Source organism: Quercus lobata, chromosome 4 (assembly GCF_001633185.2).
Source record: "Quercus lobata isolate SW786 chromosome 4, ValleyOak3.0 Primary Assembly, whole genome shotgun sequence".
Taxonomy (NCBI): domain Eukaryota; kingdom Viridiplantae; phylum Streptophyta; class Magnoliopsida; order Fagales; family Fagaceae; genus Quercus; species Quercus lobata.
The window spans coordinates 362,205-434,115 of NC_044907.1; the positions used below are offsets into that span (position 1 = coordinate 362,205).

The window sequence follows — 71,911 nt, forward strand, 5'->3', positions numbered from 1 at the left end:
ACTAGCTACGTCATTAGCTTATAAAAGTGGCAATTTCAACACCGTTCCTTGATTTAATGCATGTATCGTTCCAAGTCCTCATTCTCTCTCTCTCTATCTCTCTCCCAATTCGTTTTACCACAATTAATAGCGTAATTACTCTATTAATTACTTCATTTGTTGACAATTGTCAATTGTAGCTTGAATGCCTATTGAAAGGTGTGTATATTTGCGAGAGATGCTACGTCTACAATATTTTTACAATATTTTTACAACAAATCATAAGTGGTTAATTGTTATTGGTTCAAATTTCAAACTAACGCTAAGATTAATTTTTTGCCCCAACAATAATAATTAATAACAACTTGTCATTTAGGATTTGTTGTAAAAATGTTGTAAACATATCATTTCTCTATATTTGCAATTTGAAATAGTCGTTAGGTCGGCTTCTAAAAAAATATAGTCACATTAGCCAAGTATTTTTTTTTTTTTTTTTTTTTTGAGAAAGCATTAGCCATGTATCTTGGTTGAAGCCTCGGTATTGTTTCGTTTGTCAAACTTGATCAAATCAAATTAAAATAGACAGTAGTTAACGTATGTGGCTTGACCGCCTATTATTTATTTATTTATTATTATTAATTTTTTTTTTTGAGAATCTTGACCGCCTATTATTTAAGTGTTGGCTTTGAGTTCTTTGCATGCACAGCTGCACAAAATTGCCAACTTTAGTTGAACTTGTCAAGTATATATATATATAACTAGTTGCTAGAAAAAAAAAAAACTTTTAGATTAAAGGTTAAAATGTTCTAATTTAAATATTTTTCTAAGTTCAACTATTTGAAAGCTGAATTAGTTCCAATATAAGATGAAAGATGTAGTTTAAGGGTAATTATTGGATACTCCCGAAATACCACAAATGCGTATTCCTCCTCTCTTACATAACTGTGGGTCCCACTTAGAGATGGCCATATCCATTGGGTAATGGATATCCAACCCTACCCGATCCAAATGTTTTGGGTAATACCTGGTTCTTCATGGATAAAGCTTAACCGGGTAGGGTATGGATATTATCCGAATTGTTCGGGTAGGGTATGAATATTATCCAAACCCGACCCATATAAAAAAAAAAAAATAAATAAATAAAAAAAACCCTAAACCTCTATCACCGTCACTCACACTCTCTCTGCCTCTCTAGACTAGAGCTATTGACCTACTCTCATCTCTTCCCAACCCATCCAAGAACGTCTTGTGGTAAGTCAGAGCAGCATTAATCCACCACGTCTGTGAATCGCTAATCTTGGCTGCCGCCGACGACTCGTCGTTCTCGTTGTTACGGAGTGCCGAATCAGCTTCTTCTACTTCTATTTCCACACAACACTCGTCGTCTTTCCTCGATCTTTTCGGATCCGACCCGGACCCGTCTCGGTCGGTAATCTCGTTCTTGTCCGCCTCCACGACCATCGGGTCCTGGTCCGGGTCAGGATCCGAATTCGTCATATCAAACAGCAACCCCTTCGCCGTCAAGTGGTTAACCCCATGGAGAGTCAAGAACGTTGTTTGCGACGCGCGATTGACTTCCACAGCAATCTTGTAGGGTTCCAGCAAAATACTGAACGTCAAAGCCAGCTCCGGCAGTATCAACAGCTGCGATAATGGCATCAAATCGTCGATGCTTGGTAGCCCAACCTCCCACTTCGTCACTATGTCCTCATCGTCGCCATTTTTGCCACCCACGAATTCGTACTCGCTCATCTTCATCAACATCAAATCATATCTGAATACTCTTTGAATTTGTGAATTCGATATTTAGATCTAAAAGAAAAGGAAAGAGAGATATTTTTCGTGATATTCAGAGCATTGTTTTTTCTTTTTTAAGATTGATTAGATTTTACGTTAAAATGTTTTGGATTAAAAAAAAAAAATTAAATGGGTTTCGGGTAGGGTATGGATATCCATGGATAATATATTCGGATAAGATTTGGGTATGGATATTAATGAGTATTGATAATCGGGTATCCATGGGCAAACTTTTCAGGTAGGGTATGGATATACCCGATCCATACCCATCCATAGCCATCCCTAGTCCCACTTATTAAAATTATGGTGGGACCCACAATTCATGTGAGAGGGGGGAGTACATATTTATGGTACTCCTAGAGTATTCAATAATTTTCCGTAGTTTAAACATTACTTATGAAAAATTGTCAAAGTCTTACCACATAAGATCGTTAAATATGAAAAAACATACAAATATTATGGAGTAAAATATTACAATAATTAATACATGCTCTTACATTTGTTTAATAAGTATTACAAAAGAATTAGTAAACAAAATTATTTATAATTGTGCTTGTATCTTCAAGCTTTATTCAATGTCTTTTTGGATTTTGCTTTTTGTGAAAATTTCTAATTCTCTTTTGTTCATTGTTTAGAGATTAGATCCATACAAATATTCTAAAAGATTAAACATACTAAAAACAAAAGATATTTGACCAAATGATCGTGCCCTTAACTCTTCCAATTAGCAAGTAACATAGGACATTAATTGCAACTAATCAAATAATTCAACAATTTTAGACCCTACAAAGCATGACAACAACTATGCTACCAAAAAGCCAAAAGCTTAGAACATTGCATAATTCAACAATACTATGCAAATCTTATATAATCAGTCCATCAACCTTGTTCTTAACTAAGAATAGTAATTAAACAGCACTAAGAAAAAAATTGCACTAGAAAAATCAAATAAAACCAATATGAGTATAAGGCTAGAAGATGTACTCTAAATTATTGCAATTTTTTATTCAAAAAAATCCATAATTAAAACAAACATAGAGTTAATATAATTAATTAACAAATCAAACAAATAAAATTATAGCAATGTTTTATACTACAATATCTAAATATTCAAAAAAAATCCTACCATATCACAGCCAAATTTGAGACTGGAGGAAAATATAAAGAGATCCAAAGAAAAGGGGTACCATATTGATGCAGAGAGAGTAGAGTCGCTAGAGTTTTGGTTAAAACAAAAAGAACTCAAATGTGAGAAAAGAAAAATCTAAATTTGATTTAAAAAAAAAAAAATACAATTCATACTTGTCCAGTCATGCCAAACACACAAAAGACAATCTAAGGCAATGGGTCCTTTTTATTTAGAAGGTGGCTCTTTCATCAGTCTTGGAATTCAAATTACACAAAAATTGCAACGGAGAGCAAAGGGAAAAAAAAAAAAAAAACACAAAACAAAACAAAGACAAAAGAACTTAAATTCATTTAGAAGAGGAAAAGAAGCATTATGTTTATAATGGACCAAAGCAATTGGGTTTTCTGGGTCTTCATTGTGGATAAGAGATTGGATTGGAGTGAGAGAGAAGGAAGGTGGCAATTGAAGCATAAGGTTTTCATCGTGTGTAGAGTTTTCAGAAATTTGGAAAATAAATAATAAAGAGAATAAATTAAATTTAAAAAATAATAATGATGTGGAAAATTGTGAAGGCTCCAAAGCTTATGTGGTACAATATAAGGAAGTCAACAAATAGTCAAATATCTTTGATTATTGTAAGGACACGATTCATAACGAACCATAGCAGCGTTGGGTTCGCACGTAAAAAGGCCCAAACAATATCATTTGTAGAGCGTGGATTTGAAAGGCTAGGCCTTGGTCACCAGGCGGTGGGTTTTTCGTGGTGTTCGTGCATGGTTAAGTGGTTTTCACCCCTAGAGTCTTTCTCATGGAGGTGGGCTGGGAGGATCTGGTTTTTGGCCATTTTTCCCAGCCCCTCCTTTAGATTACTTATTTTTCCTTTTATACTAGCCTGCGTTCACTGTCCTTCGTCCACGTATAGGGTCAACCTTTCCAAGACTGATACTTGTCCCATCAGCCCATACCCAAAGTCGTTGGGGGTGGTTGTAAAAGCTGAAGAATACGGCTCTGTCAGGTGCAGAGTATTGAATGGCAGTAAGGGCAGCTTTTTCTGGATATTTTAGATTTTGTTTCAAGCTTAGTCCTATGCCGTTTTTGCCCCTCTTTCCGGTGGGACTTTGGGTCTGCCGAGGACTGAACTGTCCTCGGCTGTATCCCAAGGCTATCTTGTGCTTTATATTTATCGGGCTTGGGCCATAGCCCTCCTCGGCTTGGGCCTTTGGATTCCCCACGGGTAAATGGGCCTGGCCCATAAATTATTTGGGCCCCACAATTATATATATATATATATATATTATTTAGGGTAAATTGCAAATTACACCCCTAAAGTTTGGGGGTGATTGGATTTTACACCTTGAAATTTCAAAATTTGGGTTTCACCCCCTAACATTTAAGGGTGTTTAGAGTTTACACTCTAAAGTTTCATAATTTTGGGGTGTAAAATTCAGATATTCACAAACTTTAGGGGTAAATCCAAATTCTGAAACTTCAGGGTGTAAATTCCATACACCCAAACTTTAGGGGGCAAAAGCCAAATTCTAAAACTTCAGGGTGTAAAATCCAATTACTTCCAAATTTTAGGGGTGCAATTTGTAATTTACTCTATTATTTATAGGGAAACTACTAATTTGGTCCCTATCATTTATATCATATTTCAATTTGGCCCTAACTTTTCAATTGTGCCAATTTAGTCCCTAACTTTTTAGTGTCGTGTCAATTTAGTCTATGTTATTATCTCTTGGATGGAAATTACTGACGTGGCAAACGGCCAAAATAAAAAATTAGTTTCTATAAATGTGGCAATAAACTAATTTTTATTTTGGTTGTTTGCCACATTTGTAATTTTCATCCAAGAGATAACAATAGGTACTAAATTAACACAGTATTGGAAGGTTAGGGACTAAATTGACACAATTGAAAAGTTATGGACCAAATGAAATATGGTGTAAAGGATAGGGACCAAATACATAGTTTACCATTATTTATATCTAAAAGATGAAGGTGAATCACATTTATGTCATCATTTTCTTTCCTTCATTTCTTTAAAAAAATGTGTATAAGTATTAATGTATGTAATAATGCATTATCTTTATACCCATTCTCAAAAATAATTAGAACTTATAAATCATGATATAACCATCACTTTCACTACAATGACTTTACATGTTCTTGAACCTAAATGCTTATAATATAAAATACATGTAATAAAAACATCTTCCGCGCAGACATCATTTATTTGCTTTTAGTTTATACTTGCCCAAAAAAATCTCATTCCACCATTGTATTTATATCTGTATGTAAATGTATTCAAGGCTAGGTTGAAGGGTTTAGCTTCACTCCTACTTAGAGAACCATATATTATCTTCATCAATTTCAAGAGATAGAGATAATAAAGCTCTTAAAAATGGTTTTTTTTTTTTCCTCTTTCTTTTTCCTTTTTGTATAAAATTTTATATGCAAGAGGTTTTCCTGATATGATTTTTGTAGTGTACCAACTTTCTCTACATGGTGTCAAATTCAGCTTGAATAACACATAGAATCACAGATGCATGCACAATAATTTAATTAAAAATATTAATTTCATAACAAATCTAATTGATGTTACTTTAACAACAAACCACTTCCATCATACCGGAATAAACTATTCATCATAGATTATGGTTTTACATCACTTTATTCTTATAATTATTATTAATTTTTTGAGTTATGTTTACTAGTTACGGTTCATTATTTGGTCCATTTTGGACTATTTGGTCCAGTTCGGTCCAATTCAGTCCACTTGGGTCATATCTAGTCCATTTTGTCCACTTAGGTCCAATTACATCCATTTTAGTCCATTGTTTCACTTTGGTTCGATTTGGTCCACTTCGAGCTATTTGGTCTAGTTCAGTCCAATTTAGTCCTCCTTAGTCAACTTAGGTCCAATTTAGTCGATTCAGTCCACTTAAGTCCATTTAGTTCAATTCGGTCCATTTCAGTTCACTTTAGTGTATTTACTTAAGAATGAGAAAAGTTAAGTTTGGGTTAAGTGTATTATTAATTGTTTGAATAATATATGATAATCTTTTATTATCATGATCATCTCCTTAAGAGAATGAGAATTTGAATAATAAATTTGAAAATTAAAAAATTTAGTTGTACTTAGTTGTACCAAATGAAATTAGGAAAATATAGTGCATATTAACAATAATTAGAAGAATACAGACCACTTCAAAAAAGAATAATATCAATTAAAAACACCAAAAATGATACAATTAATTATATATTTGTAAAAATAGAGAGATGAAAATTACTTTTAGAAATTGTTTAATTTTTAGGGAGCAAATTATTTACAATAAACAATACATTATACCACATCTCAAAATGATTATCTATTCCCATGAATTCCATGGGCCTACGACTAGTATGAATAAAACCTATTATACACTTGTGTGTATTCACACAAGTGTTAAATAACACTAAATCTTGAGTCTAACTCACATTTTCAATTTTGAAATCATGAGTTAAACCGAAGATTTCAGAGTAATAAACAATGCCCATAATTATATGTATCTTGTGCGATTTTCTAAAAAAAGAAAAAAGAAAAAAAAAAAAGAAGAGGTAAATAAATAAATAGGATGCCATGCGACAATTGAGTAAGGTAAATTTCTTTATACTTAATGTATTGAATTAAGGGGGCTTGAACAGGTCCATTATTCCCTTCCATAACACCCCCAAAAGTGAAAAGGCCCATGACCATGAGATCCAAACTCCCGGTCTGCTATGTGCCATGACGACTAGTGCCAACAAAATTGACAGAGCTTTAAACAAAAATTGAGGCATGCATAAAAGTATAAACTTGTAATCTGGTACTTACTACTTAGTCCAGAATAACATGTGCAAGTGTTTCCACATTAAAGCTCTTAAAAACACAAGCACCCAGAGAACACAAATCAAGCTCAAAAGCCAAAGGGTTTCTAAATTTTCTCTATTCTCATTTGTCTGACCAATAGGGTACCAAGAAAGATAGTGTGGTTCTCACAGAATACCTCCATTATAGCTTCCCAGATGGCTTTTAAGTTGAAAACCTGCCCATCCGCCAGGTTGAGAAACTGGCTTGGTATCTGTTATCTTTGGCTTGCCAAGAGGCTGAGCATTATTTCATTCACTAATGGGTTTTGATATCAGAGGGCTACTAGTGGGAGTAGCAGAGAAACTCTCTGTTCCAAGACCCCATGTATCAAAACCAGAGTTTACTCTTGTAGCCTGCTTACTTTGGTGACCATTTCTTGTCGAAACAGATTTGGTAGGGTGTTCTGTTAAAGCATACACCACCTCAGAAAAAAAGTTCCTCATCTTTTTTATTCAGTTTCTTCTTTCTTTGTGTTAGTATTGTTTAGAGATGTCTGAACAAAGGACATATTTAAATTTCTCTGGAATCTCTGTTAATTTGATATGGCATACTTCACAAAAATACACTCTTCCTTTTTCTCCTTTTTTTTATTTTTTATTTTTTTTTTATTTTTAATTGGCTTATCCCTTAATTTTAGCCCCTTATTAGTTTCTTACTAGATTTAAGATTAACTTCCTATATTTTTAGGGTTTTAGAATTTGAATTTCAAAAATAGTACCTTTTCTTTTGGCAATTTAAGTTTAGCTTTTTGCTTTTTGTCTAACTTTTTTTTCCTCCCCTAAAAAAGTAATAAAATTGGTTGTTTTTTGAAAATAGTTACCAAAAATTTTGAGATACCAAAGGGACAAGTATGACACATATGATTTGAATATTTTTCTTCTTGAGAAATCAAATTTGCTTGACTAGCATGTTTCATTTCCTTTCCTCTATTAGAATTCAAAGTTAGTTGACAAACATGATTGATGTAGGTTTTTTCATTTCCTATTTCAAATTTAAATTTGAACATGTTTGAAGTGATTTGCTCAAGGAATAATTATAAATGAATCTCGACCCCCTCGGGTCGTAATTCTCAAAGTTACAAATCCAAATCAACCCACACACAAGTATAATTTAATCCCACAAAAATCACAGCAAGAACAATTTAACAAACACAAGATAAATAAATAAAAATAAATAAATAAATCAGATTGAACTATGAACCTTTTTGCCAAGAACAAACCACAATGCAAAAGATAAATACATGAAGGAAACCAACTGTTAATCATCCTGACTCTAATAGCATAATATAAACAAGAATAGGTGTGGCACTACTGCCGTTTCATTCTAAAAAAAAGAAAAAGAAAAAAAGAATAGGGATTGCTAAATACTCAGTCATATGTACAAAGTTACCCATTCTCATCTATCATAAATGGGACATAGAAACTGAGGACAATGAAAAATCAAAAAATGAACTATTTTTTGTAGACGAAGAGGAAGTATACAATGGAGGACTTGGGGGTACAGAAACTTCAATTACTCCTTCAAGCATTTGTGTGACCTTTTTCATTGAGGGTCTCAGTGAAGGATCTCCTTGAATACACCAAAGTGCCACAATCACAAGCCTCTCTAGCCTCTTCATGTCATTCCTTGCCTCCTCATCGTTTTCTATCAACTTATCTAATCTTTTATCTTTGTAGCATACATAAGCCCAAACTATCAATGCCTCCTCTTCTTCCCTTGCAAAGGCAATGCAAGACTTGCAACAAATGATCTCAAGTAACATCACACCAAAACTGTACACATCAACCTTAACTGAAATGGATGCTTGGGTAAACCATTCAGGTGCAAAGTACCCAATTGTCCCTCTTATTGCTGTAAGAGCTGCTCGACTTTGCTCTGCCAACAAAAGCTTTGCTAATCCAAAATCAGCAATCCTTGGGGTAAAGTACTCATCCAGAAGTATGTTTTGAGGCTTTATGTCACAATGAATAATCTGGGTGCTGCACTCTTCATGTAAATACATTAGGCCTTTCGCTATTCCAAAAGCGATTTTCACTCTTTGGTTCCAATGAGGCTTGGATATCCCAGAGAGAAAACTAGCTAGAGAGCCATTACTCATGTACTCATAAACCAGAAGCCGGTGCTGTCCCTCATCACAATAACCAAGCAAACGGACTAAATTCTTGTGATGAGTCTGACCGATAACATTCACTTCAGTTTTGAATTCCTTCTCACCTTCTTCTACTACCTTATCTAACTTCTTGACTGCAACAAATATTTTAGAATCTGATGCAAGGACCCCTTTATAAACAGTTCCAAAAGCACCTTTACCCAATATTTGCTTGAAGCCCATGGTTGCTTGTTCGAGCTCTTTATATGTATAGCTTCTCACGTTTGTTGCAAGTGTGCTGTCAATATTCCATGGCATATTCACCTTTTTATGGTACATGTAGAAACTAGCCACGAAACTAGCTAAGAAGAAAAGGACATTGAGGAATGCAGAGCTGCTAAGGAGTACTGCCAAGATAACTACCATTGGCTCACCTTTCTTATCTGACTTGCCTGTCATATCTGAACCATGACCTTTAGGTACTTTGATGAGAGCTATTCTTGTAATATTTGTGTTCTTTCTTCCATTAGACAGAGGATACTTCGTCTTCCAGCAAGATCTATCTTTATCATCATAAACTGCCACAACACACAAGCAATCATTGAGGCATAGCTGTCTGCACGTTGCCTCATCGACTGCAGATCCTTTAAGAAAGTTGTTATTTGAGACCGGCCAGTCTGTGTTTGTTAGCTTTACAATTTCAAACTCTTTATTTGCTTCCCGTCCAGTGTGGCAGTTAGATAGTGTGAAATTTGGTTTGCAGCCTGTCCAATAGTCCGATTGGTCCAAGGCAGAAAATCCAACAGGACAAGAGCAAGATGCATGACTATAACCACTTTCTTTAGTACAAATGCTGTTGGGTCCGCAGAACCCACCACCATTAGCATAATTAACAAATGCATCACAAATATTATCAGGAATGCCATTTACTTCATTCCATGATGCAGGACTACTTCCACCACTTGTGGTGTCCTCCTTTCTGAGGTGTTTGTATAATCTGAAGACTCCATCGTGATCAATCCTAGCCATGTGGTAGAAAGTTTCATTTGAGCCAGGATTTTTCTTGAAAACGTTGAACCAATTGGTTAATATTGCGTTTTGGACGTACATGTATCCGGCCTCGGTAAATTTCAACTGTGTTGCCAAGTTTACTGTCCAGCTAGAAAAATAAGCTTTCCCAAGGATTTCAGATGGCATAGATAGAGAATAAAGCACCAGATTTCCATCAGACTGAAAAGCAAGCTGGAAGCGCCCTTTAGAATAATTTGTCAGATTGGCGAGACCTGAGTGTGGTATTCCTGTACAGTGTTTGGCCTGGCAAAATTGTATCAGTAGGCTCTTTGAAGCTCTCCCACATTGGATTATATTGCTCATCTAAAATCACCAAGTTCCCATTATCTAGCATGAGAAAGCAACTGGATTTTGATCCATTCCTTTGAGGCTTCCATAACTCTTTGCCTAGAGGGTCATTGAGAACAAACTCTTTGTTGCTAGATAGCTTCAGTGCAGAACCTTGTGGTGCTGGATTGTTACCATTTGCAGACCAAACTATGGTTTTGTCTTTTATTTTATCAAACCAAACTGCAAACAAGAATTGGTTCAGAGTCTTATTGCTTTGAATAGGACGAAATCCAAAGGCAAATTCACCTGAACGCGACTTCCATGGACCAGTTCCTTGCTGTGCAATTAAAGGTGAGTCCAGCAATATATTACAGTCATCTTTGGTGTAGGTGAAAACAACGGGAAGGAGAGGAAGAAGAAGTAAAAGCAAGAGAAAACAAAAATGAGGAAGTGTTGAATTAGCCATTGCAATGGTTATGGCTTATGGGGTTATGAGTTAGAAAGAACCCATGGCAGCCTTTATATAGAAGGAAACGTTTAGTGGGTTTTAACTTGACTTTTTAAGCAGTTGTTCAAGTCTTGTGATTGAAACTTCTAAGAACCACGGTCATATTTCATGGTCAAGATATTTTTTAATAGACTAACATCAAATTCTTATGGAAAACGTCTAATTGCAAAGCTGAACCGGAAGCTTCAAGACCTTGAGCATCATCCTATCCGCAATGATACTGAAATCCAGGAGGTACGAGTGTCTTTGAACCGATGGTTAGATGCTGAAAATACAATGTGGCACCAGCACTCACGAAATTTGTGGATCACTTATGATGATAGGAACACTTCTTTCTTCCATTAGAAAGCATCAAACCAGAAAGATAGAAACTCCATTCGGGGAATTTGTGATGCAACGGGGCAATGGCAGGAGGATGATCACACCACTGAGAACATCATTCTGGATTATTTTGAGACCATCTTCCGCTCCAATGGGCCTACTAATACCTCAGTCCTAGTTGATGCAGTCCAACCTGTGGTCACAGACGAGATGAATACCTTCCTTACTCGGGCTTTCACAGCTGAAGAAGTCCACAAAGCTCTCAAACATATGCATCCCAAAAAATCTCTTGGTCCTAATGGTATGTCCCCTCTCTTTTATCAACACTTTTGGTCTCTTACTAGTGAATGTGTCACCAAAACTGTTCTGGATTTCTTGAACTTGGGTATCATTCCTCCAAATTTTAATGAAACACATATTGTTCTCATTCCAAAGACCAAAAATCCCATGAATATGACTCAATACAGATTGATAAGTCTCTGTAATGTTATTTCTAGACTCACCTCCAAAGTCATTGCTAATCAGTTGAAGTGCTTCCTGCCCCATATTGTAAGTGAAAACCAAAGTGCTTTTATGTCTGACTGTCTCATCATAGACAATATTATTGTTGCCTTTGAAACTATGCACCACCTTAATAAAAAAAGGAGCGGTAAGATTGGTGAGATGGCCTTAAAGCTAGATATGAGCAAAGCTTTTAATTGTGTTAAATGGGGCTGCTTGGAGAAAATTATGCAGAAAATGGGTTTCAATGATAAGTGGGTGAAACTTATAATGCAATGTATTACCTCTGTTACATACTCTGTCAGGATTAATGGGAAACCCTGAGGTCACATAATCCTATCTAGGGGTTTGAGACAAGAGGACCCTATTTCCCCTTTCTTGTTTCTTTTCTATGCAAAGGGACTCTCAGCTCTTCTAAACCGATCTGCAGCTGCTGGACAACTTCGAGGTGTATCGACTTGCCCACTTGGACCAAGAATATCTCATCTATTCTTTGCTGATGACAACATCATTTTTTGCCAAGTAACATCGGAACAATGTAGCCATCTTGAGCATATTTTAACTATATATGAACAAGCCTCGGGCCAACAACTAAATAAGGAGAAGATTGCTCTTTTCTTTAGCAAAATTACCCCATGGGACACACAAGAAGAGATAAAAATTCTCTTTTGAGTTGAGGTGATCAGACAGCACGAGACTTATTTGGGCCTGCCATTCTTAGTGGGCAGAGCAAAAAAACACACCTTCAAGGCTTTAAAGGAGAAGCTGGACAACAAACTCTTAGGCCGGAAAGAGAAGCTGTTATCCCAAGCAGGTAAAGAAGTTCTCATCAAGACAGTTGCACAGGCCATTCCCACATACACAATGAGTGTCTTCAAACTTCCAGACTCCCTATGTGATGAATTGGTTGGGATGATTCGAAAATTTTGGTGGGGCCAAAAAGAAGGTAAAAAACAAAATGGCATGGCTGAGCTGGGACAAAATGTGCACACCAAAGGAAGAAGGGGGATTGGGTTTCCAAGACCTCAAGGCTTTCAACCTTGCTCTCTTAGCTAAACAACGCTGGCATTTACAAATGAACAACAACTCATTGGTCCATAGAGTACTTAAAGCCTGCTATTTTCCAAATACAGATTTCCTACATGCGGAGTTGGGCACGAAACCATCTTTTGCATGACGAAGCATTTTGTCTGCTCAGACTGTTGTGCAATTAGGCTCCCGCTAGCAGGTAGGAGATAGCAAGTTCATTTGAGTGTGGACGAATCGTTGGCTGCCAAGACCCTCCACCTTCCGTGTCCTCACACCGCCGACTTTGCTTCCTGTAAATACTACAGTGGACTCTCTTATGGACCAAGAAAGTGGAGAGTGGAATCTAAACCTGATTAACCAGGTTTTCTTCCATGAAGATTCCACATCCATCCTAAGCATTCCTCTAAGCCACCACAAGCCAAAAGACTGCATGATTTGGGCTTTCACTCCTAGGGGGCGTTTCACTGTCAACAATGCATACAAAGTTGCAAGAACCATCACCAAGCTTTCTTCCTCAGTCGAGACATCCCAGAGCAATGAGCAAGCCCGGTTTTGGTGCCACATTTGGAATTTGCACATACCCAACAAGATAAAAAATTTTACGTGGAAAGCATGCAACAACATACTTCCCATGAAAGCCAACCTCTACCATAGACGAGTTATTGACGACCCCACTTGTGAGGCTTGCACACTAGCACCAAAAATGGTTGGACATTTATTTTGGGAGTGCAATGTTGCTAAGGAACTTTGGACCCTCTTGGACATACCAATAGAGAGAATTGGGATCATTCATAGGTCTTTCATGGACCTCATCTGGTATCTATTCTTCAAAAAGCACATGGACACCACACTTATCAAACTGGTAGTCATAATAGCATGGAGTGCATGGTTCAACCGTAACAAAACTCGCCTGGGTGAAGCAAGACAAACTCCGCAAGAAATTCTGAGATGAGCTCGCTCCATATTACATGACTTCCAGCTTGCACACCAACGGCCCACTCAACTCAAAGAAGCCATGGATGGCCGTTGGGTCCCACCTGTGTTTCTCTAGTACAAGGTTAATGTAGATGCTACAGTCTTCTCTTAGCTTGGCATGATCGACATTGGTGTGATTATTAGGGACCACCTGGGATCGGTTGTCGCAGCCTTAAGTAAACGCCTCCCTCTTTCGTTGGATCCTTTGGAGGTAGAAGCAAAGGCAATGGATGAAGCCACTGTTTTTGCATGGGACATAGGAGTCAGAGATGTCATTTTCGAGTCTGATTCCATGCTAGTTTGCCATGCTATGGAAAACCCCACGGACGCCCTGGTATCTATCTCCGCCGTGGTCTCAGGCTTTTGCGCAAGACTTCTTGCTTTTCGTACTTTCCAATCATCCCACGTGAAGCGACAAGGCAATAGACCAGCTCATACTTTAGCTGCTTTTGCAAAGAATATTGACTCTTTTGTAACTTGGATGGAAGAGTGTCCACCTTTCCTTACATTTTCAGTTTCGCAAGATGCTATGTACTATTTCGCAATTTAATAAAATGAGAGTAGTTCTTATCAAAAAAAAAAAAAACGTCTAACTAGTGGAAACATCCGTACTAGACATGTACCCAATGTGATTTTAAAAAATAACTTAAAAGTATCTGTCTCTTAAATTTGTAATATTTAATTAGGATTAAGAAATTTATACATTTCAATTGGAGAGAATCTTAATCCACCAATTTATATTTTGAATGGAAAATTAGGATGGGTACTTAATTATTTATTTACTTTAAGTGAGTGTAATCAAAGTATTCATGTTATACCATATCATAGATTTTCAAGAATAGATTAAAAAAAAAAAAAGTCGTACCCAGTGCATAAAGCTTTCAAGTCTGCAGGGTTTGGGAGAGATCATGATTGACAATTAGGACTGTCCACCACTTGCCCGGATTCGATGATCTCCACCCAATAACTGCCCAATCCATGCGGTGGTTCGTTCGGCCACGGGTTGCCAACGCCAATACTTAATGTTGTAATTCGAGTGGTAGTTTGGCTGTCTGAGAAACCGACGAACCCGACCTGTCCAAAGACTTATTCTCTCCCTTTTAGAAATTGGGAGTTTTGGCCAAAACTTCGGTAAGCTTGACTCTAACTTCGCCAATATTAGGTGACTTAGGCCAAATCTCGACAGACCCAGCCAGATCTCGGTCAAATCTCCACAGATCCAGCCAAATCTCGGCCAAAACTCCATAGATCCAAGGGAATATCCGACAGATCTCGTTACATCTGGCTAGATTTTTGCCAAAATCCGACAAGATCGGCAAACCCAAAACCAACTAATACACACCCGAAACTGATATGACCCAACCTAGTTGATTTGAAACTTCATTCAGGTCTGTTGCGAGTTAAAATCTCCCCACCTATTGATGTCGGGTCAAGTCTGAGTTGGGCACAAACCCGACCTGGCTCAACCTGTGGATAGCCCTATAAACAGTTTTACTCCCAATTTATTAGAGAGATTGATTCTCAAACTTGAACCCAGTTTATCTTCAAAGATTGATGTTTGGGTTAATTGTAGTCCCCCCCCCCCCCCCATGGTAAATATTGGATACACTTCAACTCCCCCTCAACTTTAAAGATGTGCAATGTCCCCCTTTTTTTGTTGGTAACTTGCATATCACACTATACTATTACTAAATTCCATGAATTTCAAATTTCTTAATAGAAATAATTTTTTTTTTTTTTATTTAGGAAATGTGTGCATTGTGCATATTAAAATCTCCATTAAACCCATCGTCTATATTAAAAGACCAATTTTTCCATAAAGATTAAATAGGGTGAAAAAATTATTAAGGATTTTCTAGATCTAGATTGAGTACCTAAATTATTATTTTTATAGGGGAAAAAAAACCCCCAAATTCTTAATTTAAAGAGAGAATAATTGAAAAATATTAGAATCATCATCTCAATTCCTGAAGAGGAAGAATAATCAGAAAAAAATATGACAACATTCCTAAAAATCATCCTTTCATGAAGGCAAAAAATATCCTGTAATTTGTAAAAATTCTTTACTCAGAGCTAAATCTAAACTTTGTCACTACCATTAGATCCACTAAACATAAACTTTTCAGCCCTTAATGAATTGACCCACAATTTGACCATGCTTCAAAGACTCTTTTCCCATCGAAACCCTCATACCATATTTTGCCACCCACAACTCATTCCCATTGGCAATGAAGAGGGAGAGGGGGGATACTTTTTTCCCCTTTTAAGGTATTCATGATATTTTTTAAAGTTGAACACAATTTTTGATAAGAAAATTAAAAATTTCTTAAAATTTTTTTAACTTAATAAAATTCAGTAACAGCGGGGTAATATGCATATTGCCAATAAATCAAAGAATCATTGCCTAGTTAAAGTTTAGGGAGTATTGAAGAGTATCCTATTATTAGTTGATTACAGAGAGTGCAATTAATTAACCCTTGATGTATTGGTGTTTGGCTTGCATTCAAGTGCTCTTGTGTACTAGACGCGACACAAATACAACACATGTTGACCAGGTGTTCTGTCCAATACAAGTAAGCATTTACGGAAGCCTCACCCAATGTATTGTCGTATCCAAATAGATACGACGTATTGGCATTTACTATTTTGATGAGCAAAACAGCAGAAAGCTAGACTTATTCATTTTAGCTGAATTCTAGAATCATTAGTTCATGTCAATCATCCATGGCCCAGTCAAGTGGGTGAGTGCGTGCTATGAAATTTTCTATGAAAAATTGGTCAACTTTTCAAGGGATACTTTTTGTGCAGTTTTGTCAAAATTAGGTGTTGGCAATTAGAGTGTAAATTTGACTATTCTTTGTGATTTTTGAAAGAACTTTTTTTTTTTTTTTTTTTTTTTTTGGGGTGTATTTGAGGTTTAAAATTTTGAGTGACTTTTTGCTATCATTGTATCCTTTGTAATTATTAGTGCAATTTTCTTTTCGTAGTCACTCATGGAAGTAGGCCTAAATGGCTAAACCACATAAGTCCCTGATTCTCACTTGTGTGGGATTGTGCTTAGTTTTTTCATTCCTATCTTTCTCTAGTCCCCAATAATTTTTTCACAATCAATCTTGTGCAAGAATGCTATCAGAAGGCTCTTCTGTGCAGCAAACTGGTATTAGAATCAAGGCTCTCTATCTAGGCATTTGAATCTGTTCTCTTTGGAGAATTTTTTTTGATTGGTTCATAGATCTGATTGTTGGGAAGAAAATGTTGACAAGTATGTTTAGAGCTTGTTGTTCAATCTAAAAAAAAAATTAAGCTAAACTTATTAAATTAACCACTTATGAAAGGCATTTGGATTCCCTGTTAACAAGGCACAACAACAAATCACAATATAATATAAAGTGCAAAAAAATTTAAATAACATAGTGATTTGTCGACGATGTAAAAGACTTAGAGATGAACCCAAAGTGGAAAGAAAAACACCTAGTGAATACCTACCCAAAGAAAAAAATTATTATTTACAATCAAAGTTTACAATAGAATAAACCCTTACTTCTAAAGCTATCTCTTGTAGTTGTGATTCCACAAACTGCTCCAAGTTCCTTGAACTATTCTATCATGAAATTCTCCACACAAACTCCGTCCATGACTCCAAGGACTGCCTCAACGATTTCTTCACAACAAGTGATTGTGGTGGCTCTGTGGCTCTAGTTACTGATCACCAATCTTCACAAATTGTCTTTAGATTTTCTTCTTGATCTTCGGTATACGGTGATACAAAGAGAATTGAGGTTTTGGACTTTAGATGCATGGCTCACACTTTCTCTCCTCTATTTGAGTTCATTGTAATAGGCCCTAATATATTTTTTCATGTGGGGCTCGAATTCCCACTTGATAGTCGACTTAGTGAGCCTTTAAGAGAATCAAAATTCTTGTTTTCTAAATCAATCAAGAGTCAACCAACAAGTAGATCTAGATCGACCAAGAGTAGAACAGGATGCAGTTGAAATTCCGAAGACTACAATAACAAGAGCTGTTGAAATTCCGAAGACTACAATAACAAGAGCTGACTCTAGTACTTTGTCTTTCACTTGAAGTCTTACAATTCAGAGAAACATTACATTGTCATGAACATGCCAACACTAACCTAATAGATGTCATGTGAGCCATCTACAAAACCTTTGATAGTTAAGACTATGGTCTCTAATTCCAAACTTGAGGTAGAAAAATTTAATGGAAAAAACAACATTGGCATGTGGCATACGAGTTTATGGATGTCTTGATCAAACAAGAGTCGATTATTACTTTGAAAGACAAACCTTAAGAATGGTTAGATGGAGACTAGGAGAAGGTTAATAGATAAGCTTGCACCACCATCCGTTTTTGTTTTACCCAGGATCAAAAATATTTATTATATAAGGTAGACAAATGATAACGAGCTATGAAAAAAAAAATGGGAGAGCAGGCACATGACCAAGAGTATGGAGATCCAATTCTTTTGAAGAAAAAACCCTTCCGTTTCCATTATTGTTCAAGTATTTGTCTATCTAACAAGAGTTGATTATTACTTTGAAAGACAAACCTGAAGAAAGGTTAGATGGAGACTAGGAGAAGATTAATAGATGAGCTTGCGCCACCATCCGTTTTTGTTTTGCCAAGGATCAAAAATATTTATTATATAAGGTAGACAAATGATAAAGAGCTATGAAAAAAAAATTGGAGAACAGGCACATGACCAAGAGGATGGAGATCAAATTCTTTTGAAGAAAAAACTCTTCCGTTTCCATTATGTGCAAGTTTTTGTCTATCTAACCAGTTGAATGATCATAACAAAATACTAGCAGATTTGCAAAATTTTGAAGTTGAGATTAGTTACGAGGATAAAGCTTTTTTGTTATTAACTTGACACCTATGTTCACTTAATTACTACACTATTGTATGGAAATGATAAAGATTATATTTGAATTTATTGTCCAATATCAAGGTGAACTATTTTTTTGAAGACAAGGAAGTATACAATGAAGGGCGTGGGGGTACAGAAACTTCAATAACTCCCTCAAGCATTTGTGTGACCTTTGTCACGGAGGGTCTCTATGAAGGATCTTCATGAATACACCAAATCGCCACAATCACAAGTCTTTCTAGCCTCTTCATGTCATTCTTTGCCTCCTCATCATTTTCTATCAACTTTTCTAATCTTTTATCTTTGTAGCATTCATAAGCCCGATCTATCAATGCTTCCTCTTCTCCCATTGCAAATGTAACACTGGACTCGCAACAAATGATCTCAAGTAACATCACACCAAAACTATAAACATCAACCTTAACCAAAATGGATCCTTTCCTAAACCATTCAGGTGCAAAGTACCCAATTGTTCCTCTTATTCCTGTCCAAGCTGCTCAAGTTTGCTCTGCCAATAAAAGCTTTGCTAATCCAAAATCAGCAATCCTTGGAGTAAAGCACTCATCTAAGAGTATGTTTTGAGGCTTTATGTCACAGTGTATGATCTGAGTACTGCACTCTTCATGTAAGTACATTAGGCCTCTTGATATTCCAAAAGCAATCTGCACTCTTTGGTCCCAATGAGGCCTTGATATCCCAAAGAGAAAGGTGGCTAGAGAGCCATTACTCATATATTCATATACCAGAAGTCGGTGTTGCCCTTCATCACAATAACCACGCAACTGAACTAAATTCTTGTGATGAGTCTGACCAATCACACTCACTTCTGTTTTGAATTCCTTCTCACCTTCTTCTACCATTTTATCTAATTTCTTGACTGCAACAAATCTTTTAGAATCTGACGCAAGGACCCCTTTATAAACAGTTCCGAAAGTACCTTTACCCAATATTTGCTTGAAGCCCCTGGTCGCTTCTTCAAGCTCTTTATATGTATAACTTACTCACATTTGTTGCAAATGTGCTATCAATATTCCGTGGCAAATTTAGCTTTCTATGGTACCAAGTAGATAATGGCCACAGAACTAGCTAAGAAGAAAATGATATTGAGAATGTAGAGCTGCCAAGGAGTACTGCCAAGACAACTATCAGAGATTGGCCTTTCTTATCTATACCTATATTTTTAGGTACTTTGATGAGAGCTATGCTAGTAATATTTGGGCTTTTTCTTCCATTGGACAAAGGATACTGCTTCTTCATACATGTCTCGCCTTGATCAGAAACGGCTGCAACACACAAGCAATCATCTAGGCAATGTTGAATACAGCTTTCCTCGGAAACACCAGGTCCTTGAAGAAAGTCATAATCCGAGGATGGCCAATCCATGTTTTCAAGCTTTAGAAATTCTACAAGCTCTTTATTTACTTCCCATCCATTGTTGTCGCAGCTAGGCAGTGCAAAGTTTGGTACACACCCTGACCAATTGTAGGATTGGTCCAAGGAGGAAAATCCAGGAGGACATGAGCAAAATGCCGTCCCTCTTGAACCGTCAAAGGAACTACAAATGCTGTTGGGCCCACAGAACCCACCTCCAATAGTGTCACCAGAAAGTACACTACAAATATCATCGGGAATGCTTTTCACTACAGTCCATGATGAAGAAGAAGAACAGCTCACAGACTCATCATTTGTGGTGTCCTTTTTGAAGTGTCTGTATAGTCTGAAACCTCCGTCATGATCAATCCTAGCCAAGTAGTAGAAATCTTATTTTGAGCCTGGATATTCATTGGTAATTAGGTTGTGCACTCTGTTCGATTCGTTTGCGTCTTTGATGTACATGTATCCGTCCTCAGTAAAGTTCAACTGTGATTCCCAGTTCAGTGTGCCGGTGGCAAAATAAGCCTTCTGAAGGGGTTCAGATGACAAAGATTTTGTCAGAGAATAAAGCACCAAATTGCCATCAAGCTGTAAAGAAAACTGGAAGCGCCCATCCAAATAATTTGTATCAGATTGACGAGACCTGAGTGCGATATCCATGTACAATATTTGACCAGGCAAGATTGTATCAGTAGGCTCTTTGAAGCTCTCCCATATAGAATTATACTGCTCATCTAGAATCACCAAATTTCCATTGTCCCGTATAGCCGCACAAATGGATTTGGAACCCTTCCTTGGAGGCTTCCATAACTCTTTGCCTTCATCGTCATAGAGAACAAACTCATTGTTGCTAGACAGCCGCAGTTCAGAGTTGCTGGTTTATTCCCATTTGCAGACCAAGCTATGGTTGGATCTTTTGTTTTATAAAACCAAACTGCAATCAAGAATTGATTTTCTTTCTCACTTTCAAGAGGATGGAATTGGAATCCGAAGGCAAATTCCCCAAAACTCGACGTGAATGGAATACTTTTTTGCTGTGCAACTAAAGGTTTGTCCAGCCTTATGTTACAGTCTTCTTCGGTGTAGCTGAAAACAGTGGGAAGCAGAGGAAGAAGCAAAAGCAAGAGACAACAAAAATGAAGAAGTGTTGAAGTAGCCACTGCTGCAATGTTTATGGCTTATGGGTTTATGAGTTAGAAAGAACCCAGGGCGACCTTTATATAGAGGAAAACGTCTAATAGGTTTAAACTCGCTTTTCTAAGCAGTTGTTCAAGTCTTGTGATTGAAATTTCTCAGAACCACTGTCATTTTTTCATGGTCGAATATATTTTAATAAAAACTTATAATATATAGTTTGGAAAACCTCTAACTAAAGACTACCGAGTAATTTTTTATTTGTTGACTAGCGTCTAAAAAGCATGAATACTTCCTTTCAAAAAAAAAAAAAAAAGCATGAACACTTCAACTATCCGTATTGCACAAGTATCCGATGTGTACTTTTGAAGTCTGGTAGATTGTAAATTACATCTTTAAAATTTGGAACTAATTAAATTTTACATCCTAAAATTTTAGAATTTGGATTTTTCCTCCTAACATTTGGATTTTAGAATTTAAATTTTACCTCCTATATTTTAGGGGTGTTTGGATTTTACGTTTTAAAGTTTGGGGTGTTTAGATTTTACACCTTAAAATTTCATAATTTTGGGGTATAAAATTCAAACACTCTTAAACTTTAGAAGGTAAAATCTAAAATTTTTAAAAATTAAGGTGTAAAATCCAAACACCTTAAACTTCATGAAGGAAAATCTAAATTCTGAATTTTTAAGGTGTAAAATCCAAACACTTCCAAATGTTAGGGGTGCAATTTGCAATTTACCCTACTTTAAATTAATATATATATATATATATTTTTTTTTTTTGGATGAAAATATCTTCTTAATTACTTGTTATTATTATTTAGAAAAATTTCACTCCTTATGACATTTTGTATGATAATTGGGATTTTATGTTTTTTAGATCTAACAAATATAATATCTTATTAAATAATGTGTCATTATACATAACTTTAAACTTATATAATATTTAATATGAATTAATAAATTCATACAGCTGAAGTGGTAAACTTCATAACTCAGATTAGACAACAAAAACTTCAGAATGGGCGGCGGCTAGGTTTGGGTCTCCATTGTTTCTTACATTTTATTTATTTATTTATTTTTTTTTTATGGGGAGATTGTTTCTTATGTGTAAATTTATTTTGCAATTTTTTAATTAAAAAAATGTCATATCATTCAAAAAAATGTCAAATCATTGTTCCATTAACCATATAAGTAACACCTGTAACGACCGTTAGTAAGAGGACTACTACAACTCATTTTTTAAACTTGAGAGACCAATTGTGCTTAGTTGAAACTTGAAGGACTAATTGCGCTCAAATGGTAAATTTGAGGGACCAATATTGTAGTTTTGCCTTTAGTCATTTATTATAAGTAGGAGTTTTTTTTTTTTTTTTTTGATAAAAAGTAAGAGTAGTTAAAGTATTCATATTGTATCAAATCAGATTTTAAAAATTTTGACCAATCTCTGTTTCCGGATTGCATAGTATATGGCGTATAGGCATTTTCTATTTTGATGCACGAAAATCGTAGAAAGCTTTAAGTTTTTCATTTGATATTTCAATAGGATCATGGCAATTGCACACGGTTCATTGACCCTTTTTCTTTAATCAGAAAACAGAAACTTTATTAACTATGAAACTGAGATTACATCTTGGATAAAAGCTTGTTGAAGAAAACAATGAGTCTCTTCAATCCAAGTTGAGAAATCAACAATGCTAAAAGTATGTTTAGCTAAAAAGTGAGCTGGCCTATTTCCTATCCTTGTCATGTGCGTGCGAAAAAATAACTCTACAAATTTCCTGTAAAGATGAAAAAATTCCATATATCACAGGGGTGAATCTTCTTAGCCAAAGCCTGGGACCATTTCAATATGCAAAGTTATTTCTTGATGTAGATAAGTTTATAAATAAATACAACAACAAAATTTTTAGTCCCAAAATTTAAGGTCGGCTATGAATCTTCTACCGATTAGATTGGATCATGGCAATTGCACACGGTTCATTGACCTTTTTTCTTTTTCTTTTTTTAATCAGAAAATAGAAACTTTATTAACTATGAAACAGAGATTACATCTTGGATAACTAGATAAGAGCTTGTTGAAGAAAATAAGGAGTCTCTTCAATCTAAGTTGAGAAATCAACAATGCTAAAAGTATGTTTAGCTAACAAGTGAGCTGGCCTATTTCCTATTTCCTATCCTTCTCACGTGCATGTGAAAAACAACTCTACAGATATCCTGTAAAGATTAAAGAATTCCATATATCATTGGGGTGAATCTTCTTAACCAAAGCATGAGACCATTTCTATATGTAAAGTTATTTCTCGATGTGGATATGTTTATAAATAAATACAACAAAGTTTTTAGTCCCAAAATTTAAGGTCTGCTACGAATTCTTTACAGGTTAGATTGTGTCGGTCATGTGAGCTCTTTTCCTCCATTCTATCATTATTTGAAAATAAATCCCTCATTAGAAACCTAGTCCACTTTCTAAACTTCTTTACAGACAAAACTTGACTTCAAATCCCTCACTTATTGTTTTTTTTTCCCCCAAAAAAATTTCCCATGCAATCATTATTCTAATCCACTTTTCTAAAGCAATTTGAGTACCCTGCAACTTTAGCTTGGGTTGTATTTGGTGACCATCGGGTAAGTTTCACGGTACCGTCAAGGATTAATGTATATGTTGGCTAAGTGATTAGAAAAGTCAGCAACAGATATTGATAAACAGATTTCTAAATATACTAAATATCCTTTAATATCATGTAAAATTGTAAATATTCATCAAGCCTTTTAAGAACACTTAAAAATTAGCAATAGAAATATTTTCATATCTGAATGATGAAGATCCCTCCATCCTTCAAAAAAGATCAAGATTTTTGGAGTGTGTTTATGTATGTAAAGATTTTTTTTGTCAGTAGCTCATAAAATGAGATCTTTTTGCCACATGAATCACAATTGATTTTTCCTAGTCTTATGAATTATGTTCTTGAGGATTATCGCCTAATCCTTCTGGAGATGTCGGTATGTTACTGACGTTTGCCTGTTTGGAGTGTATTGTTCTACAGTGTATTTCCCCGGTGGTTTTTGAATACAGACAAAATTCCCAGAGGCAATAGATTTTACAATGCGGAACCAGGATGACATGAACAAAGCTTTGATTTTTTAGATTGTAGTTTTGACTCTTTTTGTATCTGTTTGTAGAAGGGTTACAAGATAACTCAAAATGCAGGTTGTTCCATTAAGGGTTGTTTATAGCCAAAACGAGCCTACATTTACTTATTCACTAAGGTGCAACAAAAAAGGTCCAAATTAAATTACTACTTAAGACACATAAAGAGAAAAAATGTCAACCAGAATTTGATAACTAGTGTGCCTGCACCATGTTACCTGACCAATTAGCTACATAATCAATTAGGTTGAACCAAACGTGAACATGATACTCCTGCTTCTGCAAAGTTTGTAGACAACTTTACAGCCAGTTTTTGAAGAGGCAGATTCCCAAACTCTAATTTACTACACATTGCTTGCGCAGAAGACAATTATCATCGCATCAAGGTTTGACCTCTCTAACTCCATAATCAACAAGGATACAGAACAATTCGAGCAAATTTATGACTAATCAAATTCTTGGAGTCTCCATAGCCTCTTGTTGGACAAACACCATATCCCCTACTCCATAGCCTCTTAACATAACAATCAAATTACTACCAAGTTTAAGTTGGATTATGAGCTATATAATCTAATGAATTAAGAGGTTTGAACAGGTTAATTATCCTTTCACCCCACAGGTACGAAAGGCCCACGACCATGAGATCCAGTCCCCTGGGCCCCTAGGACACAAGGGGTTAATTTTTAATTTTTTTTTTAAATATAAAACTATAAAAATTTATCGCCAGTATGCAGTGCCATTAAAGTAGTTGTGCAGATATAAATCAAGCAAGCATGCAAGATCGTCAGAACTCAGAACTTTAAACAACAATTGAGACATGCATTAAAGTATACACCTGTAGTCTGGTACTTTAGTCAAGAATAATATCACAAATGTTTCCGCATTAAAACATCTATAAAACACAAGCACCCAGAGAACACAAATCAAGCCCAAAAGCCAATAAGTTACTAAATTTTCACTATTCTCATTTTTCTCACCAAGGGTGCCAAGAAATATACTGGGGTTCTCACAGAATACCTCCATTATAACTTCCCAGATGACCTTGAGTTAAAAACCTGCCCATCCAGCAGGTTGAGAACCTGGCTTGGTCTCTGTAATCTTTGTCTCCCCAAAACGCTGAGCATTATTTCCGTCACTGATGGGTTTTGATATCTGAGGGCTATTACTGGGGGCAGCTGAGAAACTCTCTGTTCCAAAACCCCATGAATCAAAACCAGTGTTTGCTTGTGCAGCCTGCTTAGTTTGGTGACCATTTCTTGTCCTAACAGATTTGGAAGGGTTCTCTTTTGAAAGAGGTTTCTGTGGCTTAGGTTCCTCAGCAAATGCTTGCCATTGCTTTGGCTCAGGGCTCACACTATTCCTGTCGGATTTTTCTTGCTGTGGTTCCCAAATTGTTCCTTCAATCTTGTCCTTTTGCTGAAAAAAAAAAAAAAAAAAAAATTCTATCAATAACAGATATGATGGAGAAAAAAATAATCAAATTCTGATAGTTTAAAGCAAAGAAAATTATACCAAAGGAGTTGCAGGGGAGCTTTGAATTTTTGTAACATTTTTATTTGGTGATGGATTTCTAGCAGCAAGTGCTTGCTTGAGCTCTTGAATCTCCTGTCTTTGAGATCGACAAATGGCAGATAGCTTTTCAAATTTTGAAGTTATTTCAACCTTCTCCAAGTTTGTTTGCTTCAGCTGCCCCTTCAGCCTCGCTACTTCAGCCTCTAATGCTTCCTCCTTTTCAGAATTACTATTACTAACGGTGGAGCTAAACTTCTCAGTATCAAATTCAGCAACAAAAGTGTTAAAAGTGTCATCTTGAAAAGTAGCTGTAGTCTCAACTTTTGATGGTTTTGGCCTATGTGTGCCACGGTCTGTACCCTTATGGGAAAATGTCATCTCAAAATCCTTGGAAGAGCCATCCTCAGCCTTTTGTGATTTACCATGTGCATTTTTTCGAACAGTATAAGTTTGTATGTCTGCCTCTTTTGCAGGGCTAGTATTCCTAGGTAAAGGAAGATTTTCAGGCTTAAATTGATCATTTTTTGATGTACCATGGGTAGTAGGTTCTTCATCAAATTTGGGTCTTGTCATGTCCTCAGGAACAACTGAATCTTTTGCATGTAGACTGGACCAGAAAGCACCAAGCTGCCCCCCACCTCCCCCTGCCCTAGAAGAAGGTTGTGATGTGTTCCTAGTTTGTTCTCCAGATGAAGGTGGGGGTGGCGGACTTCTGCGAGGCACTGGATGCGCCTTATATGCAGGCTTTGGAATACCTGTTACATCAGCCTCACTTCAATTAAAAGCAAATCTCAAATATTTGTGGCCTTTCTTAATATCAATTTACAGTTATTCAAAATTAAATCTGCTCCAACAAAATCCATGTCAAGAATTTATGAAATGTTAAGTTTTCTTCATTTCAATCAGGTTTAACACTAAAAGCTAGAAGGTCAAATTTAATAATTCATACAGAAAGAAGAATGAGTTTTGTAACAAGTACACCTTTGACATCCTCACCTTCATGTATGTCCGCGGATTTCATTTCAGGTGGCCTATCAGGTAAAGACTTCTGAAGATTAGCAGGTAACTGCTCATTAACACGAAACCACACCTGCCAAGATTGTAAAAAAATCCCAGCATCAGTTAGTAGAATGTTTAATCTTCACCTAAGATTGCTAGGACAAGATGATCTAAAACTAACCTAAATTCATGGAGATGAATGGCCAATCAAGCAAAGCGCTTGCCTGCGTGATGTCTGGTCTGTCATCTGGTGAAGATTGAAGCATCTCTTTGATCAGGTCTGTAACAGAGGAGCCATATTTGGGTAACTCTGGAATGCGATAATTCCCATTTAAAATTTGAAGCTTTGATTCTCCATCAAATGCACTTTTGAAGTAGCAAATCCGATAGAGGAGGCAACCCAGCGCCTGCAGATTGACAGAGTAACGTCAGTTCCTAATTGCACATTTGATTAGATTATTTGACTGTTTCTGCAATTCACTTTGAATTACAAGGTTCAGCTTGACTTACCCATATGTCTACCTTCTCATTTATAAGTTCTCTCCGAAAGAGATCCCACATCTAGGTAAAGGAGGAAAACAAAAATCAAATAACTTTAGCATTAAAATAAAAAATTTAACATCGTAAGAGTGAACTGTGAAGTTCAATGTTCAACCTCGGGTGCTCTATAAGCAGGTGTTGTGTGCTTCCTGATATTATCTTCTTCAATGCCCATTTCTTCAGGCTTCTCAAAACGCTTATGATTGGTAGAGGTGCTGCCAAAATCGCACAACTTCCATACTCCATCAGATCCCAGCAAAAGATTCTCAGCTTTCAAGTCTCTGAAAATGAGATAAAGAAATAACAATAAATCATAAATATTTCTTAGCAAGCAAAAACAAAAGGAAACTAATACGTCTCTTCAAATAAATTAAAGGCAAAGGATGTCTTTTCTTCTTGCAGTACAAGCATGACTTACAAGTACATCAATCCAAAATTTGCCACAATGTAATCACAAGAGGAAAAAATGGGGGTTGGGAAAAACTTTACTCATCAATACCTTCAAGCAACCATTTTTTAACTATTTTAAGATAATGCAAAAATGGTAAAGGTTAATCTTAAAATTTTTTAAATGTATGATTTCCAACAACAACAACTAAGCCTTAGTTTCAAAATTTTATGAAGTATACTTTCAAGGGTTTTTTTTTTTGGGAGGGGTGGGATAATATATAAAAGGAGAAGATTACAGACTTACAGTCACCTTGTTAGCATCTATACCTGTGGGCAATGGGTGGGGACTGGCAGTGCATGGCAAAAACAGCATTACAGACATCCCTGAAGATTGAGAGGACCTGTTTCTCATCAAAAAATCCGGATCCTCTGCTTTCCAGCACATTAACCAGAGATTTCTCACAGAATTCCATCACAAGGAATGCTTCTTTAGTTCGTCCCATATCCAAGATGGTATGGGCATAGAGTGTGACAACATTAGGATGTCCCTTAAGTGACTTCAACACTGAGATCTCCTTCATCACCAATTCCTCTAATTCCTCATCATTAAATATAATGTGCTTTAAAGCATACTGCTTTGACACATTCACAAGGTCCCGAGCTAAGTATACACAAGAGAAACCTCCCTCCGCAATGGCATTTCGGACATTAATTTTAAGATTTCCAACATCAAGAGAACGGCCTTCAAGCCCCACAGGTTCTTTTTGCATAAATGGTTTGAACCTCCACATGATTCACACAATGAAGACAAAAAAAGGCACTGCAAACGCAATCAAATACATTACTAATACCCCGCGTTGGCAATACAAAGCACACAAATTCTCACATCGAGTCACTGTAAAATAAATAGCATCAATCTAATCTAAAGAATTCGGCAATAAAGAAAAGTACAAGAAAGATCTTTATATCATCCTTAAAAGATTCAAAATTCACAATCTAAAACCCAAAATCATCGAGTGAGTAGATCTGAATAATGCAATAATTCCTAAGATGCTGAAATTCAAGATCTGGATCAAATTCCAGGACCTGATCTTTCCACATAGAACCTAAAAATTCAATCTTTACATACTATTTTCATCTGAAATCTAAACAGCAAAATCAACCAATAACTCGAGCTCAAATCAAACCAGAATGTACGAGACAAACGAGTTCAAAATCCAGCACAAGCTAACAATTTGAGCTAGAAATTTAAGCAAATTGAAGGAAACAGATTCCATCCTAAAATTCTGGCCAATACATCATTCATTTTCCTACCATTTCTCGGCAACCAAACAGATTCTCTCGAATGAATCAAAGAAATGTAATAGAGCTCAAATTCCAGCACAAGTTAACGGTTAAAGATTCGAGCTAGGAATCTAACAAATTGAAAACTTCAACAATAAAATCTTTTAAAAAAAGACTCAAAAAAACCGATTCAATATAAACTCATTTATTTTCCAACGATTTCTCAACTACCAAACAGACTCTGAACGAGTCCAAAAGAAATTCAATCGAGCTCAAAATTCTACCACAAAGCTAACGAATTGAGCTATAGAATTTCAAACCAATTCAAATAAACATAAAATAAAATAAAATAAATCAAACCAAAGCATATTGAATTCAAACAACATCTCCAAATACAGAATCCGAGTGAATCTATAGAAAAAATGCAATGAAAATGAAAAGCCATAGAAGATCGTACCTTGTAGAATCCGATATGAGTCTCTGACAATAGCTTGCTGTGGAAGGTGATTCAGAATCCGATGCTGAAAGTACAAAAGCAATTGAAGCTTTGTGGTTTTTGAGATCTGATACCGTAAATAAATAAAAGAGAAAGTTCAAAAACCAAATCTCTCTCAGCTTTTTCTGATTTCACACAGAGAGAGAGAAAGAGAGAGAGATACGAGACGCGTTTAATAACAAAGAGCGAGAGAGAGGGGGAGATATTTATATAGAGAGAGGAAGGATTGACTGTGGTCGAGATTTTTTTTATTACTGGGAGAGAAAGAGATCAGAGCCGTTGGATTGTATGGGGACCATCAATCGAACGGTTGTTAATTTTTTTATTATTTTTTGGACTGTTTGATAGCATGGGATGTGGGCCCGTGCTTTCGGTGGTAATTGGAGTAACTTGTACATGAACGAGACTTTCCCTCTGTGGGGAAAGGTGAAATGTTTTTGTACTCGCGAGAGTTTGGTAGGTTGGTACTCGCTCGATCTTGGTGAAACGTAGCAAAATTCTATTGGTGGATTTGGTGGACCCTACCAAAATTTTGGTGGACACGTTGGATGCAATGTAGACTAAATATAGTAGTATTATTATTGGACTATTTATTAAGGCCGGCAGTGAGTGCTTTTGTTAGGTTTAAATATTTTTTTTTTTTTCTATTTTTAAAAATAAAGGTTGAATTTATTATTGTGTTACTTATTTCAATTCTATTTTAATTTCTTAATTATGACTAGAAGGAGATGATTATTAATCAAGAATGGTAATAATAACTAATATAATAAGACTAAAAAAAATGATTTTACGTAGAATTGCTAGTTGAGTTTTTTAATGATTTATGTAATGCTTGCAAGTGAGAATGATTAAATTTTTATTTAAATAGATAGTTATAGAAGAAATTAAATTAGTAATGATGTTCAACTACCAACTACAGAATGATTAAAGGAACAGATTAATAAATAGTTACATTCTTATTATTATGGTGGGTATTTAATTTTAAATTAATATTTATTGCTTTGTGTTTCCGGAACTTCATAGTGTGCTGTTGACTACTTGTCAAATTGTGAAATTGTGATAATGACAACGTGGGGAGATAGATAGCGATAAGAATTGATAGGATGGTTGTGTTACATCCTCTCCTTCTAACCTTATTTTATATTTTGTATTTTTTATAGCTTAATACAATTTCATTTCATTATTGAAGAGAGAATGCAAAGGCCAACAAAAATTGGCTAAGTTGATATAAAAAAAAAAAAAAATTGGCTAAGTTGCAGTGAGTAAGTTGAAAAGAAATCTCATTGAACAACCGGGCTCCCTCTTGAATCCCCTACACTAGGTGACCAATGCAATAACCTCAAGCTCCTTCTTCCTTGGCCACCTTAAACACTATACTCTAATTGCCTTCCACCGCAACTTGAATAGGCTTCAATTTCTTTCGTTTGTACGACCCTCCCAACTCGCTTTGAAACTCATCACAAATAATTATTTCTATTCCTAATATGACTTAGCTTGTATTTAGTACTCTAGTGCATTAAACTTACTGTGATGAATTTTTTATCACATGTCAATATTGTAATAAGTCCAATGAATTGGAGACACTAAACTCAAGTTATTCTCCTCCAACTGTTTGGTCCTGGAGGCTGGAGTTCCATCCATGCCTAACGTGTACCTAAAAAGTAAATAATATCTTTATAACTTTTTAAAATTTATTACCTTTTTTTTAAATGATCTAATATTTTATTTGTAACCATTTATGTCTTTTAAACCACATTGGTCTTTGCATACTTCTACTTCTATATATGATTTTTAATAGGCTGCAAAAACATCTATTAGCATATGAAAAAAAAGAAGCATAATAGGGTCGTCAATTTGGGGTTTTCACAGTGGGAGGTTTTTGTGTTCTTAGCCCTAGCTCAACTAAATTGGGGATTTGTGATTTGATCGAGAGTCATAGAGGGATAATTTGGTCTTTGCGTAATGTTATTCCTACACCATGTGTTCAACATTTTTATAAAGAAAATGATTTAGTCCAAGCTAGATCATGTAATGTTTTCCTTTTTCCAGAGAATAAAACAAAACACCAAATCAAGTCATCAACATTCTATTACGTCACAAAAGATAAAAATTAACAAAAATATATAAGGTAGATTATTTACAAAAATGCGTTCTAGTTATCTCAACTAATAAGGTTTATTATTCTCGAATAAGAGATTTAAAATTTAATTCCATTTATTCTTTAAAAAAAAAATTCAATTTTGTCCACATGAATAACCAATTGGAATCTTAAATAGAAACTATCCATTAAAAAGAAGGTTTTACTTTATGGATAAAAATAATATTTTAAGCAAGCCTATTTATATGTTAGACTTATTTTTAGAGAGTCTTTGGATTGTGTCTGCGTTTTTATGCAAACACGTTTTTGTCCTTTTTTTTTTTTTTTACCAACGCCTGTTGCATTGTTTATAAGACATAATTTCCTTTTATTATTTTCAGTTTTTAACAAAATAAATGGTATTCAAATCCACACTTAGTCTCTCTTCCACCTAACTAGCAACTTATTTCTCTTAAAATAAATTTAAAAAAAAAAAAAAACTTTGAAAATTTATTTTTTATTATTAATTTATATTTTTTTGGATGGGAATTATTATTATTTTGGTTAGTCTTTTCTCTGTAGTAACGACTGGCTAATGGTTTATACAGTTTTCTCGAGTCTCTCATAAATCCATAAACCCTAGTTCCCTCTCAAAAACCCCAGACCTCTGTGTCCGTTGCGCGCAATGGAGAACCAAGAAGACCCAGCTCCAAAACCCAAGGATCAACCTCTCTGCGAGGAGTGCAAGCATAACCCATCAAAGTACAAGTGCCCAGGTTGCTCTGTACGCTCTTGTGGCCTCTCATGCGTCAAGGCTCACAAGCAACGCACTGGTTGTACGGGCAAGAGGAACCAGACCCAGTTCGTCCCTCTCTCACAGTTCGATGATAATCTCCTTATCTCTGGTACTTTTTTTTCTCGTGAATTCAGACACCCTTTTAGCTGGTTTTGAAGCTCAACTCGTTTTCAATGCTGGTAGATTATCATATGGTTGAGAAAGTTTCTGTTTTGAAATTTTGATTTCTATTTCAATTTCATTACCCTGTTTTACTTTTTTGAAATTGGTTATACCTCGTGAATTTAGAGACCCTTTTGGCTGATTTAGAGTTCTATACTTGTAGATTATCATATTCTTGAGAAAGTTCTTATTTTTTACTTTTTACTGTTTGAATTTGATTTTACCTTTCAGCTGGTTTTTGAAGCTAACATTATCAATATCCTTTTCAGGGTTCCTTATTAGAGTTCTATACTGCTAGATTATCATATCCTTGAGAAAGTTTCTGTTTTGAAAATTTAATTCAAGTTCAATTTTCTGTTTTATCTTTTTTTGAATTTAATTTTACCTCATGAATTCGGAGACCCTTTTAGCTGATTTTGAAGCTCACTCATTAACAATATCCTTTTTATGCTTCCTTGTTAGAGTTCTATACTGGGAGATTATCATATTCTTGAGAAAGTTCCTATTTTTAAGTTTTTTTTTTTTGAATTTGATTTTATCTGAGAATTCAAATACCCTTTTCACGGTTCCTTATTAGTGTTCTGTACTGGTAGATTATTATATGCTTGAGGAAGTTTCTATTTTGAATTTCAATACCAAGTTCTACTTTTTTGAATTTGATTTTACCTTGTGGATTCAGACACCCTTTTACCTGGTTTTGAAGTGCTCTCATTATTGATACCCTTTTCAGGGTTCCTTATTAGAGTTCTATACTGGTTGATTATCATATGCTTGAGAAACTTTCTATCTTGAAATTTCGATTTCAATTTCAATTCCCTGTTTTGCTTTTTGTGAATTTGATTTTATCTCATGAATTCAGAGACCCTTTTGCCTGGTTTTCAAGCTCTCTCATTATCATTATCATTACCCTTTTCAGGGTTCCTTATTTGAGTTCTATACTGGTGGGTTATCATATGCTTCAGAAAGTCTCTATCTTGAAATTTCAATTTCAATTTCGATACCAACTTTTACTTTTTGAATTTGATTTTTTCTTTTTAATGTGAATTGTAATTTTCTCGAGAGGAATTTGCAATTTTTGTTTGAAATTTCATTACCTTTATTGCAATTATGGACTTCTTTTCTCCTGCTCAATGAAATTTACTCTATCGTTATTTTAATCACATTTTCTATTCTGGTATATTATCGTATGCTTGAGAAAGTTTCTACTTTGAAATTTCAATTTAGATACCTTGTTTTACTTTTTTGAATTTGTTTTTACCTTTTTATGCGAATTTATAATCAGCTAAAGAGGAAATTTGCTATTTTTCTTTGAAATTTCGCTACCTATATCACAATTTTTACATCTTTTCTCATATGAGTGGATTATAATCTGCTTGATAAATATTTCTCTTTGGTTTCTTTTAGTCAAAATTATGATAACCTTTATGTGGCTGTGAAGATTTAAGTACATGTAGAATTTAATATTCTTGAGGAATTTTGTTCTTTTGGTGTGAGATTTTATTAGGATAACTTATCTCTCTCACTCTTTTTGTATATGTTATAATTTGCTTGATTAAGTTATGCTATTTTGCTTTCATCTCTAAACCAAAACTCTTCTGTTTGGAACATTCTGTGTGTAGATTATAATTTGCTAGAGGAAGTGAAGAGGGTTTCCGAATCTGCTCAGAGAATGAGAAGTAAAGTGTGCGGTTATTCTCATTATAAATTACCATATCACCTAAAAAGTCTCCGGAAAGCTGCTGCGAGTCGGAAGACAAAACTCCTATTTCTCCCTAGTGGAATGTCAAAGAGGGAGAAAAATCAAACTCGATACAACAATAGGTTATTATTAGTTTCCTTGGACTTCATTGTTGTGGATTCAATTATAAATTATTGGTTATTTAGTTTGCTTGTGATTTACCATAGGATACCTCATTGTGGTATCCTTTTTCTTTTTCCTGTTGACATATTTGATGTGTTCAGCTTATATGTTTCTTGCTATCTATAAGAATTTGGTTAATGACTCAGTCATGGCCTCTTTCTCTCACTATGGTGGTATTTTTTCAAAGATGAATATTTGTAAATCTTTGCATAATGGTATTGGAAATGAACTAAGATTCTCTGTTGCGCTGGGGGGTGTTTTTTTAATCAGATTTTGCTGTTCATCTTAATGATTGTTTCAGGAAGAAAACCATTGAGTGGACCATTGAGTGGCAGTTTCACTCAACAGATGTTGTTTTACATGACCATGGGTAAGCTATCTTACCCACTCTTATCCGTGGATAACTAATTATTCTTGTTAATTCTTATCCTTCTGTTAGCATGAGTCAATTGGTTTGTAACTTCATAGATCAATACTGTGTATTTTGTTTAAACACTGATGCAATTTTGTTTTTCAGATTAAATGAAAATATGAACCTTTCCTCTGTTATTGAGAATCATCTAAAACCTGGCCCTTGGAATCACCAACTAAGACAATTCTGTGACGAACAGCTGGACTGTCTCAAGTTTTTCATCCGTAAATATCCTAAGGTTTCTTTCTTATCCTTTGCTGGTGGTATTGTTGAATACTTCATCATGGTTATCTAAGAGCATTTTCAGTCCCGAGAAAGGTTTGCCAGTTTTGTTCTCAAAGTGGTCAAATTTTGGAACTCTAATCATCAATTGGTCCTTGGTCTTAAAGTTGCAATTTGGCTGTGTTCAAATTGAGTTTGTCTGAGAAGGCCAGCTTTTATGTGAGGTTGTGTTGGTGCTCTTGTAACTGTTTAGAGACTTGAACTGAACATTTTTCATTTTGACAATCTAAGGGTCTGTTTAGGATCCGCTTATTTTGTTGAATGTACTGTAGATAAAAGTAAAAATTAGTTGAAATAGTACAATGAGATCCATAAATAATACTAAAAAGTGTAGTGGGGTCATGAATAATAGCAAAAATAAGCTGAATAGTAAAATAAGTTGACAAAAATAAGTGTTGCCAAACGCACACTAAGTGTTATATTTCGAAAAATATTTTGAGCATTTTTGGAGGTTTGCACCTGTGGATGATTCATCATGCGTAATTATGTATGATATCCTCCCTATGGTCTTTGGACCACATTGCATCTCCTAGCCCAATTAATTTGGACCGGAGAACAAGGTAATAAGTTCAATCTGATACATGTGTTGTATCCACCTATACAAAAATTTGTCTGTTTTGTCAGCTTGATCTATCTCTTAGGCATAGATATCATGTCTGCTAGGTGCTTTACCTCGCTACTATCTTTAGAGAGCTTTTGGGTGCCATATATAATACACTTCGCGGGTGTGATAATCTTATTGCTATTGGCTTAAATTGTCTGTATTTCTAGACAGAAAAGACAGACAGATTATAATTGGCATATATTAGATGATTGTAGTACATTGGTTGATTCTTGACTAGGTTGGCTTAATGGTGCAACAATTGCTCCGACTAAAGGCTGAAGTACTGCTTCATGCTGCTGTTTTATATGTGGTGTTCTCTTTTGCACTAGACTTCAAAATTGAGCACCCTGTATTGGGGTCAAGTAGAACTATGAATAAGATTGTGGTCAATGGATTGGGTTTCTTTTGGCACCAAGTATTGTTGAACCTTTTGAACTTATTGTTAAAGGGTGATTAAAATAGTGCCAGTCTCATCTAAGTGGGTTCTTGGGAGTGGTGGTTAGTACTTGGATTTTCTTTTTTTGTTAAGTATGAATTTTATTTGAAAAGGAAAAGGGATATACACAAAGATTGTGTACTAGTCCAAGTCAAAATATACAACTCAAAATGAAAGAGAATTGTTAAGTTGTGGATGTTCTGCCCTTTAGGAGTTGATATTCATTATATGTTTTCTCTTTTTGTTATTTATTTTCATCTTTTGGTGGAGATATTTCCTGTGTACTTGGGCTTGCACTTTCTCATGGCAACCTAAGACTTGTTTATTCTGATTAACAATTGTCTTGTTCATCTTCATTTGCCTAGCTGGTATTTTTTATCTAGACAAGATCTGATATATGTGTGTGTGTATATATATTTTGCAGGGTCCTAGGTCACCTTTCCGTGAGTTGGATGTAAAGGCCCCAATAAGGCAACAACTATCCAATTTAGTTATATTGGAGTATCCTGTAATATATGTCTTTCTCCCTTCGCACAACTTTGATTTTGAAGTCGTTAAAGAAGCCAATCCTGTTACTCACAAAACAAAGTTTAAGGATTTTGGAAGCAACCCAAGCCCAATCCCAGAAGGTGTCCCTTTCAAGGAGGAGGAAATAGAAGAAGACAACAGCTCTTCAGATCCTCATGTTTTTGATCTCATGAAACATGTGAATTCAAGTCCAATGCGTCGATTCCCTCATCGGAACAAGCTGTCTGAGAAAGTGATAAACAACTCATCAGAGAGGTCATTGTTGTCAAGAGTGGAAACAGGCAACTGTTCACTTTTCGGCTCTGCCGAGGAACCAGGAGTTTCTGAAATTAGGGAGTTCGATTTTGATCAGGGCTTAATAGATGCGTACTCAGATCTAATTGCAGAAAACAATCCTGATGACTTCCTTGATTTGGAAGGTGTATTTACTGATGAAGTAATTGTGGAAGAAATAAGGAATTTCTCAGAAGAGCAGGGAGTCTTCTCAGCAGAGGAGGAATTAGAGGAAGGAGAGATTCTTGAATAATTGAAATTATAAAGGAAAGGACCAACTGCCAAGGATTGTGCTGATAATTATGATTTTTGTTAGTGCTCTGGCATTGAGCTCTGGTTGCTGCAATCATGCCTAAGAAACAAAATTACTTTCTTAGCATTATTGATTGAGAAGTGCATGCTTTCGTTCATATCATGCGGAAGGAGGTGTCTCAGTCGCTCTTAGTGTCTCCATTTCCTCTTATACAGATGATGATGCTCTTGGTTGAGACTACAGTATCCGCTTGTCAATTTTCTAGGGAGCATTGCCCACAAGCTACACAGGACAGAAGCAGATTACATCAACTGTTAAAAGGTGATCTGAATTTGAGGATTTCCCAAGATTTGGATAGGCTGCCTTCTTGATTACTGTTGTGCTTCCTTCTGGGAGCAACTCAAGATGCAATGTATTTTGCTACAGCTCACTCTGAACTGCTTATAAGTCTTCATTAATTGATTCTTTTTACTGGTTTAGAGTGTCGAACTCTCTTCATTTGTCATTTTGGGATTATTTGCTAATATTGATTTCCTTAGATGCTTGGTAAAGTATGATCTACATCATGTTTTATTCTTGTGAAGATATGAAAATTTGTTGTAGAGATATGAATGTGTTTTTTACACTAATTCCACAGTCATTTGTTCTTCTTGACTTAAGAGTTAAGACCTTGTTGCAAATGAAAAGAAACCCAGAATCCATCCAAAAAGAAATGAAGCATTCTTCCAATCATGTTTCAGGCAAACAGATGCTCACCCAAAATGATTGTCAAATTCCTATATAATTGATTATTAATAGAATAATCAATTCTTATTCGTCATTATTTGACAGAAATAGCTTCTTGTCTGCTATTACAATTGTAAAAATCAGCATTATGGAAACTGTGGAGTATTATTCAGATAATTCTTGGATCAGGAAGTGCAGGATTAGAAAATTCTGGAGCAGAAGGAGATTGATAAATGGAAGCTATGCTCAACATTGAGATGGATGAAGGGAAGTCATCCTCAGACACACTGATACCATTCAATAGAATCAATATGAAAGGCTTACAGTAGTTTAAATTCATAGATCTCCACACTATATATAGACTATAGACACCAACAACCCCCAAAGTTACAACTAAAGGTCAAAGCACATTTACAAGACAAACATGGTAATTTACAAAACTCACCACACTTAGTAAGTGGTAGTACTAAGCTTAAATTCAAGACAAGATCTATTGATTAATACAATCTTTCCAAATGACTACACTTTCAATGGCAGTCACAAAAATGCTTATTTGGAAATTATTTGGCCTATTATGACACTACATCACTTAGATACGACTATTATTTGAAAATCCCATGGATGACTTTTCAGCTTTGGATGTTGAACAGTAGAGGAAAGGACATGGGGGTGCAGAAATCTCAAGAATGCCATCTAGCATATGAGTGACTTCTCTCATGGAAGGCCTCAATAATGGCACATCCTGTACACACCAAATTGCCACCATTACTAGCTTCTTCACCCAATTCATATCACTAATAGCCTCTTCATCATCTTCCACCAATCTTTCAACTTTCCCTCTACTATAGCATTCATATGCCCATTCTGTAAGTATCGCTGCCCTCTCCATCTCAACTTCCACACATCTCCTGCAGCTAATGATCTCCAACAACATGACACCAAAACTATAAACATCCACCTTTACTGTGACTGGTGTGTTTCTGAACCATTCTGGTGCAACATAGCCTTTAGTCCCCCTGATGCTAGTGAGAGTCCGGGTTTGTTGGTTCATCAAAAGCTTTGCCAATCCAAAGTCAGAAATTTTGGCTGTAAAAAAATCATCCAAAAGTATGTTTTGAGGCTTTATGTCGCAATGAATGATTTGCATGCTACATTCTTCATGTAAGTACCTTAGTCCTCTAGCAATTCCTAATGCAATCTGCATTCTTTGTTGCCAACTTGGTCTTATTACTCCAAAAAGGAAACTCGACAATGAGCCATTGTACATAAACTCGTACACCAAAATTCGGTGTTCACCTTCATCACAATAGCCAAGTAACCGTACCAAATTCTTATGGTGAGTTTGGCCAATCACGGTTACTTCAGTTTTGAATTCCCTCTCACCTTCCTTTATCATCTTGTCTAGCTTCTTGACAGCAACATAGTTGCTATAACTTGATACTATTACCCCTTTATAAACAGTGCCAAAAGAACCCCTGCCCAATTCTTCTTTGAACCCACTAGTAGCTTCTTCAAGATCTTTGTATGTAAATGAACGCAGATTCATTTCAAGATCTTTTGTATGTAAGGTTCTGTAGAAATTTGGCAGTTTTCCTTGCCACAAACAGAAGACAACTAGAGAAATTGCAGCTACAGAAAAGAAATTAAAAAATACAGAAGTACCTAGGAGGACTGCAAGGATCAATATCTCTTGATTCTGCCTTCCTTGGCCTGGATTTGGATTTGTAGGATTCTGTGAAGAGCTATTCAATTTAAATTTCTTGAATAGAGCTTTTCTATCAATGGCGCTGCTGTTGAACCTCCCATTAGAAAGCGGTAATTTCTTCTTCCAACATCTTCCTGTGCCATTATTAAACTTTGGATCCTGGAAAATGGTGACTGCACAATAACAATCGCGCAGACAAGAATTCTTGCATTCAAATTCTGTTGTGGGTTGTAGTAGTTCATAGTCAGCTAAAGGCCAATCAGCATACTCCATCTCCAAGAATTCAAATTGATCTTCCGAAATCACAGTACCCATCTCGTTACATTCATTCATGTAGCTTACATCATCTTGTTTGCAGCCACTATACTTGTTATTTACATCCAAGAGAGAGAAGCCTGGGGCGCATTGGCACTCTGGCATACCATGGGCTACCAGTGAACATATGCTATTATAACCACAAGGGCCACTTCCAAAAGTGTCGTAAATATCCAGGCAGATGTTTTCAGGAACATACCAAGTTGCAGACCAGGTTTGGTTTCCAGTAAAATTCTTTGGGTGAGTATAGAGTCTGAAAACACCATCAAAGTCAAGTGTTGCCCTGTAGTAGGAGTCTGAGTCTGTCCTCAAGACCTCTCCCTTTGATGAAAGGTTGGATATGCCTCCCAGTGAGTTCTTGACTTGAAGGTAGCCCGACTTGTCCAAGATTAGCTCAGAAACATCTTGTTTAGCATAATAAGCTCCATAAGGATTTTGGGTGTAGACATCTATTTGATTTAGTATCAGAACGTATGAGGAATTTGATTGCTGTGGGTTATTGAAACGGAGCTGAAATTTACCCACCCCATTGTTTTCTTCGGACACGCTAGAGAAAAGGTTGCTCCCAAGACCCAATACCTGGGTTGGTAACATGGTATTTGTTGGTTCATCGAAGCTATTCCATAAGATGCTTGAGTTTGTGCCTGTTATAACAAAATTCCCAGTATCTAGCATAGCTCCATTTGATACTCGAGGATTCTCATTGCTGCTGGACCTCCACAACTCCCATCCACCTGGAGCTTTGAGTACAAGTTGTCCAGCTGTGTTAAGCTCAACTTTTGATTCTCTCTCTGCCGGGTAATCTCTGTTTGCAGACCAAACTATAGTTCCATCTGGTATCTTAGCAAACCAGATAGCAAGAAGGAACTGATCTTGTTGACCTGGAAAGCGACGGAATCCAAATGAAAAATCACCGGATGGTGAAGTCCATGTGGAGTTATCATCTGTGGCAAAGAGAGCTGAACCCACACTGATGCTAGTATAAACTTGAGCTATAGCAGGAACCAGGAGGGTGAGGACAAGGACAAGCAAATGGCAGTGAAAAGGAGCGAGTGCTGAAGCCATTGGGAAAAGAGGGAGATAATACTTAAGTGGTAAATGGTGGTCTTATAATGAACTTTGTGCAGCCATGGTGAATATAATTGAGTAAAGGAGTACAATTTGAACTTTGCCAATGGTCAAAACAGTCAGGAAAACCAGAATGCAGGCAGCAGGAAGGCAATTGATACATCTCATAGTCATAGATCACAAAGGCTTCAAAATCTTACTGTTTTGGATGACTTATTTTTTGGATTTTCAACCACTATGTCACTTTTGGCACGGCATGTGCTTTGACTTAGACGAAAACTTGACATTCTCAGATGGCTTTTCATCTATTCAGGAGTGAGCAATTGCTGTAAGATAATTGGTGAACAGTGACAAATATAAAGAGTACATTATCAGCAAACAACCAAAACAATCAACCTTAATTTGGCATTAATTTGACCCTTCGTACTTGTTGCATTAAAAAATGAATAGTAGCATAAGTGAGTAGTTTAGTTTTAGTTGGATAACGTGGGTTTTTGGTGATTTCATTGGAATCAGTCATACTAGCTACTTGGGAAGTTGAAGTAGTGTGATTTGATTTTTCACCTAAAAACTAATGACCATGACCGTGAGCAGACAACCGGTTTCTACCTTACTGAAAGGGAAGAAACGAACCTTCATACACCTGATTATTAACCATTATATATTGTATGAGAAAATACTAAGAATGAATAATCCTCTCTGAATTCTTATAGTACAAATATTTTCTATATCGTGTTCATCACTTCGATTTTTTTTAATCTTTTGGTTTATGGCATGTGGCTTTAATTGTGCTGGCGAGTCGGCTAGCAAAGAGTCAACTTTGTCTGTCTATTTTTACACTACATAGGGGAGGTTTATTCGTGGACTTATTTTAAGTCCTATTCTAGTTGGTTTTGATCTTCATAGGTTGAAAATTCTAGAAAAAGAATAAATAATACTTTGAATTGTTATAAGTTAAAAACCTTGTGCGCCTGGTCGTAATTCAGACTTAACTATGCTTAGTTTCAACCTCAAAATCCGTATATGCGACAAACAGAACAAGCATAAGGTGTCATCTCAACCTTCTTTAATGTGATTTTTCTTTGTATAAAATCAAGAAAAGAAAATGGCTTGGTTCTTTGCTGTAGTTGGTCTTTTAAGGACTTTATTAACAGTGGCCTGCCCTGCTATTTGCCAAGTTGCGGTGAAGCTTCAGAGTAGAGGTATTCATTCAGTTCTAATGATCACAACAGCAAAGAGTGGACTTACAGCGGCCCAAAGAGTTTTAGGTCGAGACAGCACAAAGGATGAACATCCCACGACAGAGCTTATTATTTCTTAAGAGACCAGCTCATGAAGAGCATTTGTCACTGCATGCATGACTGCCTTACTATACATGCGTTTCCAGATTTGGATGCGGGTACTGGTGTGGGTGCGAGACTCGACAATTTTTGAAAAAATAGGATGCGAGTGCGGCCATTAAAAAATTATTAAAAATATATTTATTTATATATTTTATATATTGCTAAGCATGCTTTTTTATATAATAATAATAGAAAACTCATATTTTTTTTCACTTTTTTTTTCTTTTGTAAATTTTATATATTATTAAGTGGATTATAAATATTTAAGATAATAATTAGTTTTTAGAGTATGGACAGCGGAGTGATTTATCGTTATTTTTATGTTTTCTTTTTCTTTTTATATGGTACTTTACCTTCAAGAAATCAAGTACTGGGTAAATTTCTTTTTCATTTTTTTTATTTTGTAAATTTTATATTATTAAGTGGATTGTAAATATTTAAGATAGCAATTAGTTTTTAGGCTGTGGACCGCAGAGTAATTTATCTTTATCTTTTTGTTTTCTTTTTTCTGGGTAAATTTTTTTTAACTTTTTTTTCTTTTGTAAATTTTATATTGTTAAGTGGATTATAAATATTTAAGATAGTAATTAGTTTTTAGAGTGTAGTTTTTTTGTTTGGTACTTTACTTTCTAGAAATTCAGTACCAGGTAAACTTCTTTTTTTTTTCTTTTTTTTTTGTAAATTTTATATTATTAAATGGATTATAAATATTTAAGATAGTAATTAGTATTTGGAGTGTGGACTATGAAGTGATTTATCTTTATTTTTTTTTCTTTTTGTATTGTACTTTATTTTCTAGAAATCAAGTATTTGGCAAGGTTTTTTTTTTTCACTTTTTTTTTTCTTTTGTAAATTTTATATTATTAAGTCGATTATAAATATATAAGATTGGAACTGGCTAGTTTCTAGAGTGTGGATCGTGGAGCGATTTATCTTTTTGTTTTCTTTTTCTTTTTGTATGGTACTTTACTTTCAAGAAATCAAGTATTGGAAAAAAAAATTTCACTTTTTTTTAAATAAATTTTATATTATTAAGTGGATTATAAATATTTAAGATAGTAATTAGTATTTAAAGTGTTGACTGTGGGGTGATTTTTTAAAATCTTTTTTTATTCTTTTTCTTTTTGTATGGTACGTTACATTCAATAAATAAAGTAATGGGAATTTTTTTTTTTTTTTTTTGTAAATTTTATATTATTAAGTGGATTATAAATATTTAAGATAGTTATTAGTATTTAGAGTGTGGACAATGAAATGATTTATCTTTATCCCCCTTTTTTTTTGTATTGTATTTTACTTTCAAGAAATCAAGTACTGGGTAAATTTTTTTTTTTTCACTTTTTTTTCTTTTGTAAATTTTATATTATTAAGTGGATTATAAATATTTAAGATAGTTATTATTATTTAGAGTGTCTAATGTGAAATGATTTATCTTTATCTTTCTTTTTCTTTTTGTATGGTACTTTACTTTCTAGAAATCAAGTGCTGGGTAATTTTCCCCCCCTTTTTTTTTTTGAAAATTTTATATTATTAAGTGGATTGTAAATATTTAAGATATTAATTAGTATTTAGAGTGTGGACTGTGGAGTGATTTATCTTTATCTTTTTCTTTTTCTTTTTTATGGTACTTTCAAGAAATCAGGTATTGGGTAAGGTTTTTTTTTTTCACATTTTTTTTTTGGTAAATTTTATATTTTGAAGTGGATTATAAATACTTAAGATAGAAATTAGTTTTTAGAGTGTAGACCGTGGAGTGATTTATTTTTCTTTTTTATGGTACTTTACTTTCAAGAAATCAAGTACTGGGTAATTTTTTTTTTTTTCAGTTTTTTTTCTTTTGTAAATTTTATATTATCAAGTGGATTATAAATATTTAAGTTAGTAATTAGTTTTTAGAGTGTGGACCATGAAGTGATTTATCCTTTTTTTTTTTAATCTTTTTCTTTTTGTATGGTACTTTGCTTCCCAGAAATCAAGTACTAGGTAAACTTTTTTTTTTTTCTTTTGTAAATTTTATATTATTAAGTGGATTATAAATATTTAAGATAATAATTAGTTTTTAGAGTATAGACCTTGGAAGTAATTTATATTTATATTTTTTTTTCTTTTTCATTTTTATGTTACTTTACTTTCAAGAAATTAGGTACTGGGTAAATTTTTTTTCCACTTTTTTTTCTTTTGTAAATTTTATATTATTAAGTGGATTATAAATATTTAAGTTAGTAATTAGTTTTTAGAGTGTGGACCATGAAGTGATTTATCTTTTTATTTTTTTAATCTTTTTCTTTTTGTATGGTACTTTACTTTCTATAAATCAAGTACTAGGTAAATTTTTTTTTTTTTCATTTTTTTTCTTTTGTAAATTTTATATTATTAAATGGGCTATAAATATTTAAGATAGCAATTAGTATTTGGAGTGTGGACCGTGGAGTGATTTATCTTTATATATATGTATATATATTTTGTATGGTACTTTACTTTCAAGAAATCAAGTATAGGGTAGATTATTTTTTTCACTTTTTTTTTTTTGTAAATTTTATATTATTAAGTGGATTATAAATATCTAAAATAGTAATTAGTATTTAGACTGTAGACTGTGGAGTGATTTATCTTTATCTCTATCTTTTTCTTTTTGTATGTTACTTTAATCTCAAGAAATCAAGTACTGGGTAAATTTTTTTTCACTTTTTTTTTTTGGTTGTAAATTTTATATTATTAAGTGGGTTATAAATATTTAAGATAACAATGATTATTTATAGTGTGGATTGACTGTGGAGTGATTTATCTTTATCTTTTTTTTTTTTTTTTGTAAATTTTATATTATTAAGTGGATTATATATATATATTTAAGATTAGCATCAAGTCATAACAAATATGTTGTTGCCAAGAAGCTAGACAATATGGTGAAGGAAGTTAAGAGGGAATTTAAAACCATAGTGATTGTGATTGGCCAAAACTAGCCAATCTCAAAAATAACAAGAAAGGGTAAGAAATAACAAAAACTAGCTTTTAAAAAAAAATTATGGTGTTGAAAGCAGCGAGGACATCATTTTCTATGTCCTCCTTGAGTGTTATGAGTAGAGGGACAGGAGAGAGAGGCCTGGCCGTGGGGCACAGAGAATAATGCTTTGGTTGAAGACCTCATTAGAGGAGAAGGTGAGGGTTGGGGAAGGGAACATGAAAGGAGAGAAGAAAAAAAAATGAAAGAGAGAAAAGAGGAAGCTGAGGAAGAAGGGTGAGTACTGGTGCATTTCTAAAGTGACAATGTGATCTATTTATAGAAGAGAAAGAGCGAGTAAAATAAATGAAAATTTTGGGCTAAACCTCACAAATGTTCTTTTATAAGTTATTGCTGTGACCAAATTTTTTATTTGTCTTTATGGCCAACCACTAGCATTTTTCTAAATAAGTTAAATGATTAACATATATTAAGCGTGAGTAATGCTATAAACACAAAATTTTTACACAAAGTTGATATGATAAACTTTTATAGATTCTCATTTGAGTTCATTACTTATATCTTACTAATAATCACTCACAATATCAACTATTTGTAAAAAAAAAAAAAAATGTTTGTAGCTCTAGCATTTTTTATTAAACATTGATGCCAATTGCCTCAACAAATCTATCTAATAATCAAAGCATTGAGAAGTGAGGATGAATCTTTAGCCTTCTAAACATTTGCTCACTTTTACAAAGTATTTTACAGATATCTTTAGTGATGTTATTTTCTCACGTATCATCGATTGGAAAATTCTGTAACTTATAATCTAACTAAACATGCGAGATATATTAATTATTTAATAGTGTAAATAGAAGATCTTCCTCCATATGTTTATGATGTTAAACCTAACTAAACTTGAGTTATTTTTTTACTTACCAATATTTTGATACACTTTTAGGATGAGAACTTATTATTTTTAAAATTACAAATATACTTTAATCCACTTTCAACAAAATTTCGAATAAGCCATTCATAATCGAAATCTGCCGCTCATTGAGGTTTCTTCTTCACAGTATTGTTAGTGTAGTAGCTTTGTTTTGTAAAAAGACTGTCTATATATTTCGGGTAATATTTCATTGAAACCTACTGCATCTACTTCATCCCTTTCACGTTTTTGTAAAGCATCTTGAATTCTGAATTACTTTCTTTTCAATCTCAACTCTTCCCAGTCTGCACAACTTGCATAGTCTTCTTTGTTATAATTCCTTGGCTATAAGACAACTGCTCTCATTTTACCTACAAAGAATTATGTACTCAACTAATCTCTAACGCCAAAGTTAATGTTGTCCGGCTGATATTTATGAATACAACTTTTTGGTTTTTATTCCCTTCACTTTAAGTACAAATGGTAATTATCGTTTCTAGCTATTGCCACTGCCATGTTATTGAATTCCACTATGGCAGCAGCATCAGATTGATGATGGTGAGTGTGGTAGTAGAGATGGAGGCTAAAAACGAGAAAACAAAAGCACCGCTCAACAGAACTATTCTTCTTTATTGTTATTATTATTATTTAGAATACCACTATGGCATTATAAATACACAGAACAAGTTTGCTTTGTTTTTGTTTTCTAATTTATTATTATTAGAGTATCATTTAAGTACATGAAAATCAATTGTCTACTGTAAGGACCAGATTTGAATTCCTAACCCAACATGTGGATGGACTTAGGCCCAAAATATCCAAAACAATGAATATGTAGAGAATGGGTTAGAAAACTAGGCTTTAGTTGATTGAACAATGAGTTAGATAGGTTTGATGACAAAAAGATGAAAATAGACAACTGTAAACTGAAGAAAAAACGTCCTCGGCGAAATCTGAGGACACTGGTTCTTATATAAAGTTCTTAGGTAATGTTACAAGTTTGATCATAGATTGCTACAGTGTTTCTTTCTTGAATTTTCTGATCCCCCTATCTTACTCCCTCCTCTATCTTTTATACTGCCTTTCCTTTTCATATTCACCCTTTGTTGGGCTTTGTGGAGCCTAGTTTTGTTTGATTTGGTTTGACGACCTGACCTGAATAATGTTGCGTGGTTTTTAATGGGAGATTTATTGAGGCTTAGTCCATAGAGTGGAAGCTTGGGCCGATAGGCCCAAGTCGGAGCGCTTATGGACAAGCCTCTTGGGAGTTCGGGGGCAACGTCCTTAGGAAATTTTTTTTGGCCCGTTTAGCCCATTGTAGAACCACCTTTTGTAATTAGGGTTTTTTTTGTGTGGTGTCATTGCCGTGTTTTCTATATAGAGAAAATATTGTAGCCGCAAGTTGTACTCTGTATTCTTCCCTGATAATAGTGAAATCTCTACAATTCCATGGACATAGGCAAATTGCTAAACCACGTAAATATTGTCTTGTGCATGTGATTGTTTTTTTTTTCTTTGGCGTGTGTTTTCTCTCCTTTTTTTTTTTTTTGTTTTTTTTTTTGTTTTTCACAGGTTGGGATTTCAGTGAAATTCCCTACACCCTTCACATGCTTGCCAGACGGTCGGTGTAGATACTCGTCCCATCAACACTCCCCATAAGTCCTTATGTAGTAGCTATAAGATTGAAATACACTGTTTAGGTATCACTTCTACATTAATACGGTCAGGGAGTTAGTTGCAGTGTATTTAATACGGAGGTAGCAGCTTTCTCTTTAGATATTTTAGGACATCTCCCTGTCCTGAGTTCTCATAATGCTTATCCATATCAATCGGGTGTTTCTGTGTCATTTTTCCGAACGACAAGCCACCTTTATTGACCTCGGCCTTGGTTAGCGGAGGAGGCTCTCATCCTCGGCACAACTCCCAGGGTAGTTATGATCTCGACTAACTTCTCCTTTTGCCAACATGAGCCCTTTTGACAGCGATTATCCCTTCTCAGACGCCTTTAGTCCTCGGCTTGGGCTTTAGGCCCACCATATACCCAAACGACGGGCCTCGGAGTCCCAGGCCCCTACATCTACTATTATCAATAAATTGACATTTTAGTTATAAAGTAGCATATTAAATGAGATATGAACTTCTTCTTAAAAAAAAAAAAAAAAAAGTTTTTAATAAATGATATAAATTTTGATTAATGAATATCCAAATAAATAAATTTATCTATATATATATATTTAAATATATAAAATTAGAGTAAGCATGAAATAGTACATCTCGATATCAACCGGTATCAAAATATTTCGTCTTACTAATCAAACTGAAACAGCTTTTAGCATAGTATTGACTCCATTTACATTACCTCATAGTGGTTTGTCCATTTGAAAATGTTATCCATTAGTTTATCACTTTATTTCCATATTTTCCTCTTATTTTATTACTTATATTGTTTGCTTTTAGATTTGGTGATTTATTTTTACAAACTGTTGATGTGACCAACTTCTTATTGATTTTCATTTACGTTTAACATTGACATTACTTTTTCATTTACCAATGACAACTCACCACATCTTCAGTTTGTAAAAAATTTTGTAAAAAAGTTTATATATCTAGCATTACTCTTGATGGGAAATACCATGGGACAAACTCTGAATAATTTCACTGTATAAAATAGAGTCAAACTTGAGTTTACAATAAATTAGAGATATAGCTTAAACAAATAAAAACTCTTTCTTTTATTTTTCACTCAGCGCTCCTCCTCATTGTGTATCTCTTACAGTTTTTTCTTTGCTCTCTGTGTTTTTCTCTTATACTTTCTCTCTTGCAATTCTTCACTGTCATCACACTTTTGGGACTTTACCCCACCAAATGGCCAAATCAGAATGATCTTTCTTTTATTTCTTCATCTTCAGCTTTTCTTTCTTTTCTTCCTTCACACGCCTATGTCATATCAGATAAATGAAAAAGCTAACTTGTCTTTGACTTAAAAGGATTGAGTGAGAAAAGCAGCTTTGACATCCAAAGCACCCAACAAATAAAGTCTAGCAAATTAATATATATATACCACACGTTATTTTTTTTTCCAATAAACGTATACCACACATTATGAGTGAGGAGAGCTAAACACAAAATGTAACGCCCCAAAATTTATAAGCAATAAAAGCCTATTTAATTTGAATAATCCATAAAAATATTAAATAAAATAAACTAGCAACCTTGAATTTGATCACAAGAGTCAGAGCTCTAATTCACCAAATACAAAACATCCTCAAAGATAATTCTCCAATACAATGTTTAATGCCATAAAATAATAATAAAATCCTCAGTTCCACAAAAATAATTCGTAACTTCTGTCTCCCAAGAATCTCTACTCCAGTAATCTATCTAATGTATTTGTAATGGGGAATAAAGGGGGGTGAGATAACTCAATAAGTGGAATTCACTAACATTGGGATGTGGGAACAAACCTTTTAAATAAATAATTCTTTCAACAAATTCACAACTTGTAACTTATCAATATTTTGTCATCAAATATTTCATGTAAAAGAAAATAATATCTTTATATTGTGAGCCATCATAATATATATACCATCATATAAACAATTTCCTAGACTTTTCTCATGGTCAACGTTTACGCCCCATTGACAGGGTTGTGCTGTCCTCTTTTAGGACTAGAACCTCCTTTCCATCTCTTTTTCTTAAGGAAGGCTCCTTTGGAACCTAAAGGTGCATTCCCTTACTAAGGAGCTTTTTTTTTGGATCCTCAATAGTATACTCCTTTGCTAAGGAGCTATCAAATGTGCATTGTCCCCTTTTCTGAAACCGTCCCTTACTAAGGACTAGCTGCAGTATGATTATCCCTTGCTAAGGACTAAATACCATACTGAGCTTCTAATCACGACTTGCCATAGGTTTTCAAAACATATTCAATATGCTCACAAAATAATCCATTCATATTTCTCAAAAATATAAGGACATATTCACACATACAAGTTTAAATAAATTTAGGTTGTCCCACAAGTTTTTTATAAAACGAATAGTCAAATGTGTACATCAAACGTTTTTAAAATATCAATTTATATATAGAGTATCAACATATTTCTTTGATATAGAATAGTTTAATAATCAACACTGTTTTGGGAAAACCCCCAAAATCAGTAAACTCCACTTACCTCTTAGTTGCAAAAATAAAGGAAATCAACCTCCCTTGAATCACAACAATTCAGTAGAATTAGAACTTAGCAACACCAAAAATAGGTTCATCAATACGCAATTTCCCACTTCAAAACTTATACGGTTTTATCCTAGAGAATAATGATATATTTAAAATTCTCCATTTATTCACGTAACTATCCAATTTACTATTGGAAGCCATGTATTGCCTTAAGTTGTTGCTTAGCATTCCCTCTTGATGCACTGGATGTCCATTGACTCTAACATTATATATATAACTATATATATTCAACTTAACATTGAAGGCCACATGAGATTGCTTTAATCCATCAATCTAGTGCTAGAATGCTCTCTTGATGCTGCTGGACATCTACTGACCTTAATATTATATATATATTAAACAAAAGTAAAAGCTACATAATCAATCAAAGCTTGGACCATACTTTGTAGGGAATAGCATGGCAATACGTGATGTAGCATGGCAATAGCATGACAATTAGTCAGAATGTATTTAGTATTCATAGTTTTTCAGCCTCAATGTTGGACTTAGAACTACTATTCCACTGCGGCTATATAAACAATTGCTATTATAATATTGTAATCATCACTCCAAAGACCCAAAATCTATTACATGGTTGAACTAGTGTGAATGCATATAAACTGGTCAACAATTGAGTCTTAGTGTGAAAGCAAATAAACCACAATTGAGGCTTAGTGTGAAAGCAAATTAACCACAAACTCTATTGGTTGAATTCAAAGACTTCCTGACATACGACCATAATACAATTCTTAATCAAATATAATAACAATTCTAGGAGCCTTTTCTCTATTAGTATAATCATAAAACCGTACCTGTAATCTCTACTCACAACCACAGTGAAGAGAAGCAAAGTTCAGTAGTCTGATGTGGCTGAAGCAAAAAGGAAGCCTTATAAGAATATGCACGTGTAGCTTAAGGGGTAAAAGACTAGGGTTTTCAAGGCCCATATATGTACTTATGTCACCCTACTTGGGCTTTATATTCCATAATATTTATCTTCTTTTTAATACCTTAGGCCCAAATTAATTTAATCCATTTTAATTATAGGCCTCCTTTAAAAATTTACGTATAATAATTTAATTGGTATCAAAATTATGGGGTGTTGCACAAAATCCTCTCTACTAGAGTAAACCCACAAAATAGGTCTGTAAGATGAAGTTGTCGGTCTCAAAGAACCTGTTAGCCATGTTGTGCATTTAGAGGAGAAAACGACGACATTGTGAAGCCGACGACTTCACCTCCAACTCGACGACACCTGTATGAGACAACCAAGATGCTAGACGGGATAAGAAGCTGACGGAAGGAAATTGATGGGGAGAAAGAAACTTGTGACGAGACCAACATGGCCTTGCTTGGCCTCCACGAATGTGTATATAAGGAAATATCTTGTTCCCCACGATTAACCATAATCAAAAGGATCTCTACAAGGAAAGGATCCTGCAAGATACGCATGTTAATGAGGATCTTTCCTATAAGGAAAGACCCTCTCCATCAAGAAATGAATGTCAACTCTACACTACTATAAAAACTCCAAATCCCTTACAAACCAAGGTACGCATAATTCACCCTAACTCTGGCACTCTACTGTTGTAAAAGTTCTCTAACTTGACATTCGGAGGGTATTTAGCCGTTACCACACCGGTACTCTTCGTAGGGTCCTCTTCTCTTTTTTGTATCATGTAGGTCTTGTCTAGAGCTCATGAGGATCGTGTCGCTTACTGACGATTTTTGACATCATCTCTTTGGATCTAGGTTTGCAATTATTCATTGTCATTGTACCTCTCAAGGAAATGTTAGTGGATTATGAGTCAGAAGAAGGTGACCTTATTATATGGCTCCACACTCCATGTTTGGACCATTAAAATTTCCCACCGTGTTTGAAAATTCGCAAGAGCCGCCCATACAATTAATTTGGGCCATTTGGGTTTCATTTTTGGTAAATAAAAAATGGGTTGAAGGGGGAGGGATGGGGGGACCAGTATGGGTTCTCTACCTGGGCGTGACCATAGTAACACTCTATCCGCTCCTAAGCAAAACTCCATACTCTCAGTCTGTGAGAAACTCACTTATTATTCTTTGGACCATTTGAGATAGAGATGAGATATAAGGAGCACCTACACACAGATAGTTTTGTAGCTAAACTTTGTCTAATATTTTCTATATTGTGTTCATTGCATAGAAATTGTCTTTCTTCTATTTAATTAGATATTTTGTATTTTGTATTATGTACGGCATGTGGCTTGGAATGTGTTGGCAATAACGCCGGCTTACAAATTGCCAACTTTGGATTAGGATCTTGGACCAAGGACAAGACTTGTCTAATTTAGTGACAGTTTATCACTACTCATAGTTACTCACTCGAGATTTTGGATTTGTCCGTGTAAACGTTATGAATTCCGAGGGCAAACAACATGAGATATCTTGCAATGCCAAACAACAAGTTGACAACAAAGAGATCAGGGTTAAGCTATATATGGTGTGCATGGGGCAAAGCTAATTCGGATTCATCTCTATCTACATATAATAGGCATGCAGACTGCCTAAGGTCGTTGGGATGTTTGGAGTTTTTTCGAAAGAGATATGGCCGTGAATTGATGAAATTATCAGACGAAAGGCACAATATGCTTCTGGTGGTTGTAGTACTAGTACTGCTTATAACAATCACCTATGAAGCATTACTCAGCCCTCTGGGGGGACTTTGACAATAAATAATTTCTTGAAATAATTCCCTTCTAACTTTTGCAAGATATGTCATCTTTTAGAATTAAGGGGTATTTTGGTAATTTTTGAGGTTTCATGCAGGTTTTGCGGTATTTTGGAGTTAAGTGATTTATAGAAATGATATTTAGGTCATAATTGGGTACCCAGTTAAAACTTAATTAACATTAATGTTAATTGGGTTAAATTGGATTAAAACATATTTAACTCAATTAGTAATTAAGTGCGTTTGGGTCTTATTCAAGGGGTTGGGTTTGGATGAGCAAATAGGTTCGGGTTGATTTTACTACCCTTAGGCAAGATGATGATAACAAGTGCAATACCACAAAAGCAGGGCCAGAGAGTACTTGTAAGTGCAATGCCATAGCTGCACACAAAGCAAGGACATCGATTGCTTTAGATGGGAGCCCTTTTGTGTTGTTCTTGATTGTTAATACTTTGACACTTGTGTTCTCAAACTCAATACTTCTTGTCCTCATTCTAGCTGGGCACAATAGCACTCCATTCTTTGTACCCAATATCTACCTTTGGTGTTGTTATTTTAATTTGTTCATTCCTTACCACAACTTTTCTTTGTTAGCAATATAGATGACATTCAATCTGTTGGTAAGATTTTGAAAATATATTCCATTCAAAATTGACATATACAAAAAGTGGAACTACAAATAAACCATGAAGATTGACTTGTCGAGATTTCACTTGATCACTAAAAAGTGAATGCAATCTATCTCTCTCAAAATTTTTTTCTTTCTCTGGATGTATTTCTAAAGCCCTATTTAGATGGGAAGAGATCCTATTTATACTGGTTGATCCTTCCTTCAGTATAGTGGCTTATATTAAGAGAGCTCATAAGATACTTGTCCTATCAGGAGTTTCCTCCACTTTTTGGAGAGGTTGAGTAGGTTAATGGGTATGGAGCATTATTTAGACTGGTCATTTAATAATTTCAAACTATTCTTTATGGCCCTAAAACACTCATCTTATGTTCAATTATATTATCCATATCATTAATAGGAAGAAAATAAAAAGAAAAAAAAATTGTTATGAATATAAATTATTATATATATATATATATAGCCTAAATGAATTCATAATTCGGCTAATTAAAGTGTACACTTTTATTTTTCCCATTCCTTGAAAGAGAGTGGACAATTAACTGGGCATATAATTTGTTGGCTTCAAGAGTCTTCAACATTAGAAATTAAAACAAAAAATAAATAGAGGGAATTATTGTTTTTATCATATAAACTGTTTATTTGTTTTTAGGGATAATTACACTAAACCCACCTGTGGTTTGGGCAAAAATCACTTTGCCTACCCGTGGTTTGAAAAGTATCACTTAACTCACCTGAGGTATGATCCGTTTGTTTTCCGTAACCCACCTCTGTTAAAATCAGGGGTAAATAGATATTTTTGCTCAAATTTTATGTCTCTCTCCTCCCAAAACAAAAAATAGCACAAAAATATAAGAGAAACAAGATCAAAAAGTGGTATTGATCTCTCTTAATTCAAATAAATCTTGAACATGAAGAACATATCCAAAAAAATAAAACCCAGATCAACCTACACGAATAACCAAACTATACAATATTTCCCTTCAAAATAGGACTCTTGTTTCCTATATTGCACTGAAGTATACTTCTTTCTTCGACAGTACCAAGCCCCAATGTGCCTGAGTAAACCCAAATAAACATCATCATTCACAATAACAATCAAAACCCAGTTAAGAAACCTCAAAATCTCTTCAATACTCACACGACACAGAAGATTTAAATCAAACACATCCCATACCATTTCTATGAATCAAAATGAACAAAATTTTCGAAACCCAGTTCAAATAAAACTCAAACTCTTTACAAAAAGCAGCCAATACCAACAAAAAACATCAAAACAGGAGCTATAAATCAAAATAAAACCTAGGACATCTTGAGTGTCGTCGTCACTCCTATGACTTCAGCTCCTTCTGTGACCGCACCAAGGACATCTTAAGTGTCGTCGTCGCTCTCCTCTTCGGCGTTGGCTACGGAGCCCTCACCGCCACCACCATGTACCTCACTTGGTCTCTCTTCTCCCATCGCTTCTCCTCCTCTGACTACTCTGCTTTCCCCTCTTCTTTCTGCCTTTTTGGCTTCTGTACTTTACAACTTGTGGCCTGCCACTAATGCACAAGCTCTTCGTTCTCTACCCACCCTTGATTTTCTTGATCTCCCCAGATCACCCTCCTTTAAGCAATACCATCTTCCCTCGGTGTAGCGCCTCTATAACGAATCCAACCCCAAGACCCACTTCATCAAAGATGGTAAAATTTTGAGAAAACTCTAATTACGTGGGTGGGTCGCGATGAACAGCAGTCACACATACCTTGCCTAGTTTCGATGATGCAAAACAAGTGTTTTCTCCTCCTCCAAATGCTCCAAACCACGAAGAACAAGCTGATCTCACCTCAGGTCCCTCTCTCGAAAAGTTTTTGATTTTTGGGTATTTTGATTCGTGTTATGTTCTGTTTTGGGGTTAAAAGGTGTTTTTGTAATGGCAGAGACCGAGGTGGGTTACGGAGATTGACGGAAACATACCTCAGGTGGGTTAAGTGACACTTTTCAAACCACGGGTAGGCAAAGTGATTTTCGCCCAAACCACAGGTGGGTTATATGTAATTATCCCTTGTTTTTAATAGATTCCACCATATAAAAGAATAGGGTGTAGAAATAATCCATTTTTGTGCAAAAAATAATATTTGCAATAAAATGATTTATTGAGGTAAATTTAATTCTAACATCTTAGGTTGATTCTCTATATATGGATAACATATTTCATTTAAAAAATAGAACCATTTTTTTTTTGGGCATACAATTACAGAATAAATTTATAAAATAATGAAAGATCATATGATATACCCCTAAATAAAGCAAAAATTAGAAAGTTTAAATTGTGATTAAAATCCTAATGAAATCACCATCATCCATACCATAAGTCAAGTTACAATTTTGTTAAAAGAAGCTCTATATCCTTCTTCATCACCTGCTATCTTTGCACTAAATCAATTTATCTTTGCCACGTCTTAGTGCAATCTCCGCATCACTAATTTTTTTGGTCCAGGGTCAATAAAATTTGAAAATATTAAAAAATCTGAAATTGAATTAATTTTAGAGGAGATTTTAAATTACAAACAAACTATAACATTAGGACCAAAATTGATAAGTTCTATCAATCCTAATCTTTACAATTTGATAGCTTCTGTCCTACCTCTACAATTCAGATTTTGTGTTGGTTTAAATTTTGGCTTTGATTTTCGATTTTGTGAGGTGAGTATAATGATTATGTATAATAGACTAACAACGATATATGGGTTCTCAGGTTGTGGTTGAAATGGTAAATGAAAAATAAAATCTATTATAGCATTTTTTTAGGGACATATTTTATGTAATTGGCTAATTTTTTGATAAAAAGCACTTTACTTGTAATTGGGTAGATTTAGGATGGATTTAGTACTTTAAGAAACATGTTGTTCAAGCCATGGAGATTGGACCAAGAAACAAGTGAAGAAAAGCTGTTCATTAAAGCTCGACAAATACCTCGATAGAAACAATATCTATTGAGATTTAAGAATGAAATCTGACAGAAGCTGAATCTGTCGAGATCTACAAAATCAGAATTTTCAGATCTGATTTTTGTCTCATCCTGACATGTATGTGTAGGGTTTCTTTTCTCACAACCCTAGACATATATAAGGTTTATTTTAAAGGTCGTCATACATGGAGAACATATGCAGAAAGTGACCTAGTGACTTACTCTTTCTGTGAGAAGTTACTGTGTCTTTTGCGCCTTAGGGTTTTGTAACCAAGTACTTTTCGATCTCCATTGTTGATGAAGTGAAGAACTTTGCAGCCAACACATCTTCTTCAAGTTGCTAGAGTTAGTCATGTATTGGGATTTGTGCAAAGGAGTTAGTCACGTATTGGGATTCGTGCATCATTGGTAGCGTTTATATACTAGAGAGTTCAGAAGTTCTGAAGCGGTAGAAAGTTTCTACTGTAAGTTCATCTACGGGGATTGTAGAGTCTAGGGACAAAAGTTTTGTACTAGATCTGAAACTTTTCTTTACTATAGTGAATTGTTTTTTGGGAAGGTTTCCCCTTAGGTTTTTTACTATGAAACTAATTTGTTTCATTGGTTTTCCCGAGTCATCATATCTTGTCTTATTTACTATTTTGTTGTACATGATATTGATGTTTGTTTGTTTTAACAAGGTTTATTCATAATAAATCTAATTAACAACTTGAGTTTAAAACTTATTAATTGTATAAACCGATGTCTAAATTTTCCAACACATTAAAAAAAGAAAAAGAAAAACCAATCATTGTTTTTGATTTTTACATGCAGCCATCAATTATCATGTATCGAATTGAAGTTAATCTTCTGTGTCAATCCTATCTGCCTGGGATTATGCACAACCTTAAAAAACCAAAAACCATAGTCCATTTAATTTTGCAATGAAAATTTTCAAGAAATTTATTACTTTTTATGAAAATAAACATGAAATACGAGTACTGCATGTGTACATATAGGTCAAACAAAACCTGACATGTGAGGGCTACTGCCAAAAAAGAGTCCCCTACCTTGAGGTTCTCAAAGAAGCTCCATAATTTATTTATTTTAAAGTATAATGAGAAAGTGAAGAGCATAACATTTATCAACTCGTTCTCGTGATGTATACAAATCTTGGTGGGTCTCATGCATTGAAGATCTATACTTGGCATATGGTACACATGAATAACATGCTATCTCTACGATAGTATTATGGAAATGGACTGACCCAAAAGAATTAGTAATAGTATGTGTCACACCCCTAACCCAAGTAAGAGCTAGGCACATGACAATAGCCACACACTTATAAAGTTTACACCCTATAAGTGTGTAAGGCCCTCTTAACAATTAAAGAATTATCCTCAAGAAAATTTCATCAATAAATTTAGGGATAATTACACATAACCCACTTGTGGTTTGGGCAAAAATCACTTTGCCCACCCACCCGTGGTTTGAAAAGTATCACTTAACCCACCTGAGGTGTGTTTCCGTCACTCTCTGTAACCCACCTCGGTCTCTGCCGTTACAAAAACACCTTTTAATCCCAAAACAGAACATAACGCGAATCAAAACCCCCAAAACTCAAACACTTTTCGAGAGAGAGACCCAAGGTGCAATCAGGCTTGTTCTTCGTGGTTTGGAGCGTGTGGAGAGAGAGAAAACACTTGTTTTGCATCATCGAACCTAGGCAAGGTATGTGTGATTGTTTTTCATCTGCATTTGGGTTTTTGATGTCATTTTTTATCGTGACCCACCCACGTAGTTAGGTTTTGCTGTTCATCTACACAATAAAATTTTTTTTGTACGTTAAATGTGCATTTTGCTATTTATGTGTAGAAACGCTTAGGATATGCATTTTGCTATGGTTGTTTCTATAATGCATATACTTGAAAGAATTAAGTTTATTTGTCAATGATTGCACTTGTTTGAGAATTGTGGGTAGCGTGGTCCCTATAAATTTGTTGGGAATCTGGTTTTGCATGTGCTTTATGTGGTCCTTTGTCCGTGTGTTGCTGTCAATTTGTTGGCTTGTTGTCTCTTTTGGCTTCTTGTCATTTTCTGCATGTCAGTGTGTAAACAAAATACTTATTTTAATTGCAGATGATTGACTTCACATTTGACATTGAAATTCATGTTGGGGGATGTTTTGTGGAGGAGCCAACCATACAATATGTGGGTGGGTCTGTACGTTTACTGACAGAGATTGACCCTGACAAGTTGAGTTACTTTGAAATTCGGGATTTGTGCCATCTAGTTGGTGCTCCTATGGAACACAGTAGATATAAGTATTTACTTCCTGAAGGTGATCTACAGTATGATTTAAGAGACATAGAAACAGATACAGATGTCGTAAACATGACTAACCTTCATAAGGCATTGTATGCTGAAAAAATCATAATCTATACTGACATAGATGTGGAGCCATTGGCAGTTGAGTATCCTAATGCGGGGGAGTGGCAGATGGTGGTGTAGGTGGTGATGGAGGTGGCAGATGGTGGTGTAGGTGGTCACGCAGGTGGTGATGTAAGTGGTGATGCAGCAAGGGTTGAAATAGAATTGGATAGTGATGATGATGAAGATGATGAGAATGATGATGAGAATAATGATGAGAGTGATGATGAAGAAGATGTTGAGGATGTTGACATTGATGCAAGAGATGAAGAACATAATGTTGAAGGAGATGATGATGATGATGATTGGCTAAATGAAGGCCTAGAGGGGGATGACTTTGGTGATGATATATTTGTTGCTCAAAACTCAGCTCCACAAGGTTCTGCTCCCAATACAAACCCAAAATCAAGCAATGCACCCCACACAGCCCCACAAAGTTCTGCTCCCAATACAAACCCAGAATCAAGCAATGTACCCCACATAGCCCCAGAATTAAGCAATGCATTCCATGCAGACCCTAAGTGGGCTGAGCCAGCCCTTGAGGATGACCTGGTAAGCATGGATGGGTCTGATGATGAGCAGGTATCTGAGCAAGTAGAGTTAATGCTAAGAGTGACATGAGAAATGTTGTACTGAAAAAGGAGATGAAGTTCCCTAATGCAAAGGTGTTCAGAGCTGCTTTGAGGGAGTATGCAATTAAAAACCCTATTGACATCAAATTCAAGCTTAATGAGAGGACCAAGATATCAGTTCATTGCAAGAATGGGTGTGGGTGGAGATGTTATGCATCTCAAATAAGTGGAGAGCTAACATTTCAAATTAAGACCTTGACTGATGACTGTACTTGTCCCAAGTCTTTTAAAAACAGCCAAGCAACATTAGCTTATGTTGCTAAGAGGTTCATTGAGGATTTTAGCAAAAATCTAAATTGGGAGGTGAGTGGTGTACACAACCATGTGATGCAAAATTTATCTGTTGACCTAAGTGTAAACCAAGTGTATAGGTCAAAGAGAAAGGCAAAGGATTTGATAAATGGAGATGAGCAACTGCAATATGGTGTCCTTAGGGACTATGCACAAATGATAACTACTGTAAAAAAGGGGAGTAGAGTTATACTGCAGACAGAAATGGCTGAGGAGACTTCCCAGCCAAAATTTAAGAGGATGTATGTTAGGTTCAATGCTCAGAAGGTAGGATTTTTAGGTGGATGCAGACCATTTATAGGTTTAGATAGTTGTCACATAAAGCACAGATTTGGTGGGCAAATCTTATCTACCACTGCCAAGGATGCAAATGACAACATTTTTCCAGTAGCCATGGCTGTTGTGGAACAAGAAACCAGGGAGTCTTGGATATGGTTTTTGAAAATTTTTGCTGATGATATAGGGAGGCTAGAGGAGCTTCAGTTGGTCTTCATTTCTGATAGGCAAAAGGTATGCAAGTTTTGTTTTGTTCAGTTGCACTTGAATAGTTGACTTTGTTTACTGAACTAACTTGTTTTGTTTGTTTGTTTGCTTATTTACAGGGGCTTATACCTGCAATAGAGACACTATTCCCTACCGTGGAGCATAGATACTGTGTGAAACACATCTATAACAATTTCAAAGTTGATCACAAGGGATTGGAGCTGAAGGATGCATTGTGGAGGTGTGCTGCTGTCACAACAGTAAAGGAGTTTGAGAGATGCATTCAGTACATAAGGGATTTGGATGAAAAGGCATATGAGTATCTTGCAAACATTGCACCTGCATAGTGGACAAGGTCACATTTCACTCCTAGGGCCTTAACAGATTGTTTGGTAAATAATTTGAGTGAGTCTTTTAATGCAATAATATTGAAGTCTAGGGACAAGCCTATCTTGGCAATGTTGGAGTGGATTAGGGTTAGACTTATGACTAGGCTTTACACAAAAAGGGAAGGGATACAGAAGTATGTTGGAAAGTTGTGTCCAAACATACAAGATATGTTGGAGAAATTGAAGGTTGAAAGTAAGGCATTTAGTGCTACCCCAGCTGGTAGTTTCTTTTATGAGGTAGGCAGTCAGTATGAGAGGCATGTAGTTGATTTGGTGAAGAAGACATGTAGCTGTAGGTCTTGGAATTTAAATGGCATTCCCTGCAAACATGCCATAACAGCCATTTATACAAACATTGAGACACCAGAAGACTATACCCACCCATGCTACTTCAAAGAAACTTACATGGAGATATACAAGGAGGTACTTCCTCCCATGCCTGGCCAGTCAGAATGGGCTGAGACTGGACAGCCTGCTCCCCTAGCACCTCACATATACAAACCACTAGGCAGACCACCCAAGCAAAGAAAGAGGGCTTCTGATGAGCTTAGGAACCCTTACAAAGTAAGTAGACTGAACAGACTTGTAAGATGTGGGAAATGCAAAAAGGAAGGGCATAATTCAAGAGGGTGCAAGGCTGGCATTACTGGGGAGACACCATGGTAGAGGAGACAGAGACTTCAAAGAGAAAAAGCTGTAAGTAATTAGGATTTAAATGGCAAAAAAAAAAAAAAAAAACTTGTTTTTAAACTTACAATAAACACTGTATTGAAACTGGGTTTTGTTGCAGGCAAGGGAAGGGGTGCCTGCACCTAGATCTGCACCTCACCTCAGCCACCATCCCAGCAGCCTACCCAGACCTACAACATGATGTCTGCCACTCAGCCTTCATCCTCACAGCAAGGAAATCAACCTAGGCCATCTCACAAGAGAGCAGGATGGTTCTCTTCCTCACAACCAGAGTTTCACACACCTAGGGAGACCTGGGATACCTTACCAAGTTCTTCACAGGTAACTTAGTCCTGGATGGTTGTGTAGCTTGGGATATTTTTTAACAAGTGGATCTATTTTTTATTTTGTAGCCTTCACATGCAAGTGGGAGCACTGGTGGTGTGAGGACTAGAGGACAGCTTGCTGCACAAAGGCCACCAAAAATGAATCCAGTGGGTGGAAAGAGGAAAGAGTAAAGGCAAGAAATGAATGAAGCTAGTGGGTACGCATGCCAGCATTGGGAGTAAAGCTAGTGGGAACATGTGGGCCTTTTTGGTTTTTTTTTTTTTGTGAAGACCACTGTTGGCCTTTTGTAATTATCAATTAGTGTAAAAAACAGTCACTGCTGGCCTTGGAATGTGCTTTTTTGTAATTACTAATTAGTGTAAAAAACAATCACTGCTGGCCTTGGAATGTGCTTTTTTGTAATTAAGGTACAATACACTCCAGGTTGTTATATGGAAGTTGTGATATTACAGTTTGTATGGAACAATATTTGTCCAAACTAGATTATATGGAAGTTTATTTATTGCTACTACAAATTGTGTCCAAGTATATTATTTTTATTGTGGAATGGTATGCACAACCAAATTATATGAAAGTTTATTTATTGCTACTACAAATTGTGTCCAAGTATATTTTTCTAATAGAGTGTATGGGAAGTTTTATTGTGGAATGGTTGTTATGGTATGCACAGCCAAATTATATGGAGTTTATTATTGGTTATGCACAGCCAAATTGATAATTGACCATTACTTCTTCCATTGAATGGTTGTTATGATATGCACAAAATACTCAATAATTGACCAATTCTTCATTCATTGAATGGTTGTTATGATATGCACAAAATACTCAATAATTGACCAATTCTTCATTCATTGACACATCAAAACATTACATCAGTAGGCTAGTGCTATTACAATGCAAATTCATTAACACCATTGCCATAACTATCTCTACTAACCAATTAACTACTTCAGGGGCAACAATCTAGGTCTCTTCACTCCAGAGAACTCAATTGAGCCAAAACACAACAACATAACAATAACAAAAAAGATCCACGACAAAATGCATGCAGACTTCCACATTCTTTGCTTCTCTTCAGCAAGAATGGCTTTTTCCTTAGCTTTTGCACAGACAGCTCGAGCCTTTCTCTCCCTCTCCTTGGCTTTGGCTACCTCTTCAAGAGCCTTTTCTACCGTTTGCCTAGCTTCTTCTGCCATTTCCAGAGCTTTCCTTTCCCTCTCATTTGTAAGTTGGAGAGCAGTCTGAAGCCTAGACATCTTTTTTAGAGCCAAAGGTGCAGTTTCATTCCCACAAGGACAGGTTGGGTTATCAATCCAAACAAAGAAAGGACACTTAGGACCAACCTTATAACGGCTACAACCCAAGAACCTCCTCCGAAAATTGTACAGACTCAAACTTGTTCTCAAAACACAAGTCTGCTCATTGTACATATGTCCACATGAACCCGAAAAATTACCACTTGCTGAAGACATATCAATATAAAACGATTCATGGGAAGTACAAATTTAGACTTTTACACAGTAAGTTCACACTTGAACAAAATCTGAAACCCTAAATCAAGAACAGACCCAAATGCAGATGAACAACAGTCACATATACCTTGCCTAGGTTCGATGATACAAAACAAGTGTTTTCTCCCTCTCCACACGCTCCAAACCGCGAAGAACAAGCTGATCGCACCTCGGGTCTCTCTCTCGAAAAGTGTTTGAGTTTTGGGGGTTTTGATTTGCATTATGTTCTGTTTTGGGGTTAAAAGGTGTTTTTGTGTTAAAAGGTGTTTTTGTAACGGCAGAGACTGAGGTGGGTTACGGAGAGTGACAGAAACATACCTCAGGTGGGTTAAATGATACTTTTCAAACCACGGGTGGGCAAAGTGATTTTCGCCCAAACCACAGGTGGGTTATGTGTAATTATCCCATAAATTTAAAATATCCTCAATAAAGTAATTCTCAAAAGATCTCCAAATAATAATCTTTCAACATCAAATAAAAATAAACTAAATCCTTTAAATCAAAAGGACCATACAAATGGTAATCTTAAACATAAAAGTTCAAATCTTATTCCATTGATTTCCTAAACTTCACTCATGCGCACATCCCAGTGGAAGCCCAAACATATGCTACTCTTCTTGATCAAAATCTGAAAGGAGAAAGAGGGGGGTGAGTTGACAACTCAATAAGTAACCAAAATCCGAATAAGTTCTATCGAACAATAGATCTGTAAAGTAATAAGATGTAATATGAATCTTTAAAAGTTATAATATGCTATTGTTTTCAAAAATAGTTAAAGAAGTTTTATAATCTTAAAATAATACTTTGTAAATAGATCACGTACTTTAATCTTACAATTATATCATAGATGGTTTAGAAAGTAGTCAGTTTTCCATATATCAAAAGCTATAACTTACAATAGGTTCCAAAAATACATAAGCAGTTTTAATGACTCAAAATAGTTAAATATTCAAACGTAATTCATATTCTTAACAATCTTATGGCTATGGTCACACTATATCCTCGTGACTGGGCATTAAAGTACCAATAAATAACCCCCATTGGCCGGGTATTAGAGTACCAATGAATAACCCCCCTTGGTTTGGGTATTAGAATACCAATGAATAACCCTCATTGGCTAGGTATCAGAATACCAATGAATAACCCCCATTGGTTTTGGTATCAGAGTATCAATGAATAACCCCCATTGGTTTGGGTATCCGAATCAATTCATAGTCAAATTGTCCATAATCATATATATAAAATCATAGTTTCTAACAAAAATATATCTTATTCAAATACATATATATATAATCATATATTCAATATTCAAATATACTTGTGATATTTCTATATTCTTACTTTAAATCAATATAGCAAAAAAAAAAAAAAACAATAAAATAAAATAAATCTTATATTTAATGCTCATATTTATTGGTGGAAATTCTTTATTCTTTACTTTGAATTAGTATAGCTAAAAACAATTAAATAAAATACATCATATATTCAGTAATCAGATATATTTGTGATAATTCTTTACTTGAAATCAGTAATACTTGTAACAACTGTAAACAATTTTCAGTAGTTAAAATACGCAAAGATAAAACCAATTAGGATAAGGTTACTTACCTCAGCTAGCTCACCACAAAAAACTTCTCCCTAACAATTTTCAGTAGTTAAAATACGCAAAGATAAAACCAATTAGGATAAGGTTACTTATCTCAGCTAGCTCACCACAAAGAACTTCTCCCTAACACTGTCTCTAAAGTCCTTAGATATCTCCTAACAATTTTAAAGTACCATTTACTCAATAATCAAATAATAAGAATAACCTGCAAGTTACTTGACCAGATGAGAAACTTCTAAAGTACCCAATAATTTCTCACTATTAATTCTCCTACAGTTTCTCTATGGCTATATTCCACATTCTATCATTTGTATTAACTCCGTTTAAAATTTGTTTCACGCAAAATCCCAAGCACTGTGTAATATGAGACTCTCACATGATTATTTAGGCAAAAAGTTAAAAGCATTCATAAGGACTGAATACTCTGTAAAGCTGAGTACAATCTCTAACAAAAAGCCTTTGTCTCTTATCTCCTTGGACTCTAAAGTCTAGTAGGCTATTGGACTAATGGTGGTCTAACCAATAGTCCACTGTTTCTTATAATAAATGTTCACAAAAGAGTAATATACACCCAAAGCAACTCCATGGCCAACAAAGCACCAGAATTAGCGATATTACAGAGAAAGACGTGCAACAAAAAAGAAGAAGAGGATTTTATCGCCCAAATCCAACCCATCTCTGTTTACACTTACGTTGTAAAACCCATAGAAATTTTAGATAATTCCACTACTGGCCAAAACTACCAACATAAAATATACTCTAAATTCAAGTAAAGCTTAGATTTGACAAAAAAGAGATTTATAGGCTCTTACCTTAATTGTGTAGTCAATCCTTCTCTACTTCAGTATTTTGGGTAGTCTTCTCTCTTAAAACATCTGTCAGTATACGCTGACTTAAAATTAGACTATATAAACTAGGGTTTCAACTTTATTTTCTAAAAAAACCCCTTAGTAATATTAATTATAAAAGTTGACCCCATAAACAAATTTACTTAAATATCCCTCGATTTTTTTTTTTTTTCCCGGGTATTACAGTATGGTTTAATCAAATTGCAAATATGTAATCCTATTTATGTTTAGCAAAAAAGAAAAAAAAAAAAAAGATGTAACGTCGTGAAGTATATAAAACCAATATTGATGCAAATTTAATAGCACTTACTTTAAACAAATAGTTGTCACTCAACAGAGAATTATAAAAGAATATTGAGAGCAAACAACATTTGGCCTGGTTTGTTATTTATTTTCATCTTTTGGTGGAGATATTTCCTGTGTGCGTACATGGGCTTGCACTTGCTCATGGAAACCTAAGACTTGTTTATTCTGATTAACAATTGTCTTGTACATCTTCATTTACCTAGACAAGATCTGATATGTATGTATATATATGTTTTGCAGCAGGGTCCTAGGCCACCTTTCCGTGAGTTGGATGTGAAGGCCCCTATAAGGCAACAACTATCCAATTTAGTTATATTGGAGTATCCTGTAAAACATGTCTTTCTCCCTTCACACAACTTTGATTTTGAAGTCGTTAAAGAAGCCAATCCTGTTACTCATAAAACAAAGTTTAAGGATTCTGGAAGCAACCCAAGCCCAATGTGGAAGGGTTACCGCACCAAAAATAGGTATAAAAATAGTCATATTTGTTATAAAGTTGTTGGGTTGTTTATTGCAAAGGTCTAAAAGGCTCTCTTTAAATGTGAAGGCATTTTGTCAGCCGTCAAGATTGTTCAGATATTTTGGACTGGATAAGCAGAACCCAAGGGTCATCAAGCAATGAAGCTATTTTTTCGTTCACCTGAATCTAATTCATTATGAGAATGACCTTACAGAATCCAAAATGAAACAATTTTCCCCCTTTCAGAGGTAAGTTTTCAAGGCCCTTGCCTTATTATAGCATATTTCTATCCTTGCCCACTTTGATGAAGATCTTTGAGCATTCATCTTTTTTGCAGAGACTCAAAAAAGAGAAATATATCGGAAGCATTCATATCTTTATTGGAAGCCAAATTGAGTTTGTTTCATAAAGGAGGATTTTGATAATGAGATCAGTGTATGTATATTTGTAATCAATAGGGTCTACTGCCACATTCATTTTCTGCTTAAATTGTAGTATGTAATGACTTGAAATCTTAATATGGAATAAGACTACGCGTTACCCAATTTTGGTATTATTTCCGATCTACCTTATTTCTTCTTTTTATCCTGTGCGCGCGCGCGCGTGTGTGTGTGAGAGAGAGAGAGAGAGAGAGTGAGAGATTTTTTTTGGGGGGGGGGGGGGGGGATTGAAACGGTAAAAAGTCTTTGGCCTGAGAATGTGTTTGGACTAATGCTATTGTTTTCTGATGCAAATGTAAGCAACTAAATGGTGCTTTTAAGGACATTGTTGTTCATAAAAAAAAAAAAAAATTACATTGTTTATAAAACGAAGGTGTACAATACATCATACATGTATGTATGTGCTCAGTGTAAGCTAACTAAAATTAGCTCTCTCGGTCTTTGGACTCTTCCCTGGAAGACTGATGGTTGTTAACTACTTTGATTAAAAAAAAAAAAAAAAAACTACAAGTCTAGTGCCACAAACTTTTCTACAACTTTGCTATGTGGCGACTTGTGAGTGATGAAATCATAGATCTACATGGACCCATTATTTTATTTCCACTACTCACAAGTCGCTACGTAGCAAGTTGTGGCACTAGACTTACTTAAAAACTATCCCACATTGTAAATACATTCCATTGCAGTAATGGTATTGCAGCAAAGTCGTGATAAACAACTCAGCAGAGAGGTCATTGTTGTCAAGAGTGGAAACGGGAAACTATTCACATTTCGGCTCCACTGAGGAACCAGGAGTTTCTGAAATTAGGGAGTTCGATTTTGATCAGGGCTTAATAGATGCGTACTCAGATCTAATTGCAGAAAACAATCCTGATGACTTCCTTGATTTGGAAGGTGTATTTACTGAGGAAGTAATTGCGGAAGAAAGAAAGAATTTCTCAGAAGTGCTGGGAGTCTTCTCAGCAGTGGAGGAATTAGATGAAGGAGAGATTCTTGAATAATTGAAACTGTAAAAGGAAAGGACCAACTGCCGAGGGTTGTGCTGATATTTATGATTTTTGTTAGTGCTTTGGCATTGAGCTCTGGTTGCTGCAATCATGCCTAAGAAACAAAATTACTTTCTTAGCATGATTGATTGAGAAGCGCATGCTTTCATTCATATCATGTGGAAGGAGGTGTCTCACTAGCTCATAGGGTCTCCATTTCCTCTTATACAGATGATGATGCTTTTGGTTGAGACTACAATATCTAGCCTGTCAATTTTCTAGGGAGCATTGCCCACAAGCTAAACAGGACAGAAGCAGATGACATCAATAGTTAAAAGGTGATCTGAATTTGAGGATTTCCCAAGATTTGGATAGCCTGCCTTCTTGATTACAGTTGTGCTTCCTTAAGGGGGCAACTTTAATGCAATGTTTTTTGCTACAGCTCACTCAGAACTGCTTATAATGTCTTCATTAATTGATTCTTTTTACTGGTTCAGAGTGTCACACTCTCATCTTCTGTCATTTTGGTATAATTTGCTAATATTGATTTCCTTAGATGCTTGGTAAAGTATGATCTACATCTAATGTTTTCTTCTTGTGAAGATATGAAAATTTATCGTAGAGATACGAATGTGTTTTTTACACTGATTCCATGGTCATTTGTTTTTCTTGACTTAAGACCTTGTTGCAAATGAAAAGAAACCCAGAATCTATCCAAAAAGAAATGAAGCATGCTCCCAATCATGTGTAAGGTAAACAGATGCTCAACCAAAATGATTGTCAAATTACTATATAATTGATTAGTAATAGAATAATCAATTCTTATTTGTCATTATTTGACAGAAACGGCTTCCTGTCAGTTATTAGAATTATAAAAGTCAGCATTATGGAAACTGTAGTAGTATTCAGATAATTCTTGGATGAGGGAGGAAGTTCAGGATTAGAAAATTCTGGAGCAGGAGATTGATAAATGAAAGCTACGCCCAACATTGAGATACATGAAGGGAAGTCATCCTCAGACACACTAATAATATTCTATAGAATCAACATGAAGGACTTACACTAGTTTAAATTCGTAGATATCCACACTATATATAGACTATAGACAACAACAACCCCCAAAATTACAACTAAATATCAAAACACATTTACAAGACAAACATGGTAGTTTACAGTACACAACACAGTAAGTGGCAGTACTAAGCTTAAATTCAAGACAAGATCTATTGATTAATACAATCTTTCCAAATGACTAAACTTTCAAAGGCAGTCACGAAAATGCTTATTTGGAAATTATTTGGCCAATTATGACACCACATCACTTAGACACTACTATTATTTGAAAATCCCATCGATGACTTTTCAGCTTAGGACGTTGAACTGTAGAGGAAAGGACATGGAGGTGCAGAAATCTCAAGAATTCCTTCTAGCATATGAGTGGCTTCTCTCATGGAAGGCCTCAATAATGGCACATCTTGTACACACCAAATTGCCACCATTACTAGCCTCTTCACCCACTTCATATCACTAATAGCCTCTTCATAATTTTCCACCAATCTTTCAACTTTCCCTCTACTATAGCATTCATATGCCCAATCTATAAGTATTGCTGCCCTCTCCATCTCAACTTCCACACATCTGCTGCAGCAAATGATCTCCAACAACATGACACCAAAACTACAAACATCCACCTTTATTGAGACAGGTGTGTTCCTAAACCATTTTGGTGCAACATAGCCTTTATTCCCCCGGATGACAGTGAGAGTTCGGGTTTGTTGGTTCATCAAAAGTTTTGCCAATCCAAAGTCAGAAATTTTGGCTGTAAAATAATCATCCAAGAGTATGTTTTGAGGCTTTAAGTCGCAATGAAGGATTTGCATGCTGCATTCTTCATGTAAGTACATTAGTCCTCTAGCAATTCCTAATGCAATTTGCATTCTTTGTTGCCAACTTGGTCTTATTACTCCAAATAGGAAACTCGACAATGAGCCATTGTACATAAACTCGTAAACCAAAATTCGGTGTTCACCTTCATCACAATAGCCAAGTAACCGTACCAAATTCCTATGGTGAGTTTGGCCAATCACAGTTACTTCAGTTTTGAATTCCCTCTCACCTTCCTTTATCATCTTGTCTAGCTTCTTGACAGCAACATATTTGCTATGACTTGATACTAATACCCCTTTATAAACAGCGCCAAAAGAACCCCTACCCAATTCTTCTTTGAATCCACTAGTGGCTTCTTCAAGATCTTTGTATGTAAATGCACGAAGATTCATATCAAGATCTTTTGTATGTAAGGTTGTGTAGAAATGTGGTAGTTTTCCTTGCCACAAACAGAAGAAAACTAGAGAAATTGCAGCTACAGAAAAGAAATTAAAAAATACAGAAGTACCTAGGAGGACTGCAAGGATCAATGTTGCTTGATTCTGTTTTCCTTGGCCTGGATTTGGATTTGTAGGATTCTGTGAAGAGCTATTCAATTTCAATATCTTGAATAGAGCTTTTCTATCAATGGCACCGCGGTCATACCTCCCACTAGAAAGCGGTAATTTCTTCTTCCAACATCTTCCTGTGCCATTTTTATAGTTCGGATCCTGGAAAATGGCAACTGCACAATAACAATCGTGCAGACAAGATTTCTTGCATTCAAATTCTGTTGTGGGTTCTAGTAGTTCATAGGCAGTTAAAGGCCAATCAGCATTCTCCATCTCCAAGATTTCAAATTGATCTTCTGAAATCACAGTACCACCAATCTCGTTACATTCATTTATGTAGCTTACATAGTCTTGTTTGCGGCCACTATACTTGTTATTTACATCCAAAAGAGAAAAGCCTGGAGCGCATTGGCACTCTGGCATACCATAAGCTCCTATGATACATTTGCTGTTATAACCACAAGTGCCACTTCCAAAAGTGTCAACAATATTCAAGCAGATGTTTTTAGGAACATACCGAATTGCAGACCAGGTTTGTTTTCCAGTAAAATTCTTTGGGTGAGTATAGAGTCTGAAAACACCATCAAAGTCAAATGTTGCCCTGTAGTAGGAGTCTGAGTCTGTCCTCAAGACCTCACCCTCTGATGAAAGGTTGGATATAGCTCCCAGTGAGCTCTTGACTAGAAGGTAGCCTGACTTATCCATGATCAGCTCAGTAACATTAAGTTCAGCATAATAAGCTCCATAAGTATTTTGGGTGTAGACACCTATTTGATTAAGTATCAGATCGTATGAGGAATTTGATATATTTTGTTGTCTGAAACGGAGCTGAAATTTACCCACCCCGTAGCTTTTTTCGGACATGGTAGAGAAAAGGCTGCTCCCAAAACCCAATACTTGGGTTGGTAACATGGTATTGGTTGGTTCATCGAAGCTATTCCATAAGATGCTTGAGTTTGTGCTTGTTATAGCAAAATTCCCAGTGTCAAGCATAGCCCCATTTGATACTTGAGGATTGTCATTGTTGCTAGACCTCCACAACTCCCATCCACCTGGAACTTTGAGTATAATCTGTCCAGCTGTGTTAAGCTCAACTTTTGATTCTCTCTCTGCTGGATAGCGTCCGTTTGCAGACCAAACTATAGTTTCATCTGGTATCTTAGCAAACCAGATAGCAAGAAGGAACTGATCTTGTTGACCTGGAAGGTGGCGGGATCCAAACGAAAAATCACCAGATGGTGAAGTCCAAGTGGAGTTATCATCAGTGGAAAAGAGAGCTGAACCCACACTTGTGTTGGTATTAACTTGAGCTATTGCAGGAACCAGGAGGGTGATGACAGATACAAGCAAATGATAGTGAAAAAAGAGCAATTGTTGAAGCCATTAGAAAAAGATAGGGCTAATACGTAAGTGGTAAATGGTGGTCTTGTAAAGAAGAACTTTGTATAGCCATGGTGAACATGATTGAGTTTAGGAGCCTAATTTGAATTTTTTTACAATGGTCAAAATAGTCGGGAAGTCCAGAATGCAGGCAGCAGGAATATTAGCCTAATTGA

The 71,911-nt window shown here is 35.3% G+C and overlaps 7 protein-coding genes, 1 long non-coding RNA gene and 1 pseudogene across 8 annotated transcripts; 3 read left to right on the plus strand and 6 right to left on the minus strand.

Annotated features, from left to right (window-relative positions):
* Positions 1-8,199: 8,199 nt before the first annotated feature.
* Positions 8,200-10,083, minus strand: LOC115987833 (G-type lectin S-receptor-like serine/threonine-protein kinase LECRK3). The gene has a single exon (XM_031111437.1). The coding sequence runs from the start codon at positions 10,081-10,083 to the stop codon at positions 8,200-8,202; it is 1,884 nt and encodes a 627-aa protein (XP_030967297.1).
* A 58-nt stretch (positions 10,084-10,141) lies between these two features.
* LOC115987842 (G-type lectin S-receptor-like serine/threonine-protein kinase LECRK4) lies at positions 10,142-10,693 on the minus strand. Its single transcript, XM_031111448.1, has one exon. It carries the CDS (start codon positions 10,691-10,693, stop codon positions 10,142-10,144), a length of 552 nt encoding a protein of 183 aa, XP_030967308.1.
* A 7,845-nt stretch (positions 10,694-18,538) lies between these two features.
* LOC115987862 lies at positions 18,539-20,486 on the minus strand (annotated as a pseudogene).
* Positions 20,487-24,931: 4,445 nt separating this feature from the next.
* Positions 24,932-29,501, minus strand: LOC115986761 (probable serine/threonine-protein kinase DDB_G0280111). The gene is made up of 8 exons (XM_031110033.1): positions 29,296-29,501; positions 27,882-28,374; positions 27,280-27,445; positions 27,135-27,185; positions 26,849-27,031; positions 26,622-26,715; positions 25,626-26,380; positions 24,932-25,529 (listed from the first exon to the last, which is right to left on the minus strand). Exons 2-8 carry the CDS (start codon positions 28,343-28,345, stop codon positions 25,161-25,163), a joined length of 2,082 nt encoding a protein of 693 aa, XP_030965893.1. The 5' UTR covers positions 28,346-28,374; positions 29,296-29,501; the 3' UTR covers positions 24,932-25,160.
* Positions 29,502-32,014: 2,513 nt separating this feature from the next.
* On the plus strand, positions 32,015-37,499 carry LOC115983502 (putative box C/D snoRNA protein SPCC613.07). Its single transcript, XM_031106209.1, has 5 exons — positions 32,015-32,316; positions 33,989-34,190; positions 34,532-34,600; positions 34,748-34,880; positions 36,389-37,499. Exons 1-5 carry the CDS (start codon positions 32,097-32,099, stop codon positions 37,016-37,018), a joined length of 1,254 nt encoding a protein of 417 aa, XP_030962069.1. The 5' UTR covers positions 32,015-32,096; the 3' UTR covers positions 37,019-37,499.
* An 810-nt stretch (positions 37,500-38,309) lies between these two features.
* On the minus strand, positions 38,310-40,906 carry LOC115987607 (G-type lectin S-receptor-like serine/threonine-protein kinase LECRK3). The gene has a single exon (XM_031111194.1). The coding sequence runs from the start codon at positions 40,827-40,829 to the stop codon at positions 38,334-38,336; it is 2,496 nt and encodes an 831-aa protein (XP_030967054.1). The 5' UTR covers positions 40,830-40,906; the 3' UTR covers positions 38,310-38,333.
* Positions 40,907-60,839: 19,933 nt separating this feature from the next.
* LOC115987877 lies at positions 60,840-61,409 on the plus strand. Its single transcript, XM_031111483.1, has one exon. The coding sequence runs from the start codon at positions 60,840-60,842 to the stop codon at positions 61,407-61,409; it is 570 nt and encodes a 189-aa protein (XP_030967343.1).
* A 5,066-nt stretch (positions 61,410-66,475) lies between these two features.
* On the plus strand, positions 66,476-66,864 carry LOC115983598. The gene is made up of 3 exons (XR_004090111.1): positions 66,476-66,498; positions 66,579-66,739; positions 66,829-66,864. It is a non-coding gene; the product is annotated as an uncharacterized LOC115983598 (long non-coding RNA).
* A 2,420-nt stretch (positions 66,865-69,284) lies between these two features.
* Positions 69,285-71,808, minus strand: LOC115987888 (G-type lectin S-receptor-like serine/threonine-protein kinase LECRK3). Its single transcript, XM_031111501.1, has 2 exons — positions 71,796-71,808; positions 69,285-71,665 (listed from the first exon to the last, which is right to left on the minus strand). The coding sequence occupies exons 1-2, from the start codon at positions 71,806-71,808 to the stop codon at positions 69,285-69,287; spliced, it is 2,394 nt and encodes a 797-aa protein (XP_030967361.1).
* Between the last annotated feature and the right edge of the window lie 103 nt (positions 71,809-71,911).

Bases quoted from the DNA above. Each gene is read 5' to 3' on its own strand.
- LOC115987842 (XM_031111448.1), bottom strand. From the start codon at position 10,693: ATGGCTAATTCAACACTTCCTCATTTTTGTTTTCTCTTGCTTTTACTT.
- LOC115987607 (XM_031111194.1), bottom strand. From the start codon at position 40,829: ATGGCTTCAGCACTCGCTCCTTTTCACTGCCATTTGCTTGTCCTTGTC.
- LOC115987877 (XM_031111483.1), top strand. From the start codon at position 60,840: ATGACTAGGCTTTACACAAAAAGGGAAGGGATACAGAAGTATGTTGGA.
- LOC115987833 (XM_031111437.1), bottom strand. From the start codon at position 10,083: ATGCCATCTGAAATCCTTGGGAAAGCTTATTTTTCTAGCTGGACAGTA.
- LOC115986761 (XM_031110033.1), bottom strand. From the start codon at position 28,345: ATGTGGAGGTTCAAACCATTTATGCAAAAAGAACCTGTGGGGCTTGAA. The intron at 26,716-26,848 runs GCAAGCGCTTTG...CAATCTTGGCAG, and splicing joins ACAGACCAGACATCACGCAG to GTGTGGTTTCGTGTTAATGA. The intron at 26,381-26,621 runs GTGAGGATGTCA...CTGATGTAACAG, and splicing joins ATCCGCGGACATACATGAAG to GTATTCCAAAGCCTGCATAT.
- LOC115983502 (XM_031106209.1), top strand. From the start codon at position 32,097: ATGGAGAACCAAGAAGACCCAGCTCCAAAACCCAAGGATCAACCTCTC. The intron at 32,317-33,988 runs GTACTTTTTTTT...TTCTGTGTGTAG, and splicing joins TGATAATCTCCTTATCTCTG to ATTATAATTTGCTAGAGGAA. The intron at 34,601-34,747 runs GTAAGCTATCTT...TTTGTTTTTCAG, and splicing joins GTTGTTTTACATGACCATGG to ATTAAATGAAAATATGAACC.